The sequence below is a fragment of the Stomoxys calcitrans genome, chromosome 1, assembly GCF_963082655.1.
Source record: "Stomoxys calcitrans chromosome 1, idStoCalc2.1, whole genome shotgun sequence".
Taxonomy (NCBI): domain Eukaryota; kingdom Metazoa; phylum Arthropoda; class Insecta; order Diptera; family Muscidae; genus Stomoxys; species Stomoxys calcitrans.
In genome coordinates this window covers 236146637-236217644 of record NC_081552.1, presented here as the reverse complement: position 1 = coordinate 236217644, position 71008 = coordinate 236146637, and the positions used below count along the sequence as shown (strand labels likewise).

The following is a 71008-nucleotide window of genomic DNA, read 5'->3' as shown; positions in this document are numbered from 1 at the left end:
CGGTCTATATGGCAGCTATATCCAAAACTGAAACGATCTGTGCCATATTGCAGAAGAATGTTAAAGGGCCCAACACAACACACTGTCCTAAATTTCGGTGACATCGGACAATAAATGCGCCTTTCATGTGTCCAAAACTTTACATCGGCGGAACGGTCTATATGGCAGCTATATCCAAATCTGAACCGATCTGAGCTAAATACAAGAAGGATGTCAAAGGACCTTACACAACTCACTGTCCCAAATTTCGGCAAAATCGGACAATAAATGCGCCTTTCATGTGTCCAAAACTTTACATCGGCGGATCGGTCTATATGGCAGCTATATCCAAATCTGGACCGATCTATGTTATATTGCAGAAAGATGTCGAGGGGCCTAACATAACTCACTGTCTCAAATTTCGGCCTAATCGGATAAGAAATGCGTCTTTTATGGACCCAAGACTTTAAATCGAGAGATCGGTCTATATGGCAGCTATATACAAATCTGGACCGATCGAGACCAAATTGAAGGAGAATGTCGATTAGCCTTATGCAATCCACTGTCTCAAAATTTCAGCAAAATCTGATAATATTTGCGCTTTTTATGGGCCCAAGCCCCTAAATCGGCTGATCGGTCTATATGGGGCCTATATCAAGATATAGTGCGATCTAGTCCATCTTCGAACTTAACCTGCTTATGGACAAAAAAAGAATCTGTGCAAGGTTTCAGCTCAATATCTTAATTTTTAAAGACTGTAGCATGAATTTAACAGACAGACGGACGGACATGGCTAAATCGTCTTAGATTTTAAGGCTTATCAGACAAAAAAATTACCCAAAATCTGACGAACGATTATATGGGAACTATATCTAATTCTGAATCGATTCCGAGCAAAGTTCTTAGATAATGTGGTAGTCGTCGAGGAAATCGCAAAATTGTGCAAAATTTTGGCAAGATTGTTCAAACAATGGGCTTGCAGTGGCTCTTGGTGTGAAAATCTGGAGATATACATTTATGACAGCTATATCTAAATCTGGGCCGATTTCTATGAAATTCACCAGTATTATTGAGAGTCAAAAGAAAATCCTTCCTGCAAAATTTCGACAGAATCGGATAACAAATGATCACTTTTTTTGCAATATTTCCCAAAATCTGAACCTATTTCGACCAAACTCCTCAGACACTGTGGCAGTCATCGAGGAAAGCGTTTTGCAAAATTTTGGCAAGATGGATCAACAAATGCGCTTGCTGTGACTCTAGAAGTTAAAATAGGGCGATATATATATATATATGAGAGCTATATCTATATCTGAACCGATTTCCATGAAATTCACCAGTAATATTGAGAGTCAAGAGAAAATCCCTCCTGCCGAATTTCGTAAAAATTGGTTAACAAAAGACCATTTTATTGCAATATTACTGCAAATCGGAAGAACATATATATGGGAGCTATATCTAAATCTGAACCGATTTTGAACAAACTCTATATAAATTATTCTTAATGAATGAATTAAACTTTATTCATTGAGTATGAGTTAAAAACTAAACTTACAATAATGCTGTTACTTAAAACTAAGCCACCACATTATGTTGCGCCGCTGTCGCTCTGCCAACGTTGCCATTGCATTTCTTGCTGACACAGTGGCCCGTGTAGAATATTGGGCTATTAACCTGTAGTGGGGTGTTGAATAGGCGGCTCGTGTTACTTGTGGGAATACGGGAGCATGAAGGTTTCCCATGAATGGTTGTAAGTAGTTGGTTTGGGTGCAATCAAATGAATAAGGTGTCTAGAATAAGGTGTCCAATGCGCTGACTTAGCAGCTCGTGTGGGGTTTTTGGTTGCCTTAGTGCAGCTAAACTGTGGGAATACGGGAACACGAGGGTTCCTCATGATAACTCCTCCCCTTCTAAGTGGGGGCCGTCCTCGGTCCTTGTAATAGCGTTTTTGATTGCATCTTCAACTGACCTGGTTATGATGATCTTCTTTTTTGTGATGGTTCTTCGTCGTAATAGGTAACCTGCCAGTCCCACAATCGCAAAACCACCAATGATTGATAAACCTGCGATTTGGCCCTGATCGACCACACGTTGTAAATGGCGGATGTGTTGGAGGTTCCGTTGGTTCACGTGATGCAGATAGGGGGCACTTAGTATCTCAGTGTGTTGTGTCAGGTTGATCTCAGAAGCCCATGGAGTTTCAGGTTGCAGAGGAGTCGTCGAATTCTCGTTGTAATATACCGAATCGTTGATTTTTACATGATCTTTGAAAATGACCAGGTAAGTGCCATTAATTGTAACGGGAGCTTCATTACTTTCTTCTACTATTGCCAGTTGGTCATTTATGACTACCAATCCATCGCCTATTGGTGTAATCGGCGTGAGATTGTTGAATGTGGTGCTGCAGCTTGCAGTGTTACTTGTCAGTAGTTGTAGAGCGCATGATGTGGCTGATGACGGTAGGCAAAAAGTTGGTATCGTGTCGCTGCAGTTCCTTACCGCTAAGGTACGATTATGGCATACCGCTAAGGTGGATTCTTGTAGGTGGAGCATTTGGTGGCCGTGAGCTACTGGTAAAATAGTAATTTTCTTACATCTAAGCTTAGGAATAGGATATCTTATTAGGAAGTAAATTACATTATCGTATTGCAAAATCTTAATATTAGCTACAGCCATAACATCGGCCACGGAGAGGTTCGTGAAGTGCTCATTTTTTATTATGAAGTTTATTTCGTTACTGTCTAAAAGGATGGGGTTCAAGACTCCAATTTTTGCGAATGTGATAGAAGTGATAAGATTGTCTAAGTCTGTTATTATTGCTCTGTTTCTAGCTAATAGAATATCGTAAAGGTGGCTAGTGTCTATTTCTCTGTGTTTTTCTGTCTTCAAGATTTTATTTACTGTAATGGTGAGACTATTAATTTCTTTTTGTACCTCCGTGTTGATAGTAAACTGTCTGTCCTGGGAGTCGATTAGTTGTTCTGCCTTGTTTGTTAGTCTGTCAAAGTCGTCATGGTCTGGGGTCCCTGCAATATATTTCAGTACCGTCCCTATAAAGTTCAAGCTTCTCGCTTGTCTGTGATGAGTATTTACTGTCTGTATTAGTCTACTTATCTGATTTATGTCTGCGTCTAGCAACTTCCTCATGTGTGTTTGAGGAAAATGGTCCGCAGCGTTAGCTGTCTCGTCCTTTAGTCGTTCGTACAGAGTCAGGTTCGTAACATGTTTGATGTGTCCATAACTTTCCCAGATAACAAGGTCACCACCGGTCACCGGAATGTATCCTGCATTTGAGTAGTCTATTAGTCGTCCAGATGTTGCTGATACCAATATGGCTATAACCAATTTTAAAGCGATTCTGAAAACGTAAGTTATAAAAAAATTTTTTTTTTTTTTTTTAATCGTCTCCCGCATATAACGTTGTGTTAATTCTAGAAAGGAAGAAAATTCAGCGGAGATTGTCCTTATGGACCCTCCTCCCCCTTATGAGAACGGTGGTACCCAGGTCTTTTTCAACTTCCTCTTCGGTGTAAAGAGGTGTAAGTTTATTACCTAGCCTTCTGTTATTTTTTACGAGCACCTTCTCCCCAACGGCAAAATCCCTATCTTGCCTATTCCTATTGTGCGCTTCTAAGTTTTTGATCTGAGTGTTTTTTATACGCGATACTATTTGTGCGTCGGCTTCCGAGGAATGAAAGGCTGTAATAGGTTTCGTCTCAGTTACCGAATGTATTGACCTGTTATATTCGATGGTAGCCAAAAGAACTATCTCTTCGATATCATCTAAATTTTTGTCAAGTTTAAGACATCTAGATATTTCCATCAGTGTGTTGTGAAATCGCTCTACCTGTCCATTTGAGGTACTGTGCAAGGGTGGAGCGTTCGCAATATCGATGTCGAAATGGTTCTTTAACGTGGCCTTGATGCTATGTGAATTGAGCGACTTCTCGTTGTCACAGTAAATAGTTTTCGTATTTGAAAACACATTGAGCAACTGCAGAAGCTGAGGCTTAACGTCTACTATCGTCCTAGACTTTAAAGACTGTACTATTGCAAATTTTGAAAATTTGTCAATGCAAGTCAAAAAATATTTCGACCCTGTTGAAAATATATCAATGTGGAGAATTTCTCCACAATATGTGGGTATGGGCGTTTGAGCAATGAGTTGCTTTCTTGGATGGCGGTCATACTTCGCTTGAGAGCATACGCGACAATTTGCTACAAATTGTTTAGTCTTCTTTTCCATTTTTGGAAAAAAATAGTCTTCAATTATTTGCTTCACGTTTTCCTGGGCTGCTCGGTGTGCTCGATTGTGTTCGGCTGCGATAATTTCCTGTTGTTCGTTAGGATCTGATATATCAATAACTAACTTTTCTGTGTGCCTGAATTTCACGGTTGGAAAGAGTTCGATCAATTTATGCTGGAATCGTGCCAATGTGTGTAGATCACACTGCAGAGCATTTACTACATCTACGTTCACGGCTTCCTGGAGATTTTTAATTAAATCGTCATCGGTTCGGAATGTAATCAAGTGTCTCGTCTTTTTCCCAAAAATAATGAAAGTTTTTTTCTGGGGTTCTGTGCCTTCCTCAACAAGTATCTGATTACGGAAGCAATTTACCGGCTTATCGGTTCTCTCAATCGTGTTGGTAGATGATTCTTCGCTGTGGATTGTTTCAACACTCGCATTGTCTAAAGCATTAATGTGCTGTCTGGACAGCGCATCTGCAACTACGTTTTCCTTGCCTGGTTTATAGATTAGCTTTGCGTTGCATTCATCAATGAAAGCTTTCCACCTTTTAATTTTAGAATTCGGATTTCTGTCCGAAACGGCAAAGGTTAATGGTTGGTGGTCCGTGAATACGTTTAATTTTGATACACCATAAAGGTAGTTTCTAAGCGTTTTAAGTGCCCAGACAATGGCTAATAATTCCCGTTCATTAGTAGCGTAATGTTCCTCGCTAATTGTCAAAGTGCGGGAAATCATGGTTATAGGTTTTCCCTCCTGTGAAAGGACAGCACCTATAGCATGGGAGGATGCGTCTGTGGTTAAATCGAACGCTTTTCGGAAATCTGGGTATGTTAAGGTTACGTCTTCGGAGGCAAGTATATCTTTTATTTTAATAAAGGCTTTTTTCTGCTCACTAGTCAAATCAATCTTGATTTTTTTCGACTGTGTTGCAGTAACTCGGCCGTACTCTCCTCTCAGTATGTTTGATAGTGGTTTCGCAATCTTGGCGAAGTCGCGTATGAAGCAGCGGTAGTATCCCGCTAAGCCTAAGAATGACCTTAGACCTCTTAACGTGCTGGGCTCAGGAAAATTCCGAATTGTTTCAATTTTTTCAGCACAAGTTTTAATTCCTCCTTGTGAAACTAAGAACCCTAAGTATTCGACCTCGGTTTGGAAAAATTTTGATTTTTCTGCCGATACCCTCATATTGGCTTCGAATAGACTTCGCATCACTACTTCCGTATCTGTTAAATGGTCTTGCTCGTTTTTCGAGAATATAATGACATCGTCGACGTAGACGAAACATCTCTTACCGATGTGTTCTCTTAACACATCGTCTATCGCCCTTTGGAAAATGCTGGGCGCGTTCTTCAGACCGAAGGCCAGTCTGCAGAATTCATATTTTCCGTTTTTTACAGAAAATGCGGTTTTTTCTCTATCGTGTTCAGACAACTGAATTTGGTGGAAACCTGATTTTAGGTCTAGTGTAGTGAAGAATTTACTCCCGCCAAGGTTGGATAGAGTTTCCGTTATTTCTGGAATCGGGTACCTATCACTGACAGTTTTATCATTAAGTTTTCGAAAATCTATAACTAATCGCTTTTTTTCCTGTCCATTTTCATCAAAGCCCTTTTTTTTAACGACCCATATTGGGTTGTTATAGGGGGACCTAGACTTTCGAATGATACCGTTTGCCAGTAAATCCTGAATTTCCTTATTAACAAAATCCGCAACGCCCAGTGGGTACGGGTACAGTCTTGAGTAAACTGGGTCTTCGTTCTCCGTGCGGATGGTCGCAACCACATTCGTATTGTATGGGAGTGCTTCATTGGGGTCTGCAAATACTCCGTTTACGTTGGCAATTACTCTAAAGAATGCGTCTTTGAACTCCCCTGGTACCGACTTAGCCTGAAGTTGTAAATGATTTATATCCTGGCTGGTAATAAATAAAATAACTTCTTTTCCATGGTCATGTGTAATTGTGTTAGTTTTTAAATCAATGGATGCGTGTACCTTATTCAATAAATCAAGGCCAATAACGCCATCAAATGATTTCAACTCGGGTAAAATAAAAAAATCTTCTGTAACGCCGAAAATTCTAATTTTGCATTTAAGTTTGATGGGAGTAACTCCATGAATTGATTTTACTGCAAATGAATTTTGGACCTCCTTTACTCCCTTTAGTTCCGGTAAGGGTTTGATGTAACTCCTTGAAGCCCCCGTGTCGACAAGGAGTTTGATTTCTTTCCCTCCTATTGACCTTGAAATCCAAGGCAGGAGGGACCTTCCCCTAAAAAATTAAGCTCGTCGCTCTCAATTTCGTCTACGGCCTGTTCCGCATCTTCATCATACGTTGGCTCGTCCATTGATTCGTGTTCTTCGCTAAGATGATTCACACGTTGTAGTTTTGGTCCTGTGTATCGCCCTGAATTTGACGCTCGTTTCTGTGTATTTCCCTGTGACCTGTCATTATAGTCATGACTTTGGTAGTTTGTTTTTTGTCTAAATTGGGATAGGGAAGGGTCTACTTCCATAGGTTCGACACGTCTATGATCGGCGAAGTTACCACTGGTGTGTGGCTTTTGGTTATTTAAGTTGTTCTGCGGTTGACCAGCCTGTTTCTGTTTGGTAACCGAATAATGTGGGTTCTTCTGTCCCACATTGTGATCCGTATTAGGGGAATTTTGGGCAGAACTTGCCTTTCTGTTGTAAGAACTATCAGATCTATTTGCGAAATTTTTCGCGAAAGCGTAGCGCTCGTTATTAGCGTCTACTTCTTGTGCTAAGGCCAATGCAGAAGGGAGGTCTGTTGGTCTTGAGGCAAACAGGATATCACAAAGGGGTTTCCTTAAACCTGATATGAAAACCCTAAGTGCATCGGCTCTGTATTTTTCGTTTATAGTGTCTGCTACACTATTTTCATATGACATGATTGTCTTATTGGCTAACAAGGTTAATTTCTTTTCTACCTCATCGTAGAAATCTAGTAACTGCATCGAACCCTGCCTCAGCGTGGACAGTTCTTGTTCGATCAGATATATCGGACGTTTGTCCGCGTAAGTAAAATCGAGACGGGCAATGATTGCTTTAAAACTTAATACCGTGCTAAAGGATGAAAGTACTGCATCGGCGGCACCTCGCACTTTATTTCTAAGAATAATCACCGCTTGATAGTGGCGTTCGCTGCCATCGTATTTCTCAAATAACTCGTATGCATTGTGCGCTGCCTCGCGCCATGACACATAGGTGCCTGGCTGTCCGGAAAATTCCGGAAGAGACTTTATGGCATCTAAGGTGATATCACAAGGTACCAGCGGATTTATCCGAACTTTCGTAAACTTTTCAATTTTAGGTTTGTCAGTAGCAAGTCTACTGTTAATCGCAGTTATTTTCCTGTCGAATTCTAATTTTTGAGCGGCCAATGCTCTGCTCACTTCTGCTCTAACTAGCTCACTTACTTGTTCGGCGTTCATGGTTTCTTTTGTTTCTAAACTTAACTTGCCTAATAAGTCTTCTAATTCCTGACTCATAAATTATTCGCAAAAAATGGAGTATTCCCAAAAAAAAATATATTTGAATGAATTTGGTTAAATTTTCTCCTTTTTTATTTCAATTTTCGCTTGGCACTTCACTTACCTTATCATCCTTAAATGTTAGGTAAATTAATTAAAATTAATTTCTGTTGTTGATTTTCGGTAGCTTCTTCCACTTCTTGGCTCGGGATGTGTGTTTCTTGATGAGCCCTCTGATTGTTTTTCACTTTCTTTCGCCGCCCAAGGATATTCGTTCCTTGGTGATTCTGTAGATCGTCTTCGATGTTGCCTTTCGCTGCCCAAGGATATTCGTTCCTTGGTGACTTAAGCTTATTTTCGAATTGAGTCCTTTCAATTGAGTCCTTTTTTCTTAAGGGTATTTTGGTACAGTTTTGACTGAGCTTTCTTTCCTATTTATATTTTTTTTCTCACAGGATTTTTATTTTATGTTTTGTAGTTTCACTTTTCACAGTTCTAACTTTTTTTAGAGTTCTTTTCGCGAAGTGAACCACGTACGTTTTTACTTTTCCTTTTTTAGGATTTGTATTTTTATTTTATATTTTGTAGTTTCACTTTTCGCAGTCAGTTCTAACTTTTTTTAGAGTTCTTTTCGCGAAGTGAACCACGATGGGCGCCAATTATTCTTAATGAATGTATTAAACTTTATTCATTGAGTATGAGTTAAAAACTAAACTTACAATAATGCTGTTACTTAAAACTAAGCCACCACATTATGTTGCGCCGCTGTCGCTCTGCCAACGTTGCCATTGCATTTCTTGCTGACACAGTGGCCCGTGTAGAATATTGGGCTATTAACCTGTAGTGGGGTGTTGAATAGGCGGCTCGTGTTACTTGTGGGAATACGGGAGCATGAAGGTTTCCCATGAATGGTTGTAAGTAGTTGGTTTGGGTGCAATCAAATGAATAAGGTGTCTAGAATAAGGTGTCCAATGCGCTGACTTAGCAGCTCGTGTGGGGTTTTTGGTTGCCTTAGTGCAGCTAAACTGTGGGAATACGGGAACACGAGGGTTCCTCATGATAACTTATATATTGAGGTGGTCGTAGAGAAAAGCGTTGTGCACTATTTTGGCTAGATTAGCCAATAAATGTGCTTGCAGTGGTTCTAGGAGTGAAAATCGGGCGACATATATATATATATATATGAGAGCTATATCTAAATCTGAATCGATTTCCATGAAATTCACCAGTGATGTCGAGAATGATAAGAAAATACTTTCTACCAAATTTCGAGAGAATCGGTCGACAAATGGCAATTTTCTTGCATTATTACTGAAAATCGGACGAGCATATATATGAGAGCTATATCCAGATCTGAGCCGATTTTTTCCAATTTCACTGGTCTTCGTCTCTAGGCCGAAAATGATGCCTGTACCGAAGTTGAAGACGATCGGATGAAAACTGCGACCTGTTCTTTGTACGCAAATTTACATGGACAGACGGAGAGACAGACAGACAGACGGACAGACAGATGGACAGACAGACGGACGGACAGGCAGACGAACAGACAGACAGACACACGGACAGACAGACACACGGACAGACAGACACACGGACAGACAGACACACGGACAGACAGACGGAAGACAGATGGACAGACAGACCGACAGACAGACCGACAGACAGACAGACCGACAGACAGACGAACAGACAGACGGAAAGACAGACGGGCAGACAGACGGACGGACATAGCTAAATCGAATGGGAAAGTGATTCTAAGACGATCAGTATGCTTATCAATGGGTCTATCTCTCTTCCTTTTGTGTGTTACAAACAAATTCACTATACCACATTAGTGGTGTATGGTATAATGAGTATACCCCCATACTTCGGTGGTCGGTATAAAAAGGATAATGGGAGGTCATAATAAGAAATCCCCACGATTTTATTATATTGAATCAGAATTTCGTCATCTAGAGGCTCAAGATGTATATTCGGGAGATCGGTTAATATGGGAGCTATATTAGGTTTTGGACCAATTGACACCATACATGGCATTTTTGTTTGAAGTCACATTTCTCTCATAAAACTTTTAATCAAAACAGATAATAATTGAGCTCCTTAGAGACTCAAGAGGTATATTCGGGAGATTGGTTTATATGGGAGATATATCATGTTTTGAATCGATTCGAACCATATTTGGTATATATGTTGGAATTTTCCACAAGGAAAATTTGTGGTGCATATTTTCAGCCAAATCTGATAAAAATTGCTGCAGAAATAAAGGGTGATTTTTTTGAGGTTAGGATTTTCATGCATTAGTATTTGACAGATCACGTGGGATTTCAGACATGGTGTCAAAGAGAAAGATGCTCAGTATGCTTTGACATTTCATCATGAATAGACTTACTAACGAGCAACGCTTGCAAATCATTGAATTTTATTACCAAAATCAGTGTTCGGTTCGAAATGTGTTCATTCACCGTAACATTGCGTCCAATAGCATCTTTGAAAAAATACGGTCCAATGATTCCACCAGCGTACAAACCACACCAAACAGTGCATTTTTCGGGATGCATGGGCAGTTCTTGAACGGCTTCTGGTTGCTCTTCACTCCAAATGCGGCAATTTTGCTTATTTACGTAGCCATTCAACCAGAAATGAGCCTCATCGCTGAACGGTGAATGAACACATTTCGAACCGAACACTGATTTTGGTAATAAAATTCAATGATTTGCAAGCGTTGCTCGTTAGTAAGTCTATTCATGATGAAATGTCAAAGCATACTGAGCATCTTTCTCTTTGACACCATGTCTGAAATCCCACGTGATCTGTCAAATACTAATGCATGAAAATCCTAACCTCAAAAAAATCACCCTTTATAATCTGAAGTTCGCTATACATGCCAGCTAAATCTAAATGTTGGACCGATTTGGTCCATTACAATCCTGATCTACATTGCAAATTTTGCCCATGAAGATACCACTTAGGAACAAGGGCTAACTTCTCACATATCAATGAGTGCAGTCCGATTCAAGTTTTAAGCTCAATGATAAGGGGTCTCCTTTTTATAGCCGGGTCCGAACGGCGTGCCGCAGTGCGACGCCTCTATGGAGAGAAGTTTTACATGGCATAGTACCTCACAAATGTTGCCAGCATAAGGAGGGAAAAACCACCGCTGAACATTTTTTCCGGTGGTTTCGCCAGGATTCGAACCTAGGTATTCAGCGTCATAGGCGGACATGCTAACCACTGCGCTAGGGTGTGACCTCCATCCCGATCTACATTAATAAGCAATAATAATGTGAAATTTCAGGCTCCTAGCGTTACTTTTTTTAAAGTTAGCTTGCTTTCGACAGACGGATGGACCGAAACCATCACCGCTATCGTGATTCTGTTAGACAGACAAACGGTCCCTCCGTTTGCCTATGGCTACTTCCACTTAGAACTTGAAGACCACCAAGAATATAAAAACTTTATGGGCTCGCAGATCAAAATTTCGAAATGTTACAATCAGGATGACTAAATTTTTGATATGGTGGTATGAAAATATTAAACAAGGAAAACTGTGTTAAGTTCGGTCTGGCCGGCTCATGGACCGCATTTGACACGTTTCTTGAAGGGTTTTTTTTCTTATACCCACTACCATAGGATAGGGGGTATATACATTTAGTCATGCCTTTTGCAACACATCGAAATATCCATATTTGACCCTACAAGGTATGTGTATTACAGATCGTAAAAATCTAAGACGATTTAGCGATGTCCTTGTGTCTGTCCGTCCGTGTGTCCGTCAGTTGTAATCACGCTGCAGTCTTTAAATATAGAGATATTGAGTTGAAACTTTGCACAGATTTTTTTTTTGTCCACAAGCAGGTAAGTTCGAAGATGAGCTATATCGGACTATATCTTGATATATCCCCCATATAGACCGATCTCTCGATATAGGGCTTTGGAAACATAAAAGGCGCATTTATTATCCGATTTTGCTTAAATTTGGGATAATGAGTTGTGTTAGGGCCTTCAACATACTTCTTCAATTTAGATCAGATCGGTACAGATTTGAATATAGATGCCATATAGACCGATCTCTTGATTTAAAGTTTTGGGCCAATAAAAGGCGCATTTATTGTCCGATGTCGCCAAAATTAAGGACAGTGAGATAAGTTAAGCACCTTGATATACTTCTCCAATATGGCACAGATCGGTCCAGATTTGGATATAGCTGCCATATAAACCGATATGGGATCTTGACTTCTTGAGCCACTAGAGGACGCATTTATTATCCGATTTGGCTAAAATTTTGCATGAGGTGTTTTATTATGACTTCCAACAACTGTACTGAATATGGTTGAAATCGGTGCATAACTTGATATAGCTGTTGTATAAACCTATCTGGGGTCTTGACTTCTTGGGCGTCTAGAGTACGCAATTCCTAACCGATTTGGTTAAAATTTTGCACGACGTGTTTCATTATGACTTTCAACAACTGTATCAAGTATGGTTGAAATCGGTTTATAACCTGATATAGCTGCCATATAAACCGATCTGGGGTCTTGACTTCTTGAGCCACTAGAGGGCGCAATTATCATCCGATTTGGCTGAAATTTAGCATGAGGTGTTTTATTAGGACTTCCAACAACTGTGTTAAAAAAAGTTCAAGTCGGTCTATAACCTGATATAGCTGCCATATAAACCGATCTGGGATCTTGACTTCTTGAGCCTCTAGAGGGCGCAATTCCTATCCGATTTGACCGAAATTGTGCACGACGTGTTTCGTTATGACTTTCAAGAACTGTGTTAAGAATGGTTCAAATAGGTCCACAACCTGATATAGCTGCCATATAAACCGATCTGGGGTCTTGACTTCTTGAGCCTCTAGAGGGCGCAATTCCTATCCGATTTGAGCGAAATTTCGCACGACGTGTTTTGTTATGACTTCAAATAACTGTGTTAAGAATGGTTGAAATCGGTTCATAATCTGGTATAGCTGTCATATAAACTGATCTGGGATCTTGACTTCTTGAGCCTCTAGAGGACGCAATTATTATCCGATTTGGTTGAAATTTTGCAAGAGGTGTTTTATTATGACTTTCAACAACTGTGTTAAGAATGGTTTAAATCGGTCCATAACCTGATATAGCTGCCATATAAACCGATCTGGGATCTTGACTTCTTGAGCCTCTAGAGGGCGCAATTCCTATCCGATTTGACCGAAATTTTGCACGACGTGTTTTGTTATGACTTTCAACAACTGTGTTAAGAATGGTTCAAATCGGTCCATAACCTGATATAGCTGCTATATAAACCGATCTAGGATCTTGACTTCTTGAGCCGCCAGAGGGCGCAATTCTTGTCCGATTTGGCTGAAATTTTGCATGAGGTGTTTTATTATGACTTCCAATAACTGTGCTGAGTATGGTTTAAAGCGGTCCATAACCTGATATAGCTGTCATATAAACCGATCTGGGATCTTGACTTCTTGAGCCTCTAGAGGGCGCAATTCCTATCCGATTTGACCGAAATTTTGCACGACGTGTTTTGTTATGACTTTCAACAACTGTGTTAAGAATGGTTCAAATCGGTCCATAACCTGATATAGCTGCCATATAAACCGATCTGGGGTCTTGACTTATTGTGCCGCCAGAGGGCACAATTCTTATCCGATTTGGCTGACATTTTGCATTAGGTGTTTTATTATGACTTCCAACAACTGTGCTGAATATGGTTGAAAGCGGTCCATAACCTGATATAGCTGTCATATAAACCTATTTGGGGTCTTGATTTCTTGAGCCTCTAGAGGGCGCAATTATTATCCGATTTAGATGAAATGTTGCATGAGGTGTTTTGTTATAACTTTCAACAACTATGAAGTTCAGCCCTTTTTGAGAAAAAAGAAACAAAATTTTTGTTTTCAAATTTAATTGTCTTTGGAATTTGTTTTTCTTTTGTTTACTAATACCTTAAGTATACATACAATAAAATAAAAATGTTAAATAAATTATAAATATATTCAAATTTTAGAAATTATTAACACCGATATGCTAAATAACATTTCAATATCTTTGGTATACATACTGCAGTGACTTGTTGTGCTTACTTAACTGCACTTGGCCAAAGGCCCCGGTTTAGAATCCAAGTGAGGCTCTTTTTGAGAAAAAGGTAACCCTTTAGAATAGACTATGATGATGGTGGTGAGGAGCTATGGCCAAGGGAGCCGAATGCAAATGTGCATGGGCATGATGAAGGTGGGGGGCTACAATGGCTTTGGCGAAATGGCTACGGATGTGGGCGTGAGGGAAGGCATAACCCACAGAAACATGGTGTGTAGTGGTTTTGGGGCCAGGAATGGCACGATAGGAGGGAATGGGTGCGGTAAAGGGAATGGCTTCGAGCACGGGAGGTAAAAATTTCGTAACATGCACTGGAGCTGGGGCGGGTAGAACATGAGTGTGGACCACAGGAGTGGGGGCGGGTACAAAGTGGGCAGCAGCAGGAAGGAGAGGAGCTGGGGCGGGCAGTAGAGGAGCTGGGGCGGGCAGCAGGGGAGCTGGGGCAGGCAGTAAAGGAGCTGGGGCAGGCAATAGAGGTGCTGGAGCTGGCAGCAGATGAGCATGCTGTTGGAATACAGGCGCTGGTGCAGCTACTTCATGGAAATGAGCTGCTGGTAATACTGGTGGCACTTGATGCACATGGGCATGGGCTGCCAAGATTTGAGGTACTTGATGATGGAAATGTGCAGGGGCTGCCAATACCTGAGGCACATGATGATGCTGCAGATGGGCAGGTGGTGCCAAATCTATATGATCGGGTATTCCATGAAATCCAGCAAAAGGTAGTGAAGGTTTGGCCTCTGCCATCAGCACAGCCAAAGCCAACACAGCAAAAGTCTGCAGGTGAAAGCAAAACGATAGTTTATTAAAAGTTAATTCAAACACAATTTTTCTTCTCATATTTTTCCTCTTACCATTTTGTAATGCATCATCCTGCTTGAGATGTGGTAAACTGTTAACCCCTTTAAATTAAATTTTCAAATCCCTAGACAACTGTTGGTCTATGCAAATGTTGTGGAACTAATGCCTAATTAATTTTATGTCAACAATTTATACGAAAACCGCCACTCAAGTAATTTGTCACATAATCAAACACCGCCTTCAACGGCTCAAAGGTGGCCAGGCTAAAACGCTTATCAATATTTTCAATTATTAATAATCGCTGGCTGCCTGCAACCCCTAACCAGTGGCCATGTTCCCTTTCGCTATATGGACAAATGGGTGAATTGTTGTCGGCCGACCATTTTCGGTTAGCCTTTTGTGGCCATAATTTTGGGTGTGGTGTAGATTGCAGCCGCAGTTGCAACTGGTGCTTCTTTGCACTTTGCAACTTATGCTTCTGCCTCCCCCTTTTCCCTTGCTTGGCCGCATTGGTCGGCAATTTGGTAGGTGTAGTGCGTGGCGATTATAATTTGCCTAAAATCGGCTGTGTAATAAGTCGTGACTAAGGCAGGCCACTGTTGTGGTGCCGCTCCATTGGCCCAAAGACCAACTCAGCTTAGCTTAGCCCAAAGTGTTGCGCTTAGTGTTTGGTTTACTTAGCTTACAGCCATTCGAACTAAATGTGGTCTCACTGTCTTTGATTTTTGATTTTAATATGTTTGGGCCCCACGGACTGACTGCCTGCTTGGGCTTACATTTATGGACTTTTAGGTTAATAACCCAATTAAATGGCAGACTTTTGATTTTTTTTTTGGTGTTTCTATAAAACGATTGCGGCTTGGTAATTGACCATTCCATTGAGGGTATAATAAAATGTTATGTAATTGTATTACTGTATAAGTAAATATTATATAATCTCCATAGGCAAGCAGGCGAACAAACGCAAACCAAAAAGAAAAACACACCCACATTTGGGTTTATGGATTCGCAATTGACTTACAATTGAAAATTAATATTTGCTCAGCGACCTTGAATTACTATCAAGAATATCATTAAGGCATCAAATGGTGGAAGAATCTGAGGAATATTTTCTTGGGGCAGCTGCATAGAATTCACATAATGAAGATGAACTGCGCCCATTGTTCCACATTGCCTGGCATGACTATAGATAAAGTTTCCTATCGTCGCCTCGTTTATACCGCGATGGTATGAGCTGCTGCCATCCTCAATCCATTCTCCCATCGCCTTAAGTCTCATAGCCGCAGTGGCTGCCTCACACTTAATCTGTATGTCAATGGGTCGGATATCTAGAACAGTCTCCAGTGCCCTAATGGGCATGCTCCTCATCGCTCCGCATATGCCAAGGCAACAAACTACTGAGGCGTAAGTAAGTATTGGTCTAATCACGCTACTGTAGAGCCAGTGGACTATCCTCGGATTCATGCCCCATTTCGAGCCTACAGCCCGTCTTCATAGTGCCCAACTTTTGTGAGCCTTCTCAGTACGCTCCAGAATGTGACACTTCCAATTCCAGTTTCCTGTCCAAGATCACACCTAAGTATTTGACCTTGTCAGATATCGAAATCGTCTTATTGAGGAAACAGGGTGCGTTAAATTGGCCCTCTTTCGTCTTCCTCGTGAATAGGCATATTTCAGTTTCTCTGGGTTGACATTGAGACCTCTGGGTCTAGCCCAGTCATGTGCCATATGCAAGACCCTTTCGGCTCTTCTGCATAGCTCGTTCGGATCCTTACGCCTAAGAAGTATTATAACATCGTCCGCGTAGCAGACGGGTTCAAATCCCTCCTCAGTCGGCATCCGTTGACATTGAGACCACTGGGTCTAGCCCAGTCATATGCAAGACGCTTTCGGCTTTTCTACATAGCTTGTTCGGATCCTTACGCCTTAGAAGTATTATAACATCGTCCGCGTAGCAGACGGGTTCAAATCCCTCCACAGTCAGCATCCGTAATAGGTCATTTATGATGGTCACCCATAGGAGTGGCTTTAAAATGCCCCCCTGTGGCATGCCCTGTGCCACTTTCTCCCTTATTATTTATGCCATGAGACATACAATTTATCCACCTGCACATCGTTTATCCAGTCTCTAAGGACCGGGTCCACCCGGTACTGGTCTAAGGATTGGTTGAGAGTGTCGGTCCGCACATTGTTAAAAGCCCCCTCGATGTCAATGCATACCGCCAGTGTGTACGATTTGGCATCGCAGGATTCTTCCCCAGAGTTGTCAACTTCGGATGCAACAGTGGTGAGAAAGGGAGACGGGGCCTTAACTTAACACACTATCCCAAATTTCGGCAACATCGGACAATAAATGCGCCTTTTATGGGCCCAAAACCTTAAATCGGAGGATCGGTCTATATGGCAGCTATATCCAAATCTGAACCGATCTGAACCATATTTAAGTCAGACGTCGGGAGGCTTAAAATAACCCACTGTTTTAAATTTCAGCGACATCGGACAATAAATGCGCCTTTTATGGGCCCAAGACCTTAAATCGGAGGATCGGTCTATATGGCAGCTATATCGAACTCTGGACCGATCTGTGCCATATTGCAGAAGTATGTCGAGGGGCATAACTTTACTCACTATCCCAAATTTCGGCGACATTGGACAATAAATGTGCCTTTTATGGGCCCAAAACCTTAAATCGAGAGATCGGTCTATATGGCAGCTATATCCAAATCTGGACCGATCTGTGCCATATTGCAGAAGCATGTCGAGGGGCATAACTTAACTCACTGTCCTAAATTTCGGCAACATCGGACAATAAATGTGCCTTTTATGGGCCCAAAACCTTAAATCCAGATATCGGTCTATATGGCAGCTATATCCAAATTTCATCCGATCTGAGCCAAATTGTAGAAGGATGTCGAAAGGCCTAACACAACTCACTGTCCTAAATTTCGTCGACATCGGGCATTAAATGCGCCCTTTATGGGCCCTAAACCTTAAATCGTGAGATCGGTGTATATGGCAGCTATATCCAAATTTGAACCGTTGTGAACAAAATTGTAGAAGGATGTCGAAAGGCCTTACACAACTCACTGTCCTAAATTTCGTCGACATCGGGCATTAAATGCGCCCTTTATGGGCCCTAAACCTTAAATCGTGAGACCGGTCTATATGGCAGCTATATCCAAATCTGGACCGATCTGTGCCATATTGAAGAAGTATGTCGAGGGGCATAACCTAACTCACTGTACCAAATTTCGGCCACATCGGACAATAAATGTGCCTTTTATGGGCCTGAGACCTTAATTCGGAGGATCGATCTATATGGCAGCTATATCCAAATCTGGACCGATCTGGGCCAAATTAACGATCGATATTGAAGGGCCTAAAACAACTCACTGTCCCAAATTTTGGCAAAATCAGACAATAAATGCGCCTTTTATGGGCGCAAGACCTTAAATCGGGAGATCGGTCTATATGGCAGCTATATCCAAATCTGGACCGATCTGAGCCAAACTTATCTAGGATGTCGACTGACCTAACCCAACTCACTGCCTCAAATTTCAGCAAAATCGGATAATAAATGTGGCTTTTATGGGCCTAAGACCCTAAATCAGCGGATCGGTCTATATGGGGGCTATATGAAGATATAGTCAGATATAGCCCATCTTTGAATTTAACCTGCTTATGGACGAAAAAAGAATCTGTGCAAAGGTTCAGCTCAATATCTTGATTTTTAAAGACTTTAGCGTGATTTGAACAGACAGACGGACGAACAGACGGAGGGACATGGCTAGATCGTCTTTGATTTTTACTCTAATCAAGAACTTATATACACTTCATTGGGTCGGAAATGGATATTTCGATGGGTTGCAAACGGAATGACAAAATGAATATACCCCCTATCCTACGGTGGTGGGTATAAAAAGACAGGAGGAGTGTAGAAACCCAAGCGGGAGTTGAACAACCACCCGTCCCTACTAAGCACGGATCTACCTACGCCGAAGCTTGTGGCACCCTCCCGTCGGAACCATGAACATTCCACTAAGGAACAGGGGCAAACTTCTCACATATGAATGAGTGCAGTCCGATTCAAGTTTTTAGCTCAATGGTAAGGGGCCGTGGCGCAGTGCGACACCTCTTTGGAGAGAAGTTTTACATGGCATGGTACCTCACAAATGTTGCCAGCATTAGGAGGGCAAAGCCACCGTTGAAAATTATTTCTGGTCTCGCCAGGATTTGAACCCAGGCGTTCAGTGTCATAGGCGGACATGCTAACCTCTGCGCTATGGTGGCCTCCGATGAACGTGGTGGATATAAAAAGACAGGAGGTGTGGAGAAACCCAAGCGGGGGTTGAAGAACCACCTGTCCGTACGCAAGCACGGATCTACCTACGCTGGATCCTGTGTCACTCCCCCCATCGGAACCATCCTGTTCCCTCAACAAACCTCAGGAGAAATACCAGAGTTCACAAGTTCACCCAGATCACAGGAGAAACGGCTCCCAAGAAAGGAGAGCCTTCGTCTCTGCAGACCCGAACACAGCAAGTGCTCTATAGTCTCCTTCTCACCTTAATCGAGGCAACTCCTACAGAAGTCATTGTGGGGTAACCGGGTTATGACCCCTGTAAAACGACCTGTTATCGAACGCCAGCAACTACCTCATCCTCCACCGGTCGATAATCGACCATAGAGCCTTCGCAGTTCGGGAAGCATCTACCGAGTACCACCTCGCCACCGACGCCGCCCTGGCCATCCCTCTACTGTGTAGCTCGACAATGGCAAGTAGGCAAGACCGATGACTGGTCGCAGACGAACCTCCCTGCTATGACCCCTGTCAAAGTACTCATCGACCTCTTATCGAACGCCAGCAACTCCCTCGTCCTCCTCCGTTCGATAATCGGCCATTGAGCCTTCGCTCAGACTGGTCCGCCCGGCACAGATGAACCCCTCTGTTATGACCCCTGTCAAAGTACTCATCGACCTCTTGCCGTTCGCCAGCAACTCTCTCGTCTTCCTCCGGTCGATGACCGGCCATAGAGCCTTCGCAGTTCGGGAACCATCTACCGAGTACCACCTCGCCACCGACGCCGCCCTGGCCATCCCTCTACTGTGTAGCTCGACAATGGCAAGTAGGCAAGACCGATGACTGGTCGCAGACGAACCCCCCTGCTATGACCCCTGTCAGAGTACTCATCGACCTATTATCGAACGCCAGCAACTCCCTCGTCCTCCTCCGGTCGATAATCGGCCATTGAGCCTTCGCAGTTCGGGAACCATCTACCGAGTCCCACCTCGCCACCTCGCCACCGACGCCGCCCTGCCCATCCCATCTATTATGTTCTGTAGCTCGACAAATGACACGTAGGCAAAACAGAAGACTGGTCCGCCCGGCGCAGACGAACCCCTCTGTTATGACCCCTGTCAAAGTACTCATCGACCTCTTATCGAACGCCAGCAACTCTCTCGTCCTCCTCCGGTCGATGACCGGCCATAGACTCTTTGCAGTCCAGCAACCATCTACCGAGTCCCACCTATCCACCGACGACGCCCTGGCCATCGCACCTACTGTGTTTAGTAGCTCGACAAATGGCACGTAGGCCAAACCGATGACTGGTACGCCCGGCGCAGACGAACCCCTCTGTTATGACCCCTGTCAAAGTACTCATCGACCTCTTATCGAACGCCAGCAACTCCCTCGTCCTCCTCCTGTCAATAATCGGCCATAGCGCCTTCGCAGTCCGGCAACCATCTACCGAGTCCTATTTCGCCACCGACGCCGCCTTGGCCATCCCATCTATTGTGTTCTGTAGCTCGACAAATGGCACGTAGGCAAGACCGAAGACTGGTCCGCCCGGCGCAGACGAACCCCTCCTGGCGCACTCTTCTGCCCTCTTATTCCCTGAAATCCCCTCATGCCCGGGAACCCATGTCAGCATCACATCGTGGGTTCGGAGCCTATCCAGGGACTCCAAACAGTCCGTCACGCAACTCGACGCCACCATCCTCGACCCCAAGGCCTTCAGTGCCACCATACTACCCACATAAGTTCTGAGTTTCGAGGGCGGTAAGCCCCTTGCCAGAATATCTCTTGGGGCCACTGCAATGGCGTAGACCTCTGCCTGAAAGACCATTCACTCTTCCGGCAGTCTCAGAGACATATTGATATTGAGTGCCTCAGAGTAGACCCCCAATCCAGTCCCTGATTCCATCTTGAAGCCATCGGTGTAGATCGATCATTTTAAGTGTTAATTGGACGATATATTAAAATCTAAACCTCTTTTTGGGTGGACTTCTGCAGAGGTCTTCAGATGCGTAATAAAAGAATTTTTACAAAATTGTGAGATAAGTCGTTTACAATTTTAGTTACCACGGCTTTATAAGCCTAAAGGGGGCAATAACCTCTGACCAATATATTTAACATAAATTTTCCCCATTGGGAAAATCACAACTGTGAATCTTAACAAATTTTTACACTTTTAGTTTAAAATAACAAAATGAGGGATAATTTATTAACAACAAAAAAAAAAACAGAAAAGTTAGTTAATTTTCTGTTTAAGGTTAAGTTTAAACAAGGACGGGGGCAGGAGCTGCAACACTAGCACCATAAGTGGCATAAGGAGCAGCGTAAGGGGCAGCATAAGGAGCAGCATAATGGGCAGCATAAGGAGCAGCATAAGGAGCAGCGAAGGGAGCGGCATAGGGAGCTGCATAGGGTGCAACAACCTTAGCGGGAGCAGCAAAGGCAGTTGGGGCAGCAAAGGCAGCTGGGGCAGCAAAGCCAGCTGGGGCAGCGAAGGGTGCTGGAGCAACCACCTTAGCAGGAGCAGCAAAAGCATTGGGAGCAGCAATGGCAGCTGGAGCTGCTACATAACGGCTAGAGTAGGGAGCAGTATAGGCGAAGGGTGCAGTGGTGTACGATGACAAAGTACCATCAAAGTTGTGACGAACATCGATTTGGCTGCTACCGCCAGCGGCATACAGAGGGGCATTGGCATAAGCCACTGCTGCTGGGGCAGCGGCAAAAGCAGTGGGAGCCAAAACACCAGGTTTGGCTACGGCACAGGCCAAGCAAGCGGCAAAGACAATGACCTTGAAAAAAATTTTAAGTTTTTTTTTTTTAATTACTGCAATGCTACACTTGTCTCCAGTTTCTTTCAAGTTTAACTTACGAATTTGAACATTTTTCTTTTTTTTTTGTTTTGAAGTGGATTGTTGTCAGTCGAAGGTGTAACTGTTTTATGCCTAATTTAGCCAAAGATCGAAGCTTTTATACTAAAAACACTTGAATATTGATTTGCAATTACCATGAAGCTAATCAATGGTAATTGTACGCATTTTTGGAAACTAAAACTTGCCCTCAGAAAGACGTGATTAGAAATTTAAGCCCTTGCTAAAATGGTTTGAGCTCTTATTTTAACAGCCTGCTTGAGAAGTGGGAGTATATTTTGTGACAAAAAAAAACATAACAAGTAAGAGCGTGCTAAGTTCGGCCGGGCCCAATATTATATACCCTCCACCATGGATCGCATCTGACGAATTCATTGCGCAGTATCTCTTCTTACAGGAGGACGAGAAGGAGGAGGAGCTATACCAACTTATAGTCCGATTCGTGGCTCAAGAACCAAAATCGGGAGATCGGTTTATATGGGAGCTTTGTGATCGATTCAGATCATATTGCACACGTATGTTGAAGACCATGGGAGAAGCCGTTGTACTATTGTATTTCAAGCAAATCGGATTAAAATTGCTCTCTCTAGAAGCTCAATAAGTCAAGATCCCAGATCGGTTTATATGGCGGCTATTGGGTTGCCCAAAAAGTAATTGCGGATTTTTTAAGAGAAAGTAAATGCATTTTTAATAAAACTTAGAATGAACTTTAATCAAATATACTTTTTGTACACTTTTTTTCTAAAGCAAGCTAAAAGTAACAGCTGATAACTGACAGAAGAGAGAATGCAATTACAGAGTCACAAGCTGTGAACAAATTTGTCAACGCCGACTATATGAAAAATCCGCAATTACTTTTTGGGCAACCCAAAACATCAGGTTATGTACCGATTTGCGCCATGCTCATCACAGTTTTTGGAAGTCATATCGAAACACCTCATTCAAAATTTCAGCCAAATTGGACGAGAATTGCGCCCTCCAGCGGCTCAAGAAGTCAAGATCCTAGATCGGTTTATATGGCACCTATACCAGGTTATAAACCGATTTGCGCCATACTTCGCAAAAATGTTGGAAGTCATAACAAAACTCTTAATACAAAATTTCAGTGAAATCGGACTAGAATTGCGCCTTCTAAAAGCTCAAGAAGTCAAGACCCAAGATCCGTTTATATGGCAAGTATATCAGGTTTTGAACCGATTTGAACCATACTTAGCACAGTGGTTGGAAGTGATACCGAAACACCACGTACAAAATTTCAGTCAAATCGGACAAGAATTGCGCCCTCTAGAGGCTCAAGAAGTCAAGACCCAAGATTGGTTTATATGGCAGCTATATCAAAACATGGACTGATTTGGCCCATTTACAATCCCAGCCGACCTACACTTATAAGAAGTATTTGTGCAAAATTTCAAGCGGATAGCTTTACTCTTTCAAAAGTTGGCGTTGAAAAATTTTTTCACAGACAAACGGACAGACGAACGGACAGACAGACGGACAGGCGGACGGACAGACGGACGGACATGGCTAGTTCGACTTAAGAATATATGTACTTTATGGGATGTTAGACGCATATTTCGAGGTGTTACAAACAGAATGACGAATTAAGTATACCCCCATCCTATGATGGAGCGTATAAAAATGTATCGCTCAAAAATATTAGTAGAGAGCGTTGCAAAGGCATCACAGTTTCATTCTGTATGATATAGAAGAGTAGGATAGATAGAGGAAGGTTTCCGACTAACTGACACCAAGACTGTTTAGAGATAAGATCTTCATTCACTCGGTGGAGGGAATTGCGGCACGAATGCTGGGTTTGAGTAAAATGGGACCTTGTCCTCTACTGATTGCATTCTTGATGGAGTCAGTGGGAGTCCACTCCGAGACACTCGATACCGGACAAATGTATAGAATTTTAGACAGAGATTACAGTACATATTCAATTAAAAAATGATTGAAATTATTATCCGATTTGTACGACGGATCCTCTCATGACCATCAACATACGTGTTTATTATGGTCTGAGCCGGTCCATAGCCTGATACAGCTCCCATATAAATCGATCTCTCTACTTTACTTCTTAAGCCCCCAAAGGGCGCAATTCTTTTTCGAATTGACTGACATTTTACACAGCTCTCCAGCATATAATTTAATTGTGGTCCAAACCGGACCATATCTTGAAATCGCTCTAATGGCAGAGCAAATCTTTTCTTTTATCCTTTTTTTTGCCTAAGTTGAGATGCCGGGAAAAAAAACTCGACAAATGCGATCCATGGTGGAGGGTATATAAGATTCGGCCCGGCCGAACTTAGCAGGCTTTTACTTGTTTTTTTGATATTCTCCCTCTGTGAGACATACGGTGGTGCAGGGTTTAAAAATTTGATTAGTATACCACCCATCATATGGTGGGTGTTATAGTATGAACTTGAATTCCATTTTAACTAGGCTTTCGAATATCGAGTCCATTTTCCATTTCATTTATCTTTGGTATGTGCACAAATGCAGTTTTCGAGGTTTGCGAGTGCTCGTTTACCCTTTTCTATCGCTCTCACATGCACATGCAAATGCCCTTTTAATAAACGCAACGGAACTAAACTTTTTACGGTTAGCAATTAAAATTTCCATCAGGTCTTGAATTTTTAGGTGGGTTTTATAGATTCCTGTGCCCATTGACTCGCAATGCATTTACTTCATTATAATAGCTGCTAAAATAGTCCAAAGGTGATATAAGGCGGATACCATAAGGCCGATCTGCAAACCATTGACTGGTAAAATGTTAAAATTGGTAAGTCAACGTGCAACTGCTGCGAATTGCGACAAAAATGTATGCGTTTTTTTTTACTTTTAAAAATCCCAAGGTCATTGTCTTTGTCATTTTTGTGTGCTACAATTTCGATGGGACATTGTTTTTGTAAGCTATGCCAGTGCAACACCAATACGGTGGCTGTTTGCAACGCTTAGAAGGAATCAATTGAGAGCAATTGTTTAGTATAGCTGTCGAATAAGGATAACTACCTGCTGAGAAAAAACCGAATGGCCGTCTGTCCATCTTTCTTGTAATCAAGGTCAAGGTGGCATTCATTGTCCGATTGTCTTCAAATAAAGCATAAGTCGCCTTTTTGACCATAGTAGAGGTTGCGTTCGTTGTCCTATAGTCTTAAAATTAAGCATAAGTCACCAATAACGAGCGATCATCCCACGTCTATCCGTCTGTCTGCTGTTATCACGCTGTAGTCTTTATACAACTAAAAACTTTGCATGCAGACTTTTAGGCAAATCGGGTGGTAAATGTGCCTTCTGGAGCCTTAAGAAGTCAAATTTGAAGATTGGTTATTATGGCAGCTATATATTGGAGGCCTGGCGCCGAGGTTAGCATGTCCGCCTATGACACTGAACGCCTGGGTTCAAATACTGCCGAGACCATCAGAAAAAATGTTCAGCTGTGGTTTTCCCCTCCTGATACTGGCAACGTTTGTGAAGTACTATGTCATGTATCGGTTGCCCAAAAAGTAATTGCGGATTTTTCATATAGTCGGCGTTGAAAAATTTTTTCACAGTTTGTGACTCTGTAATTGCATTCTTTCTTCTGTCAGTTATCAGCTGTTACTTTTAGCTTGCTTTAGAAAAAAAGTGTAAAAAAAGTATATTTGATTAAAGTTCATTCCAAGTTTTATTAAAATGCATTTACTTTCTTTTAAAAAATCCGCAATTACTTTTTGGGCAACCCAATAAAACATCTCTCCAAAGAGGTGTCACACTGCGGCACTCATCTTGAGTTCTTAAGCCTCAAGAGGACGGTCTTTCGTTTTGACTTTCAATAATCTAGCCAATAATGGTTGAAATCGGTACAATAACTTGTAAGCTGCCACATAAGCCGAGCTCGGTTTTTGATCTCTTGAACCTCTAAAGGACGCAATTCTTATCCGTTTTGACTGAAATTTTGCATTTGGCTAAAATTTTACGCGAAAAGTTTTGCTATAGTTTTCAAAAGCCGTGCTAGGTTATGTTGCCCACCATAGGTGAGTTCACTCGGAGGCCAATTTCACCCATTGCTATACCCTAGAAAGGAAGAGAAAAGAAAGATGAAGACCTTGGACCAACTTCAGAGTTTGCGAATGCAAATTTGTCCACGAACATTACATTAAGGAACAGGGACAAACTTCTCACATATCATTGAGTGCTGCGCGTTTCAAGATGTGCGTTTCAAGGTCCGAACGGCGTACCGCATTGCGACACCTCTATTGGTTTATATGGCAGCTATATCAGGTTACGGACCGATTTGAAAAATTCTTAAGATAGTTGTTGGAAGTCATAACACAACACGTCGTACAAAATTTCAGCCAAATCGGATATAAATTGTGCCCTCCAGCGGCTCAAGAAGTCAAGACCCCACATATATTTATATGACAGCTATGCCAGGTTATGGACCGATTTCAACCATACTCAACACAGTTGTTGGCAATCATAACAAAACACCTCATGCAAATATTCAGCCAAATCGGATAAGAATTGAGCCCTCTAGCGGGTCAAGAAGTCAAGATCCAAGATCGGTTTATAAGGCAGCTATATCAAAACGTGGACCGATATAGCCAATTTACAATCCCAATCGACCTACACTAATAAGAAGTATATGTGCAAAATTTCAAGCGGCTAGCTTTACTCCTTCGAAAGTTAGTGTGCTTTCGACAGCCAGACGGACGGGCGGACAGACGGAAGGACGGACACACATGGCTAGTTCGACTTAAAATGTCATGACAATCAAGAATATATATACTTTATGGGGTCTTAGACGAATATTTCGAAGAGTTACAAACAGAATGACGAAATTAGTATACCCCCATCCTATGGTGGAGGGTATAAAAAGGTATTAAGTTCGGCCGGGCCGAACTTTCGATACCCACCACCTCGAGTATATGTGTAAACCCCGAACACTTTATCCGGAGATCCGTCTATATGGCAGCTATATCTAAATGTAGTTCGATCCGTACCACATTTGTGTCAGATGTTCGGAGGCTTAAAAATGCGCACTATTCCAAATTTCAGCGAAATCTAATAAAAAAACAAAGCTTTTATGACCTTCAGACCCTTTATCCGGAGATCGGTCTATAGGGGAGCTATATCTGAATATAGTCTGATCTAAACCATAATTAGGTCAGACGTCGGAAGGCTTAAAATAACCCACCGTTTCAAATTTCAGCGAAATCGGTTGAAAAATAAAGCTTTAATGGGCTTCAGACCCTTTATCGGCAGATCGGTCTATATGGTAGCTATATCATAATATAGTTCGATCTGAACCATATTTGGGCCAGTTGTTGGGAAGCCTTATACTACTCACTGTTTCAAATTTCAGCGAAATCGGGTAATAACTAAAGCTTTTATGGGCTTCAGACCCTTTATCGTAAGATCGGTCTATAAGGTAGCTATGTCTAAATATAGTCTGATCTGAACCATATTTGGGTCAGTTGTCGGGAAGCCTTCAGCTACTCACTGTTTTAAATTTCAGCAAAATCGAATGAAAAATAAAGACTTAATGGGCATTAGATCCTTTATCGGTCTATATAACAGCTATATCCAAATATGGTCCGATTTGGCCCGTTCAAAAACTTAACCAGCGTTCATCAAAAAGACTTATCAACGACAAATTTCAGCTCAGTATCTCAACTTTCGAAGTCTGTAGAGCGATTACAACAGACGGGCGGACAGATGGACAAACAGACGAACAGACACACGGCCATCGTCAAATCGTCTTTGAATTTTACGACGATCCGTAATATATATACTTTGTAGGGTCGGAAATTGATATTTCGATGTGTTGCAAACGGAATGACTACATGAATATACCCCCGATCCAACGGTGGTGGGTATAAAAATCAATTTGTATTTGTTTGTTTGTCTGTTCCGTATAGACTCAAAAACGGCTGAACCGATTTTCTTGAATTTTTCACAGATGGTGCATAATGTCCAGTAGTGAAAAAAGGGTACTAAATTTTTTGATTTCTAAAGGGGGAGCGGACCCTCCCCCTTACCCTTATTCTCAGAAACGCCGGATCGGTGCAACTTAATCGAAATTTTGTGTGATCTCTTATAGTAAACTAAAAACAAAAATTTGGTATCCAAATACCGGGTAGGTTACCTAGGGGGGACGCCCCACCCCAAAAACCTACCAAATATATATGTAGACCAATCACAACAATATGGGGCTCAAATGAAAGATATTTAAGATTAGAAAATATATCCGATATCCAATTATCGGACCAAGTGTTTGGGAGACCACCCCAACCCCCAAAACACCCTTAAATCGGACATATTTACCGACCATGGCAATATGGGACTCATATAAAAGATATTTGCGAGTAGAATACAAATCTGCTATTCAAATGTACGACCAAGTTTCTGGGGGTCCACCCCTTCTACAAAACATCTCCCAAACAGGAATTATTTACTAACCATGGAACTATGGGGCTCAAATAAAAGGTGTTTGAATACGATTGCGATATCCAAATGTCTGGCCAAGTGTTTGGGAGGCCGCCCGTCTCCAAAAACACCCCCCACAGAGAAGTAATTTACGACCATTGTAATATGGGGCTCAAATGAAAGGTCTTTGGGAGTAAAGCACGAATCTGATATCAATATACGGGAAAAGTGTCTCTTGCGCCACCCCACCTCCATAGCACCACCCAAAAGGGGCGTAATGGCTGACCATTGCAATATGGGGAGGTGCAAGAGGTATTTCAGAGTGGAACACGAATCTGATATATATTATCAGGGCCAAGTCACTGAGTGGCCGCCCCATCCCCCATAACAACCCCCAAATAGGACGTATTTGCTCACCATGACAATTTGGGCCTTAAGAGAGTGGAGTCCGATGTTGATAGTTTTTAGGGCCCATACCCCTAACCGCACATATTTGCTGACTTTTGCAATAAGAAAACAAATTTGATAAATGGGACTGTGAGTTGTAGATAGGCCTTTCGACATCCTTATTCAATACGGCACAGGTCAGTCCAAATTTGGGTACAGCTGCCACGTAGTCCGATCTCTCGACTTAAGGTCTTAGGCCATAAAAGGCGCATATATTGTCCGATTTCGCTGAAATTTGGGACAGTGAGTTTTGTTAGGCCATTCTACATCTTTTTATTCCCACCACCATAGGTTGGGGGTCATGAACCTGATATTGCTGCCATATAAACTGATCTTCCGATTTGAATTCTTGGGCTCCTGGCAGCCTCAGTGTTCATACGATTGGGCTGAAATTTTGCACACGGTGTACGGTTATGATTCTCAACAATTGGGCCGATCATGACCGGTCCAAATCGGTCATGAACATGTTCTAGCTCCCATAGAAACCCTTCTCCCGATTTCTTTTCTTGTACCAAGTACGACCTAAATCGGTCAAGAACCTGATATAGATGCCATATAAACCTATCTCCCGATTTGACTTCCTGAGCCCCTGGTAACCTCAATTTTCATCCGATTTGACTGAAATGTTGCATATAGTGTTCTGTTTTCCACAATTGTGACAAGGACGGTATGACTCTCAACAACTGTGCCAAGTATGGTTCAAATCGGTTCATAACTTGATATAGCTACCACATGAACCGATATTGAATCTTGACTTCTTGAGCCGCTAGAGGGCGCAATTATCATCCGATTTAGCTGAAATTTTGTATGAGGTGTTTTGGTATGACTTCCAACAACTCTGCCAAGTATGGCATAACTCAGTTTATAACCTGATATGGCTGCCATATAAACCGATTTCGGATCCTGACATCTTGAGCCGCTAGAGGGCGCAATTATTATCCGATTTAGCTGAAATTTTGCATTAGGTGTTTTGGTATGACTTCCAACAACTCTGCCAAGTATGGCATAACTCAGTATATAACCTGGTATGGCTGCCATATAAACCGATTTCGGATCCTGACATCTTGAGCCGCTAGAGGGCGCAATTATTATCAGATTTAGCTGAAATTTTGTATGAGGTGTTTTTATACGACTTTCAACAACTCTGCCAAGTATGGCATAGATCTGTTTATAACCTGATATGGCTGCCGTATAAACCGATTTCGGATCCAGACTTTTTGAGCCGCTAGAGGGCGCAATTATTATCAGATTTAGCTGAAATTTTGTATGAGGTGTTTTGGTATGACTTCCAATAACTCTGCCAAGTATGGCATTAATCTGTTTATAACCTGATATGGCTGCCATATAAACCGATTTCGGATCAAGACTTTTTGAGCCGCTAGAGGGCGCAATTATTATCAGATTTAGCTGAAATTTTGTATGAGGTGTTTTGGTATGACTTCCAACAACTCTGCCAAGAATGGCATTAATCTGTTTATAACCTGATATGGCTTCCGTATAAACCGATTTTGGATCTAAACTTTTTGAGCAGCTAGAGGGCGCAATTACTATCAGATTTAGCTGAAATTTTATATGAGGTGTTTTGATATGACTTCCAACAACTTGCCAAGTATGGCATAATTCAGTTTATAACCTATTATGGCTGCCATATAAACCGATTTTGGATCTAGACTTTTTGAGCCGCTAGAGGGCGCAATTATTATCAGATTTAGCTGAAATTTTGCATGAGATGTTTTGGTATGCCTTCCAACAACTTTGCCAAGTATGGCATAAATCTGTTTATAACCTGATATACCTGCCATATAAACCGATTTCGGATCTAGACTTTTTGAGCAGCTAGAGGGCGCAATTATTATCAGATTTAGGTGAAATTTTGTATGAAGTGTTTTGGTATGACTTCCAACAACTCTGCCAAGTATGGCATAACTCAGTATATAACCTGATATGGCTGCCATATAAACCGATTTCGGATCCTGACATCTTGAGCCGCTAGAGGGCGCAATTATTATCAGATTTAGCTGAAATTTTGTATGAGTTGTTTTGATATGACTTCCAACAACTCTGCCAAGTATGGCATAAATCAGCTTATAACCTGATATGGCTGCCATATAAACCGATTTCGAATCTTGACTTTTTGAGCCGCTAGAGGGCGCAATTCTTTTCCGATATGGCTGAAATTTTGTATGAGGTGTTTTGGTATGACTTCCAACAACTCTGCCAAGTATGGCATAACGCAGTTCATTACCTGATATGGCTGCCATATAAACCGATTTCGGATCCTGACATCTTGAGCCGCTAGAGGGCGCAATTATTATCAGATTTAGCTGAAATTTTGTATGAGTTGTTTTGATATGACTTCCAACAACTCTGCCAAGTATGGCATAATTCAGTTTATAACCTGTTATGGCTGCCATATAAACCGATTTCGAATCTTGGCTTTTTGAGCCGCTAGAGGGCGCAATTACTATCAGATTTAGCTGAAATTTTGTATGAGGTGTTTTGATATGACTTCCAACAACTCTGCCAAGAATGGCATTAATCTGTTTATAAACTGATATGGCTGCCGTATAAACCGATTTCGGATCTAGACTTTTTGAGCCGCTAGAGGGCGCAATTGTTATCAGATTTGGCTGAAATTTTGTATGAGGTGTTTTGGTATGACTTCCAATAACTCTGCCAAGTATGGCATAACGCAGTTTATAACCTGATATGGCTGCCATATAAACCGATTTCGGATCTAGACTTTTTGAGCCGCTAGAGGGCGCAATTATTATCCGATTTGAAATTTTGTATGAAGTGTTTTGGTATGACTTCTATCAACTGAGTTGGTCTGAATCGGTGGATTACCTGATATAGCTCCCACATAAACAGATCTCGGATCTTGACTTTTTGAGCCGCTAGAGGGCGCAATTATTGTCCGATTTATCTGAAGTTTTATGTGAAGTGTTTTTTTTTTGTGACTTTAAACAAGTATGGTCTAAATCGGTTTATAACCTGATATAGCTCCCATATAAACCAATCTTCCGACGCCACTTCTTAGCCTATAGAGGGCGCATTTCATATTTCACATTTTTTGCACAGTGACTTCCACTTTGATCTCCAATAGTCAAACCAAGTTTGAGCTTTATCGATTTATAACTTGGTATAGCTCCAATATCATAGCAATTCTTATCCATTATTCTTTGTTTGTCCATAAAGAGATATCTGGCAAAGAACTTGACAAATTCGATCCATGGTGGAGGGTATATAAGTTTCGGCCCGTCCGAACTTAGCACGCCTTACTTCTTTTCTGTTGTTCTCGCCAAGATTCGAACCCAGGCGTTCAGCGTCATGGGCTAACCTCTACGCTACAGTGCCCTCCGAGAGCACCTACATAAAGCAGTTCATATTCATTGATTGCTTGACCTTCCATTGTCCCTTTTTTTAGTTTCTGCCTATAAAGGCAGAACTTGACATGTACAAACCATTTTGGAGGGTATATAAGACTCAGGCCGAATTTAATACGTTTTTAGTTGATCTTTATAAAAATTTATTGATTAACAAAAAAAAAATAACAATAAATAAAAAAGTTCTGCATGTAATGCATGCTCTAAGCTAGTATGTGGCCGTGCGCACCAAAAGCAGGATCAGCAAAACCAGTGCTGTAGGCGGCATAGGGCGCAGCATAAGGAGCTGCGTAAGCACTGGCGAAAGGACTGGCATACTGGCCAACCAGTTTAGGAGCTGCAGCAGCAAAAGCAGCTGGGGCAGCGAAAGCTGAGGGATGAGCAAAAGCAGCTGGGGATGAGAAAGCGGCTGGAGCACTAACTCTGGCGGGAGCAGCAAAAGCTGTTGAAGCAGCGTATGCAGCAGGGGCAGCGACATAGCGACTGGAATAGGGAGCTGTATAGGCAAAGGGAGCTGTGGTATATGAGGACAAGCTACCATCGAAATTATGGCGAACATCGATTTGGCTGCTGCCTGCAGCAGCATAAAGAGGAGCATTGGCATAGGCCACAGCAGCAGCAGCAGCAGGAGCAGCGGCAAATGTGGTGGGTGCTAGCACTCCAGGCTTGGCAGCGGCACAAGCCAAACAAGCAGCAAAGACAATGACCTTCAGAAAAGATGATAAACATAATTGAGAATTGCTCGAGGGCAAAAAAGTGCCAAACTTACGTATTTGAACATGGTGAAGTGTTTGTGTTTTTTTGCGATTTTTTTTCTTTGTCACTTTTCTATGAGGTGCCCAAATTAGTTTGGTGAATGCTAGCCGTTGAAGGTGTAAGTCTATTATGTCCATTTTAGGCTTTGTATGAAACTTTTATAGTCAAAGACTAATAAAAAAATTACTCTGAAGTCGTTAATCTAATAAAGACGTCACTGCTGTGTGCACTTAAAAACAATTGAAGACAAAAATCGCAGTTACCACACGTCAATACGTGAGCTGGAGATACAAATCGCAAAACACCCAAAATGTATAGTTGTGGGCAAACAAGCAAACTCTCATACAATAGATGGCTGTCCCATATGGGGACACACTCTCCATAGCAAATCCAGCCTATCCCCTATCTCCATGGTTTGATAGGGGGGGTCTTCCATTTCTGTTAGTTCAGCAGCGGCAGATGGCACAAGCCAAATGTCTAAAGCACTGGCACGCTTAGTGTTCACCTCATCGAAGCTCATGAAATGCATTTCGAATCTGTGATTAATTGAATTGCCATGATTTATGATTTTCATAAATCCAATTAAGTAGGAAAGTAGCATTTTTACCGAATTTATGTTAATGACCCTCAGTGATTTTGTTATTGTTTTGGTCTATGATTTTTGAAATTGTCCAAATTAAAACAAAGAGCTAACAATTCATCATTTCGTTCAAGCTTTTGTCAATAATTGACAAAATGCTTAAATTGAAATTGCAACGGTGACTTCTTCCTTAAGACAATGGCGTAAATCATGGCGCTAGTCGAGTGGTGGCCAAGTGAGTTGATTGCTCCCAAAGCCAGCTGAGTTCCGCAACAGCAGTCTTCCGCAATGAGTTATGAGAATTAAGCATTAAAAATAGAAACAAATATTAAAATAAAAAAAAAAGTTATAAATAAACGCCAGTGGAACTTTCCAATTTAAATATTAGTGTGATCTGTGTTATTGAGTCTATATTTCGACTCAAAGTTGTATAACAATTGGCGCTGAGAATTGTTAACCCTTTGGATACCATCATTCTAACATGGAATTTTCCTTCCCCCATACCTTGAGCCTGAAATTATTCCAAGTGTAATCAGAGCTCGCCACGGACTCGGTTATCGGGGACCACCATAGTGCGGACAGAAGCAATAAAAGAACGCACCATCTTGGGAGTAGGACCCGGGGCTTGCGGTCCCTGTTTATAACATGGTCCAGAGACTTTCATGAGACACGGCTAAAAAAGGCGCTGTAAAAGAATCGAAATGGAGAATAGGATGCAGAATAGTGGCTTCCTTGCCGCCTGCAAGGGCCTTTTTTTATAGTCGAGTGCAAACTGCGTGCTGCAGTGCGATACCCCTTTGGGGGGAAGTTTTTATACCCTACATCACTACTGTGGTACAAGGTATAATAACTTAGTGCACTCAAAAGGAAGAGAGATAGACCCATTGATAAGTATACCGATCGACTCAGAATCACTTTCTGATTGGATTTAGCTATGTCCATCTGTGTCTGTCTGTCTGTCCGTCCGTCTGTCTGTCCCTCTGTCCATGTTAATTTGTGTACAAACTACAGGTCACAATTTTCATCCGATCCTCTTCACATTTGGTATGGGCATGTTTTTCGGCCTAGAGATAAAGTCTATTGGAAATTGGAAAAAATCGGATCAGATTTGGATATAGCTTCCATATATATATTCGATCGATTCGAAGTAATAATGCAATAAAATGGTTATTTGTTAACCGATTCTCTCGAAATTTGGCAGGAAGGATTTTCTTATGACTCTTGATATTACTGGTAAATTTCATAGAAATCGACTCAGATTTGGATATAGCTTCCATATATATGTTCGTCCGATTTGCATTAATACAGCAATAAAATGGTCATTTGTTAACCGATTCTCTTGAAATTTGGTAGGAAGGATTTTATTATGACTCTCGATATAAAAAGTGAATATTATAGAAATCGGTTCAGATTTGGATATAGCTTCCATATATATGTTCGTTCGATTTGCACCATGTTTGTTCGTATGTCCATCCGTCCGTCTGTCTGTCCGTCTGTTTGTCTGTCTGTCCGTCCGTCTGTCCGTCCGTCTGTCCGTCCGTCCGTCCGTCTGTCCGTCCGTCTGTCCGTCCGTCTGTCCGACTGTCCGTCCGTCTGTCCGTCCGTCTGTCTGTCAGTCTGTCCGTCCGTCTGTCCGTCTGTGCGTCCATCTGTCTGTCCGTCCGTCTGTCCGTCTGTATGTCCGTCTGTCTCTCCGTCTGTCCGTCCGTCCGTCCGTCTGTCCGTCCGTCCGTCCGTCTGTCCGTCTGTCCGTCTGTCTTTTAAAGTCAAAAATCAGGTTAAGTTCGAAGATGGGCTATATCGGACAATATCTTGATATAGCCCCCATATTGACCGATCCGCCGATTTAGGGTTTTATGCCCATAAAAGACACATTTATTATCAGATTTTACTGAAATTTGGGATAGTGAGTTGTGTTAGGCCAGTCGACATCATTCCTTAATTTGGCCCAGATGGGTCCAGATTGCCTATCTCTCGAATTAAGGTTTTTTTTGGGACGGAGAGTTGTGCTAGCCAAGATCATTTCAGATTTGGATATAGCTGTCATATAAACCGTTCTCGCGATATAAGGCCTTGGGCCCATAAAAGGCGCATTTATTGTCCGATTTCGCCGAAATTTGGAACACTGAGTTGCGTTAGGTTCTTCGCCAACATTCTGCAATTTGACCCAGACCGGTCCAGATTTGGATATAGCTGTAATATATACCGATCTCTCGATTTAAGGTCTTGGGCCCATAAAAGGCTCACTTATCATCCGATTTCGCCAAAAATTTGGGACAGTGGGTTGTGTTAGGCCCTTCAACATTCTTCTTCAATTTGGCCCAGATCGGTCCATATTTGGATATAGCTGTCATATATACCGATCTCTTAATTTAAGGTTTTGGGCCCATAAAAGGCACATTTATAATTCGATTTCGCCGACATTTGGCACAGTGACTTATGTTAGGCTTTTCGACATCTGTGTCGTGTATGGTTCAGATCGGTCGTGGATATGGCTACCAAAAAGACTAACATTTGGTTCTACAAAATTGAACAATGACTTGTACTTAATATACCACTCAATATCCGTGTCGAATTTGGTCCAAATCTGGCCATATTTCGATAAAGCTGCTATTTATTTTATTTTACTATACACCTCATCATAGGATGGGGGTATACTAATTTCGTCATTCTGTTTGTAACTACTCGAAATATTTGTCTGAGACCCCATCAATCTAGACATGTCCGTCCGTCTGTATGTCAAAAGCACGCTAACTTTCGAAGGCGTAAAGCTAGCCGCTTGAAATTTTGCACAAATACTAGCGGAGATGTAGGTCGGTTGGGATTGTAAATTGGCCATATCGGTACATGTCTTGATATAGCTGCCATATAAACCAATCTTGGGTCTTGATTTCTTGAGCCTCTAGAGGGCGCAATTCTTATCCGATTTGAATTAAATTTTTCACGACGTGTTTTGTTGGATATCCAACAACTGTACCAAGTATGGTTCAAATCGGTGTATAACCTGATATGGCTGCCATATATACCTATCTGGGATCTTGACTTCTTGAGCCTATAGAGGGCGCAATTCTAATCCGCTTGGAATGAAATCTTGCACGACGTGTTTCGTTGTGATTTCCAACAACTATGCCGAGTATGGTTCAAATCGGTGTATAACCTGATATAGCTGCCATATAAACTGATCTTGAATCTTGACGGCTTGAGCCACTAGAGGGCGCAATTTTTATTCGATTTGAATGAATTTATTGAATGAATTAATTTTTTTTTATTTTATTTTATTTTATTTTATTTTATTTTTTTATTTTATTTTATTTGAAGTTTTTTATTTTATTTTATTTTTTTTTTGTTTTATTTTATTTTATTTTATTTTTTTTGTTTTATTTTATTTTATTTTATTTTATTTTATTTTATTTTATTTTATTTTATTTTATTTTATTTTATTTTATTTTATTTTATTTTATTTTATTTTATTTTATTTTATTTTATTTTATTTTATTTTATTTTATTTTATTTTATTTTTTTTTAAGGTTTTTTTTTTTTTTTTTAAGCATTTAAGTCAGTTTGACTGTCCTAATTATAACACCTTCAAAGACATTTAACAATTTGAAGAAGCCAAGACAAATTCATCATAGAGATACAAATCTACATTACTTTCATAAATAGCTTCGCATAAAATGTCTTAAAATGTGTAAAAATGTTCAAGAAATTACAAACAAGTGAACACAAATAAAGTAGCACGTCCAAAAACATGAATCAACTGCCTTATATGAGCGCATCGAGTGAACCTAATCGAGTGTTTGACCATTCGTATAACCAGACAGCATGGTATTCGTTCGCAATGAAAAGATATTGCTGAAATTGTGATTACTTAATTGCTGTTGTCATTTTATATAATAATTGATTGATAAATAAATGCTAAGGTAGATATGCATAACAGATAATTTTAGCTGTGGTTTAAGCTAAAAAAAAAAATTTAAATTGATACCCAAGTTCGTTCATTCATGAGGATTAACAAAAATTGATTTAAATTTTGTTTAGAAAAAAATTCATTAAAATTCAGCTTTAGAAATAATTTCACTGAACTTTTGTCTTTAAAGGCAATTTTATTAATATTTTACCTTTGGAGAAAATTTTGATGAAATTTTGTCTTTAGCGAAAATTTCATTGAAATTTTGTGTTTTGGGGAACAAATTTCAATGAAAATTTGTCTTTAGAGAAAATTTCACTGAAAGAATATTTCACTAAAATTTTGTCATGCCAAAAATATTTTGTCTTTAGAAAATATTTAACTGAAATATTTAAATTTAAGAAAAGGTTTGCTTCTCTTTCAAGGCCAGCTCAATGATCGGATATTTTCTTTGCAAGTGGAAAAGCCAAGCCAGAGGACGCGTATTTTGGTTACAATTACTCATCAGCCATATTAGGTGTGATGGCCTCAAGGGCCGTACATTGATATGTTGTACTTGTTCCAAATTTATTGCGAAAACGCCTCTATGATACAAATACCACATAAACCACTCTTGACAACCCTTTCTATTAGCTGTACCTTTCCCAATGCATGTGTTTTTGAATAATGCAAATTTTCTGTCTGCACAAATTACACTACTTCCATGGTACTCACAAGATTCTGTACTTCTGTTGGAATTGATGGCTTCGAATGATTGACGACGGCAAAGCCTCTTGTTGTTGCTCCATGTGCTCAGGTTCGTATACCGGCCGGGCTCTGCCGAATTTTTTAATTTTCAAGTTTTTTGCCTGTAAGGGCGAAGATCATTTAATTTTACTATTTTTGATTGTTTCTCTTTCGAGACGAGCTTGGAGCTAAAACTAATACTGAACCGATTTCCATGAAATTCACCAGTAATGTCGAGGAATTAGAAAATCACTCCTGCTAAGAGAATCGGGTAACAAATGACCATTTCATTGCATTATTACTGCAAATCGGACGAACATATATATATATATATATATATATATATATATATATATATATATATATATATATATATATATATATATATATATATATATAATATATATATATATATGGTGGCTATATCCAAATCTCAATCGATTTCTATAAAATTCACCTGTAATGTCGGGAGTCATAACAAAATTCTTCCTGCTAAATTTCGAGAAAATCGGTTAACAAATGACAATTTTATTGCAGTATTACTGCAAATCGGACGAATATATGGGAGCTATATCTAAATCTGAACCGATTTTTTCTAATTTCAATAGGCTTCGTCTCTAGGCCAAAAAACAAGCCCATACCAAATTTGAAGACGATCGGATGAAAATTGCGACCAGTAGCTTTTACACAAATTAACATGGACAGACGGACAGACAGACGGACATAGCTAAATCGAATCAGAAAGTGATTCTGAGTCGATAGGTATACATCTCTTCCTTTTGGGTGTTACAAACTAATTCACTAAGGTATAATACCCAGTACCACAGTAGTGGTGTAGGGTATAATAAACCGACCCGAAACATATACGACACGGATGTCGAAAAGCCTTACATAAGCCACTGTGTCAAATTTAAGTGCAATCGGATTATAAATGCGCCTTTTATGGGCCCAAATCCTTAAATCGAGAGATCGGTCTATATGGCAGCTATATCCAAATCTGGCCCAATGTGAGCCAAATTGAAGAAGGATGTCTAGGGGCTTTACTGTCCCAAATTTTGGTAACATCGGAAAATAAATGCGCCTTTTATGGACCGAAAACCTTAAATTGAGAGATCGGTCCATATAGTAACTATATCCAAATCTGGTCCGATCTGGGCCAAATCGAAGAAGGATGTTCAAGGGCCTAACACAACTCAGTGTCCCAAATTTTGGCAACATCGGACATTAAATGCGCCTTTTATGGGCCCAAAACCTTGCATCGAGAGATCGGTCTATATGGCAACTATATCCAAATCTGGACCGATCTGGGCCTAATTGAAGAATGATGTCGGAGGGCCTAACACAACTCAATTTTCCAAATTTCGGCGACATGAGGCAATAAATGCGCCTTTTATTGGCCTAAGACCCTTAATCAGCGGGTCGGTCTATATAGCAGCTATATCCAAATCTGGACCGATCTGAGCCAAATTGAAGAAGGATGTCGAAGGGCTTAAGACAACTCACTGTACCAAATTCCGGCGACATCGGACAATTAATGCACCTTTTATGGGCCCAAAAGCTTGCATCGGCGGAACGGTCTACATAGCAGCTATATCCGAATCTGGACCGATCTGAGCCAAATTGAAGAAGGATGTCGAAGGGCCTAGCGCAACTCACTATTCCAAATCTTGGCCCCAAATCGGCGGATTGGTCTATTTGTCAGCTATATCCAAAGCTGGAGCGATCTGGACCAAATTTGAAGAAGGATGTCGAAGGGCCTTAGATAATTCACTGTCCCAATTTTCAGCAGAATCGGGTAATAAATGTGGCTTTTATGGGCCCAAAACCCCAAATCGACAGATCGGTCTATATGGGGGCTATATCAAGATATAGTCCGATATAGCCCATATTCGAACTTATCCAGCTTATGGATAAACAAAGAATCTGTGCGAAGTTTCAGCTCAATTCCTCTATATTTAAAGACTGTAGCATGATTTCAACAGACAGATGGACGGACATGGCTAGATCGTCTTAGATTTTTACGCTGATCAAGAATATATATACTTTATAGGGTCGGAAATGGATATTTCGATGTGTTGCAAAGGCAATGAAAAAATGAATATACCCCCATCCTTCGATGGTGGGTCTAAGAAACTGCTTGCACTTATCATTGTTTCTACCCTCTACAGCAAATTTACTCTCTCTAAAACTCTCTTTGCCTGGCATTTGACAACAATACCAGTATTATTAGAAGGATTTATGAATCGATATACAAACATTTTGTTCACTTTGGGGTGTTTTACTTCGCCAGCAATAGCCGGTCATGATTTTCCAGCCAACTATAACGCAATCACACTATTGCGCTTGAACTCCATCATGAATATCCGTCTATTAGCTCATTTCACTCCCCCTAAACTGTCCAAGCTGCCTATACAAAAAGTTGTTCAAAGAGCTTGAGGAATGAGATCAATGGTGGAGCGTACATTACATTCGTTATGACTGAACTTAAAGCCCTCATATTTGTTTCTATTTTTTCCTATATGGGTTACTCCAAGTGTGGAGCATCAAAATATTTCACAATTTGGTGGTTTTTTTTTTCTTCTTTGTTCTACTTTTTAAAAACTAATCATCATCATTACACAAATCATCATCTGTTTAATTCATCCACCCCCCTTTTTTTTGAGTGCATAGATTGATTGTTTTTTAATTTTTCAGCAAATTGTTCTTCCCATTTTTCATAAATACTTACAATTATTTCACATATATGATTGATCATCAATGCTCATGGGAATGAATTCCATTGTCCATATCAAACATATGTGGTAACGGTTTAAAATAGCAAACCACACGGTTAGAGCTTCCTTGTCAGTTTCTATGCTCAGCTTCAATTTATTAATTATTGGATTAGGCTACCTAATAACTAAGCAGCCAGCCAGATAGCCAGCCAGACAGCCAGCCAACGAACCAGCAGATATTTTAATTATGATAGATAACTCATGGAATATAAAAAACAAAAAAAAAAAAGTTCATTATCCAATGGGTAGTACAATTAAACAAACAAAAATTGACAGTAAAAGGTGGCAAATTTGGCTAAGACGTATCTCAGATACTCTACATCATGAATTTTATTCGATAACTCCGATAAGCAGTTGGTAGAAAGAGAGCTTACCGATACAGATTGCTAGGCTGAATAAGGAAAATTTCATTTAGTGTTTTCACCTTAAGCTACAACCATCATGCTTCGGGAAGCCTTTTTTATACCCACCACCGAAGGATGGAGGTATATTCATTTTGTCATTCCGTTTGCAACACATCGAAATATCCATTTCCGACCCTATAAAGTATATAAATTCTGGATCAGCTTAAAAATCTAAGACGATCTAGCCATCACTGTTGAAATCACGCTACGTTCTTTAAACATAGAGATATTGAGCTGAAACTTTTCCCGGTTTTTTTTTGTGTCCATAAGCACGTTAAGTTCGAAGATGGGCTATATCGGACTATATCTTGATATAGCCCCCACATAGACCGATCCGCCGATTTAGGGTCTGATGTCCATAAAAGCTACATTTATTATCCGATTTTGCCGAAATTTGGGACAGTGGGTTGTGTTAGGCCCTTCCACATCCTTTGTCAATTTGGTGCAGATCGGTGCAGATTTGGATATAGCTGCCATATAGACCGATCCTCTGATTTAGGGTCTTAGGCCCATAAAAGCCACATTTATAATCCGATTTTGATGAAATTTGGGACAGTGGGTTGTGTTAGGCCCTTCCACATCCTTCGTCAATTTAGCTCAGCTCGGTTCAGATTTGGATATAGCTGCCATATAGACCGATCCTCCGATTTAGGGTCTTAGGCCCATAGAAGCCACATTTGTTATTCGATTTTGGTGAAATTTGAGACAGTGGGTTGCGTTAGACTCTTCGACATCCTCCGTCAATTTGGCCCAGATCGGTACAGATTTGGATATAGCTGCCATATAGACCGATCCTCCGATTTAGGGTCTTAGGCCCATAGAAGCCACATTTATTTTCCGATTTTGCTGAAATTTGGGATAGGGATCGATCGATCTACATTTGAATATAGCTGCCATATAGACCGATCTCTCGGTTTTAGGTTTTGCGGCCATAATAGGCGCATTTTTTGTCCAATTTTGCCGAAATTTGAGACAGTGAGTTGCGTTAGACTCTTCGACGTCTTTTGGCAATTTGGCCCAGATCGGTCCAGATTTGGATATAGCTGCCATATAGACCGATCTCTCGGTTTTAGGTTTTGCGGCCATAATAGGCGCATTTATTGTCCGAATTTTGCACAAATACTTTTTATTAGTGTAGGTCGGTAGGGATTGTAAATGCGGCAAATCGGTACATAATCTGATATAGCTGCCATATTAACCGATCTTGGGTCTTGGCTTCTTGAGCTAGAGGGCGCAATTCTCGTCCGTTTTGACTAAAATTTTGCATGTTGTGTTTAAGTATCACTTCCAATAATTGTGTTTAGTATGGCGCAAATCGGTTCATAATCTGGTATAGCTGTTATATAAACCGATCTGGGGTCTTGACTTCTTGAGCCAATAGAGCGCGCAATTCTCATCCGAATTGACTGAAATTTTGCACGAGTTGTATTGTTATGCAAATCGGTTCATAACCTGATATAGCTGTCATATAAACCGATCTTGGGTCTTGACGTCTTGAGCATCTAGAGGACGCAATTTTTATCCGATTGGGCAGAAATTTTTCATTCGATTTGACTGAATTCTCATACGATTTGCCTGAAATTTTGCACGTGGTGTTTTGGTATTACATTTTATGACTGCTCTAAGTATGGCGCAAATCGGTATATAACCTGATTTAGCTGCCATATGAACCGATCTTGGGTCCTGACTTCTTGGACCTATAGGGGGCACAATTCTCGTCCGATTGGACTGAACATTTGCACGAGGTGTTTCATTACAACTTCCAACTACTGTGATAAGTATGGTTCAAATCGGTTCATAATCTGTTATAGCTGCCATATAAACCGATCATGGGTCTTGACGTCTTGAGCCTCTAGAGGGCACAATTCTCGTCCGATTGGACTGAACATTCGCACGAGATGTTTTGTTACTACCTTTAACTACTGTGCTAAGTATGGTTCAAATCGGTTCATAATCTGGTATAGCTGACATATGAACCGATCTTGGTTGTTGACTTCTTGAACCTCTAGAGGGCGCAATTTTTTATCCGATTTGCCTGAAATTTGGCACATGGTGTTTTGGTATCACTATCAATAACTTCGCTATGTATGGTTCAAATCGGTCCATAACCTGATATAGCTGCCACATAAACCGATCTTTGGTCTTGACTTCTTGAGCCTCTAGAGGGCGCAATTTTTATCCGATTTGACTGAAATTTTGCATGAGGTGTTTTGTTATGACTTCCAATAATCGTGCTTAGTATGGCCAAAATCGGTACATAACCTGATATAGCTGCCATATAAACCGATCTGGGATCTTCACTTCTTGAGCCTCTAGAGGGCGCAATTCCCATCCGATTTGGCAGAAATTTTGTACAACAGCTTCTCGCATGACCTACAACATACGTGTCCAATATGATCTGAATCTATCAATAGCTTCATACATCTCCCATATAAACCAATCTCCCGATTTTGCTTCTTGAGCCCCTACAAGGCGCAATTCTTAGCCGAATAAACTGAAATATTACACAATGACTTCTACAATAATCAGCATTCATTTATAGTCCGAATTGGACTATAACATGATATAGCTCCAATAGCATAACAGTTCTTATCCAGTATTATATATTTGCCTAAAAAGAGATGCCGCACATAGAACTCGACAAATGCGAACCATGGCAGAGGGTATATAAGATTCGGCCCGGCCGAACTTAGCACCCTCTTACTTGTTGCCCTTAAGATACTTTCTTTGGGTTCAGGCTCGAGTTCGATGACTGAAATGCCTGCACAAAATTGGTATTGAAATGTTGCATTGAAATTGAAGAGGTCAAATTGCTTTGGTACTTCATTCTCTTGATGCACTGGATTCCAGTTTCAGAAGATCACGACTTATCCGTTCATTTATTAGAAAATTTTGATTTCAAAAGAATTAAATCCTTCAATGGAAGCTATTAATCCATAACCTATGTATATTCCAATAGCCGGAAGGACATGCTTTATGTAGCTCACTATGTTTCCACGACCATAAGAGAGGTGCCATCACTCGATGGTATCTAAAATCAAAATTTCCCGAAGAACCCAACAAAATGTCGTATTGAGTATACCCTCCTTTAATCATACAGAGCATATACAACTAAGCCACATACAACCATGTTTGATAGTTAAACTCTCATCCTCAGACTAATAGCAAACAATTTGTCATAGTCAAAGTCAGGAGGTCTGTTTTATGACAATCTTAATTACTGCGGGTATTGTTCTATCACTGGTTGGATTTCAATATATTTTGTCAGTTCTTTTTCAGGAACGTCTTAATTATAGCACAAAAGTCTAAGCGCACAGCTCAGCTTTTAGCCATTAGCCATCATTGTTCGAGACCATTGTCTAAGATCAACAAATTGGAATTTTCATAAGTCGTCTATACCAAAAAAAAAAAAAAAAAAAAAAAAAAAAAACACGATTAGTAACAATGAAATAGGCATTAATTCATTGTATTTATGTCACAACACATAGCCGCAACACCAGTTCCACCTTAAACAAGGGTCCTATCTCAAAACCTATGACAAAGAAGAGCTTTTGGACTTAGCATATGGCTAATTCTTGACACTAATGACTCTTAAGAAAAAAATATTGCACCTGTTTCTTAAAGCTAGTGTGTGTGTGTGTGTGTGTGTGTGCGTGTGTTTTATAAAGCCAATATTGACCTTTTGACAGATTATACAGAACTGAAAATTTAAATTGTTAATACCAATATTCGGTAAGGGGTATTAACTGGTAAGAAAAGCTATTATGTCATATTTCAAAATGTTTTTGCTGTTATCATTTGTCTATCGTTTCCTGATTAAAAATCAAAACAAGAGTTTAAATGACAAAGTGCGTCTTAAAGCCTCAAGTTTCATGGAAAATTAAAAAAAAAAATTCTATTAAAAGCAAACTTGTAAAAATTATCTTAAAAACAAGTTATAGCCCGATTCGGGGCTCAAGAAGCAAAATCGGGAGATGGGTTTATATGGGAGCTGTGTCAAGCTTTAGATCAATTCAGACCATATTATACACGGATGTTGAAGGCCATGGGAGAAGCCGTCGTACAAAATTTCAGGCCAATTGGATAAGAATTGCGCCCTCTAGAGGCTCAAGAGGTCAAGACCCAAGATCGGTTTATATGGCAGCTATAAGAGATTATGAACCGATTTGGACCATACTTCGCATAAATGTTGGAAGTGATACCAAAACACCAAGTGCACAATTAGAGCCAAATCGGATAGGAATTTCGCCTCCTAAAAGCTCAAGAAGTCAAGACCCAAGATCGGTTTATATGACAGCTATATCATGTTATGAACCGATTTGAACTATAATTGACACAGTTGTTGGATATCATAACAAAACACGTGGTGCAAAATTCCATTCTGATCGGATAAGAATTGCGCACGCTAGAGGCTCAAGAAGTCAAGACCCAAAATCGGTTTATATGGCAGCTATATCATGTTATGAACCGATTTGAACTATACTTGACACAGTTGTTGGACATGATAGCAAAACATATTGTGCAAAATTTCATTCCAATCGGATAAAAATTGCGCCCTCTAAAGGCTCAAGAAGTCAAGACCCAAGATCGGTTTATATGACAGCTATATCAAAAGATGGACCGATTTCAACCATACTTGGAACAGTTTGGATATCATAACAAAATACGTCGCGCAAAATTTCATTCCAATAGGATAAGAATTGCGCACTCTAGAGGCTCAAGAAGTCAAGACCCAAGATCGGTTTATATGGCAGCTATGTCAAAACATGGACCGATGTGGCCCATTTACAATACCAACCGACCTACACTAATAAGAAGTATTTGTGCAAAATTTCAAGCGGCTAGCTTTACTCCTTCGGAAGTTAGCGTGCTTTTGACAGACAGATGGACGGACGGACATGGCTAGATCGACATAAAATGTCACGACGATCAAGAATATATATACTTTATAGGATCTCAGACGGATATTTCGAGTAGTTATAAACAGAATGACGAAATCCTATGGTGGAGGGTATAAAAAATCAATTTGTGTTTGTTTGTGTGTTCCTTATAGACTCAGAAACATCTAAACCGATTTTCTTAAAATTTTCACAGATAGTGCATAATGACCCCGTGGTCAAAAAAGGGTACTAAATTTTTTGATATCTAAAGGGGGGTGGACCCTCCCCCTTACGCTAATTTTCAGAAATGCCACATCTCGGAGATGGGTGGTGCGATTTAAGTAAAATTTTGTGTGCTCTCATATAGTACCCTAAAAATAATAAGTTGGTATCCAATTTCGGATGGGGTACCTAGGGGGGCTGCCCCACCCGTAAACCTATCACACATATAATTATACCAATCATGACAATATGGGACTCAAATGAAAGGTATTTAGAATAAGAAATCGTATCTGATATCCGTTTGTCCAACCAAGTGCTAGGGGAACCAGCCCAACCCCCAAAACACCCCTAAATCGGACCTATTTACCGACCATGGCAATATGGGACTCAAATGAAAGGTATTTGCGAGTAGAATACGAATCTAATATCCAAATGTGGGACCACATTTCTGGGGGTCCACCCCTTCCCCAAAACACCCCCCAAACTGGACTTATTTACTGACCATGGGAATATGGCACTTAAATAAAAGGTATTTGAATGTAGAATATGGGACCCGCCTCTCACCAAAAACATCCCCAAAGGGGACAAATTTACGACCATAGCAATATGGGGCTCAAATGAAAGGTCTTCGGGAGTAAAGCACGAATTTGATATCAATATTTGGGAAAAGTGTCAATGGGGCCACCCCACCCCCACAACACCACCCAATTAGTTAATATTTTCTGACCATTGCAATATGAGGCTCAAATAAGAGGGTTTTTTTAAGTGGAACACGAATCCGAAATATTTTCAAGGCCAACTCACTGAGTGGCCGCCCATCCCCCAAAACACCCCCCAAGCCGGCCTTGGAAATATGGGGCTTAAATTAAAGGTATTTGGATGTAGACCATGTATCTGATATCAATTTTAGGGACCAAATGTCTAGGGGACGTCCCACCACCATAACAACCCCCAAATGGGACGTATTTACTTACCAAGACAATTTGGTTCTTAAACAGAGTGGAACTAAATATTCATAGTTTTTCGGGCCAATACCCTAAACCGGACATATTTGCTGACTTTTGCAATAAGGAGTTTAAATGAGATTAGGAAACAATTTTGATATCCAATTTTGAGGGCATTGGTAATATGGGGTTCAAAGAAATGATATATAAATAGATGAGAATAGAGCACGTTGCTGATATATTTTCCGGGCTTAGTGTTTGGAGGAGCACCCCATTCCCCAAAACACCCCCAAATCGGGCATATTAATCGACCATGTCAATGTGGAGCTTGAATGAAAGATATTGGGGGGTAGAGCAAGAATTGATTGCCACTTTCGGGACCAATTTTCTGGGGGTCTACCCCTTTCCCAAAATACCCCACCAACAGCAATTTTTTACTGACCATCGCAATATGGGACGCAAAGGTATTTGGGAGTAGAATACGAATTTGATATCCAAATGTAGGACCATATATTGAGGGCATCACCCCTTTCCCAAAACACTCCCCAATATGGCTCAAATGAAAGGTGTTTGAGATTAGAAAACGAATTTGATAACCTATTTTGGGGTCATGTGTTTGGGGGACGCCTCATCGTGTAAACTCCCCTCAAAACTAATGGCAGTAAATGGTTGTTGTTGTTGTTGTATCAGTTTATTGTGTACTATCTTTCGTCTGCTTGATTCTGTTGAGTGTCAAGGCTCAGGAACTCCGCGACTAAGATGGGGTGCGTCCACAGGGATCTGGGTCTGAGTCGAGTGGGTCTGGCCGGGCAGTTAAACAGGTGACGTGTATCGTGCGGTCCCTGGTTACAATCGGGACATACATCTTGCACGTCGGCATCAATCCTAGCTCTGTGGGAATTGAGGCGGCTGCATCTGCCGGAACGTAATTGAGCCAGAACCACTCTGGTTTGCCGGGGGAGGTCGATTTCTTCGGGTGCAATGGGTGGCGGTAGTTCTCCAAGGACTACATTCACCCGGTAGCCAATTAACGCGTCTGCTACCGTGTCTGCATGAATGTTGTTCAGACCCGCTTGATATGCCGCTTGATCTAGAGGTTCTCTCTTGTAGCGCTGGACCTCACGCTCTAGATCGTGTAGATCAACCTTAAGGCTTCTGGGCGGTGGGTATCTATCCACAAGATGATGATTTGGATGATTTCTGCGATAACAGCCCAAAAGGTATTGCTTAGACAGCTTGTAGTTATGTCTTCGCACTGGTAGGATCTTTGTCTCCTGATGGAGGTGGTCCACATGAGAACTAACGAGACAGCCCGTCGCAGTTCGGAGGGCGGCATTCTGACAGATCTGAATATTATTCCACTGCGTGTCACAAAGTTGACGAGACCACACTGGCGCTGCATAACTTACCACAGGCCGGCCAATTGCTTTGTACGTGGTCAACAAGGTTTCTTTGTCTGCGCCCCAAGTGCTGCCAGCAAGTGACTTGAGGACCTTGTTTCTACTTTTGACTTTATTGCAGATTGCTGTGACATGTGGGGAGAAAGTGTAGGAGCTGTCAAATGTGACGCCAAGTATTTTGGGACACTTGATGGTCGGAATCATTTCTCCATCGACCATCACAGTCAGCTCAGAATTCACCTCTCGCGTATTTGTAGTGAACAGTGTGGCTGAAGATTTGGTGGCAGATATCTTCAGATTTCTTGCAGCGAAATATGAGGCAAGCTCGTTGAGGTAGACGTTCAACCTATCGCAGATGTCATCAATGGGTGGGGGGTCTGATGCCATGATCGTACAGTCGTCCGCGTATGATACGATCTCTATGCCGTCTGGAGGAGGTGGGATGGAGGATAGGTAGAGGTTAAACAGAGCCGGAGATATCACCCCACCTTGGGGAACTCCCTGTTTCACTCTACGGTGTTTTGACTTCTTATCCCTAAATTCCACAAATGACTGGCGGCCACACAGATAATTTGCGACCCAACGTTTCAGGCCTGGCTGGAGGGACGTGTTGGCGATGTCCTCAAATAATTTGGCATGGCTGACCGTGTCGAATGCCTTCGATAGGTCCAGTGCCACGAGGACCGTCCTATCACATGGCCTAGGTTGATTGAAGCCACGGCAAATGTGTGTGGTGATGGCATGCAAAGCTGTTGTTGTGCTGTGCAGTCTCCGAAATCCGTGTTGATGCTCGGCGAATGGAAATTCTCCTACGAGGATCGGGAGGAGTAATGCCTCAAGCGTCTTAGCCACTGGTGAGAGAAGGGAGATCGGTCTGTACGACTCCCCCAAACTCGGGTCTTTACCAGGCTTCAGTAGCGGGATCACTCTGCCCATTTTCCAGACATCGGGAACTATAAGAGTGTTCAATGACAGGTTAAGGACAGTGGTAAGGTACTCAACTCCAGGTAAATCCAGATTCTTCAGCATCAATGTAGAGATTCCGTCGGGGCCCAACGCCTTGGGAGATTTGGCGCCACGGATGACATTCGTAACTTCGCCCACGGTAAATTGTGATGGCTGTTCATCGGCTCGGAGACCACGAATACGGCGAATGGCTCTCCTCCTTGCCCTGTCTCTCTCGGGATGCACAATAAATTGACGGTTGAACAACCTGGCGCATCTCTTCGGATCAGTCACGGTTAACTCGCCAAAAGTGACTGAGGTCCTGTCTTCCCGTCTACCGGGGTTCGAGAGAGACTTAACAGTGGCCCACAATTTGCCTGCTCCGGTACCTAAGTTACATTGCTCCAAGTGTTCCAGCCACAAATTCCGCTTATGTTCGTTGACTACCCTGTTTATTTCCAGATTCAGCTCGCTGATTCTGGGGTTAGCGGGGTCCATAGCACGAATCCCATCACGCTCGTCTGCGAGTACCACTGCTTGCGCCGGGAAATTGGGTCGCACTTGCGGTATTCGACCGGCTGGTATAAAGCGAGCGGCTGCTGCGTTGATGATGTCTCGGAATTTCCTCTCGGCCACAAGCACATCAGAGGGGGGTGGCAGTTCATTGAAGCGGCGATTGGTATACTCTCTGAAGCCAGTCCAATTGGCCTTCTTGTAATTGATGAACGTCCGGCGCTCAGAGGTTATGAAGTCGGGTGGTCGGTCGATGGTGAGGATTATGGGGAGGTGGTCTGACCCCAAAGAGATGACGGCTTGCCAGGATACATCACTCAGGAGATCAGGGGATGCGATTGAGATGTCTGACGAGCTGCTGCACCTCCTCGTAATCCTAGTGGGGGCATCCTCATTCACCGTGCAAAACGTGGAGCTATCTATCTGCTCTGCCAAAGCTATGCCACGCTGGTCGTTACCTAGGGGAGAATGCCATGACGAGTGATGTGCATTAAAATCCCCCAGAACCAGACGACTATGGCCAGATAGCAACCCACTTATGTCGGGGCTGTAGGCCTGGCCATTAATCGGGACACAGCTACCAACCGGCGGTATATACACGTTGTATATCTCTATCTCGGCAGTACCAGACCTGACTGTTACCCCCATACATTCCATGTATGGGTAACTAGCGTCAAGCGCAGGCGAGATAGGTCTATACTGCACGGAATGGTGTATAACGCAAGCCAATCCCCCACCTCCATTCCTTAAGCGATCCTTACGTAGCACATTGTAGCCGTGACAACTGTGCAAGCTGCAGGTGTTAGTCAGCTTTGTCTCCTGGATCGCTGCGACCGATATGCTCTTCCGACTCATAAAATCTACAATCTCATCAATCTTGCCTCGCAGTCCATTGCAGTTTAACTGCAAGAACGATACATTTCCCGACACTGGCCTGGCACTAGTAGGGCTAGGGTGCTGTCGTTGCATAAATTGCCGTACGGGAGAGGTCGGGGGGGTCACATAGTCCGACGAAGAGGACGCCGAAGGCGACGACGGCGACGCTTGTGACCCACTGCTGGCTATGTTCGCACAGCACCTAGCGACATAGCCAGTATGACTATACTCCCGTAGCGAAGTTAGGCCAGAGCAAGAACGGAAATGTACCCACTCCAAGCACCGGTTACACCTCACCGACACTGACCGATGATGAAGGCGGTTCTGGCAAACGGAACAGAACCAGGGTCCGGGGTTCTTTTCAATCCCGGCACGGACCAGAAGGATACGGAGAAGGCACTCCGGGATGTGCCTCCCCCATGACGAAAAAAGACGAACACGTACACTGAGGCGGCAGCCCTTGCCGATGAAGATTCCATCGGGTCAATCCGGTGCGTACAACCGGCTGCCATGGGATTGCATTGGCAGTAAATGGTATTTGAGAGAAGAGCACGATGCTGATATTTTTTCAGGGCTAAGTGTCTAGGGGACCACCTCTCCCCCGAAAACACCACTAAATCAAACATCGTGAGAATATCGGGCTGAAATGAAGTATTTTAAGAATGGAGTACACCTTACATCCAAACTTAAATTCGTAGACCAATAAAGATCATATGGGATTCAGATAAAGGCACTTACAATGTTAAACTGTTAGTCAAGCTAGCATGGTATTTCACTAAAAGCTCTTTAATTGTCGAAAATAAATAATCCAAGGAAAATTTTGTTCCATATAAAGTAAAAGAAGGCGCAGCGGAGCGGGCCGGGTCAGCTAGTTATATATAACACAAAAAGTTTTATTTCTTGTTACAGCCTCTTGATTTTTAATATTTCAAAATTTTTTCATCATTTAATTTTCGCATTCCGGTTTATATTGGGTTGCCCAAAAAGTAATTACGGATTTTTTAAAAGGAAGTAAATGCTGTTTTAATGAAACTTAGCATGAACTTTATTCAAATATACTTTTTTTACACTTTTTTCTAAAGCAAGCTAAAAGTAACAGCTGATAACTGACAGAAGAAAGAATGCAATTACAGAGTCACAAGCTGTGAAAAAATTTGTCAACGCTGACTATATGAAAAATCCGCAATTACTTTTTGGGCAACCCAATAATTTTTAACCATTAATTTTCCATATTTGTTTTAGTGAATTATTTCTTACTTATAATTATTCATTTATGATGTGTTTCATTTGTCTGCTGGCCTTTGGTTCAATTTGTTTACCTTTAAAATTATGGACTTCTAAGTCATACAAAACATTTCTACCTAGGGGCATAGCTGAAATCGTATCTTATCAACAATCTGATTTGTTATATTTGGTTTCTTTTCGTTTTGCAATCAATCAATTGTTGAAAAAAAAAAACTATAAATAAACATTAGTGACATTTTGTGCGAAAAACATGTGTTTAAGGTCTTATGTTTTTCACGTAATTTGAGAATCATCGACCCTGGCTGTGATAGCCAGAGCAAAACACTGGTCCACAACTTATCTCGTGTATCTCATATATCTTGTCTTAACCTTTTCGATACAAATTGGTGACCTATGTCACACAAAAGTAATGGATTTTTGTTAATTAAGTGGTTTCTACCACTAGACGAGTGAACGAGCCTCTAACAATTCCTAGTCTAAGCGAATACTAATTTTTCTTCTAATTTTCGATTAATCACTGATGTGACTTCATTAATCATTACTAGGCGCTGTAATGCGTATGACATGGAATTTAAATGTCTCAAAGGGACTAACATTCAACAATAGCTCATCATTAAAGTTATGGAAAAAAATTATTTTCAGTTTTGGGAGTCTTTAGAATTCTATCGAAAGCTAAAAATTACAAACCAGACAACATGGACTGAGTTGAAAAATGTCTTTATGAATGAATTTCTACAAGTTACGCAAGAAGACTTTAAAAGATTTTAGAGTTCTTATTGAAGGATTGATTTTAATGGGGGCTTATGAAGTTTATGAAAGGAAACAAGTAAAAAGGCGTTAAGTTCGGCCGTTGGCAAGGAAAGTACGATCTGAGACTACACGGAAGTTGGACATTGAAAAGCTGCAAACACAACAAATGGCAGCGGCATACTCCACTCAACTGACCCAACCAACTGCTTCATGAAAGCACTCCTTGTTCCGATGATATAATGGCGCAGTGGCAAACTATTACCCACTTCATGGAAAATGCCGGGAATTCCGAGCTTGGCTACCGGAAGCCTCCTCCAAGAAACCCATGGTACGATCAAGAGTGTCGAGATGCTATTGAAGCCAAAAATGCGGCATATAGAGCAACCCTGCAATCAGTAGCAACACGCCAGATGAAGGAGAGGTATCGGGAGAAAAGGAGAGAGGAGAAACGTCTATTCCGCAGAAAGAAAAAGCAAATGGAAAGACGTGAGTGTGATCGAATTGAGATGCACAGGAGTCGGAATTAAGTCCGGAAATTCTACTAAAGAATTAACTATCAAACCGATGGCTTTGGTGCAGGCACATCCTTCTGCAGAGACAAAGAAGCAAATCTGGGAAATCTAACACAGATAGCATGCTGAGGATATGGAAAGAACAACATTTTACCCAACTGCTAGTGTCCGACGTTGGCGGCGAAGAGGATACCGCAGAACCAATCCCTGATGATGGTATAGAATGTTTACCTCCTAGTCAGAACGAGGTCCAAGTAGCAGTGACCCGACTAAAGAACAACAAGGCAGCAGGAGCCGACGGTTACCCGCTGAACTATTTAAAACCAAAGGCGACACGCCTTTCAGCTTGTTTGAGCAATCTTATTAAAAACAATCAAAAGCGTACTAAGTTCGGCCGGGCCGAATCTTATATACCCTCCACCATGGAGCGCATTTGTCGAGTTCTTTCCCCAACATCTCTTCTTTGGCAAAAAATGATGTAAGAAAAGATTTGCTCTGCTATTAGAGCGATATTAAGATATGATCCGGTTTAGACTATATGTTGGAGACCTGTGTAAAATGTCAGCCAATTCGAATAAGAATTGCGCCCTTTGGAGGCTCAAGAAGTTAAATAGAGTGATCGATGTATATGGGAACTGTATCGGGCTATCGACCGATTCAGACCATAATAAACAAGTATGTTGATGGTTATGAGAGGATCCGTTGTACAAAATTTCAGGCAAATCGAATAATAATTGCGATCTCTAGAGGCTCAAGAAGTCAAGATCCCAGATCGGTTTATATGGCAGCTATATCAGGTTATGAACCGAATTGAATCATACTTAGCACAGTTGTTGGATATCACAACAAAACATGTCGTGCAAAATTTCATTCCAATCGGGTAAGAATTGCGCTCTCTACAGGCTCAAGAAGTCAAGACCCAAGATCGGTTTATATGACAGGTATACCAGGTTATGGACCGATTTGAACCATGCTTAGCACAGTTGTTAGAAGTGATACTAAAACACTATGTGCAAAATTTCAGTCAAATTGGATGAGAATTGCGCCCTCTAGAGGCTCAAGAAGTCAAGACCCAAGATCGGTTTATATGGCAGCTATACCAGGTTATGGACCGATTTGAATCATGCTTAGCACAGTTGTTAGAAGTGATACTAAAACACTATGTGCAAAATTTCAGTCAAACCGGATGAGAATTGCGCCCTCTAGAGGCTCAAGAAGTCAAGACCCAAGATCGGTTTATATGACAGGTATACCAGGTTATGGACCGATTTGAACCATGCTTAGCACAGTTGTTAGAAGTGATACTAAAACACTATGAGCAAAATTTCAGTCAAATCGGATAAGAATTGCTCCCTCTAGAAGCTCAAGAAGTCAAGACCCAAGATCGGTTTATATGACAGGTAAACCAGGTTATGGACCGATTTGAACCATGCTTAGCACAGTTGTTAGAAGTGATACTAAAACATTATGTGCAAAATTTCAGCCAAATCGGATGAGAATTGCGCCCTCTAGAGGCTCAAGAAGTCAAGACCCAAGATCGGTTTATATGGCAGCTATATCAAAACATGGACCTATATGGCCCATTTGCAATACCAACCGACCTACACTAATAAAAAGTATTTGTGAAAAATTTCAATTAGCTAGCTTTACTCCTTCGGAAGTTAGCGTGCTTTCGACAGACGGACGGACGGACGGACTGACTGACGGACGGACAGACGGACGGACATGGCTAGATCGACATAAAATGTCGCGACGATCAAGAATATATATACTTTTTGGGGTCTCAGACGAATATTTCGAGTAGTTACAAACAGAATGACGAAATTAGTATACCCCCATCCTATGGTGGAGGGTATAAAACACATACCCGATGGTTGGAACCTCAGCATACTATGTCCCGTACACAAGAAAGGAGACAAGACGGAATGTGCCAACTACAGTGGAATAAGTCTCCTCTCCATCGCATACAAGATACTCTCGAGTGTACTGTGTGAAAGATTAAAACCTAAAGTCAATGAGATAATTGGGCCCTATTAATGCGGCTTTAGACCTGGTAAATCCACCCTAGACCAGATATTCACACTGCGCTAAATCCAGGAAAAGGCCCGAGAAGGGACCTACATCAACAGTAAATTTCCAAGCGTCAAGCTTTACGCGTTCGATCGCTATCAAACGAACGTACATGCCTAGATCGACTCAGAATGTTGAGACGATAAATCAGATGGTGTAGGTTGGTCTGGATAAAAACATAGGCTAAATAATTGTTTGATATCGGGAGGGGGCGGACCCTTCCCCTTACCTCAAAAGTACTACCCAAAAACAAAAGTGGGTCGATCGGGCCAATATGGGATTTAAACGAAAGGTATACAAGAGTAGAGTAAGAATTTAGTAATAAAAGTTGGGTCCAAGAAGCTGGGGGGGGCCCGCCCCAGTCCCAAGACTCCTTAAAATAGGTTTATTTGACAATCATGACAATATGGCACTCAAATGAAAGGTATTCGGGAGTAGATTACGAATATGGCCAGGAAGTAGGAATGGGTTTTATAATTTATAGATAACGGAAGGGGGCGGACCCTCCACCGTTACCACAAAAACACCACCCAAAATCAAAAGTGGTCCGTTAAGGACAATATGGGTATCAAATGAAAAGTATGCGGGAGTAGAGATAACGAATCTGGCATACAAATTCATGTCGAACTGTAGGGGGTCACCATCAGCATCCCCTCAAAAAAGCCCAAAATGGGAACTTTAGCCTATCACGGTGTGGACTGAAAAACGACAGTACCGATTTTCTCGAAATTTTCGCATATTGTGTAGATTGGTCTGGAAGGAAACATAGGCTATATAATTTTTCGATATTGGAAGGGGGACGGACCCTCCCCCTTATGCCAAAAACACAACCCAAAATCAAAAGTGGACCAATATCGGAAGGGGAACGCACCCTCCCCCTTAAGCCAAAAACACAACCTAAAATCAAAAGTGGACCGATCGCGACAATATAGTTATCAAATGAAAGGTATTGGAGAGTAGAATACAAATATGGTATTAAAATTTGAGTCTAAGTACCCATCGGGCCGCCCCAACCCCAAAATTCCCCCAAACAGATATATTGGACATTCATTTCAATATGGGGCTCAAATGAAAAGTATTCGGGAGTAGATTTCGACTATGCTATACAAAATCGGATCGAAGTATAGGGGGTCATGCCACCCCTCAAAAACGCCATTAAACCCATTATGACTATATGATACTTGGCTGAATAGATTTTCTTAAAATTTTCATAGATTGTGTACGTTTATCTGGAAGGAAACATAGGCTATATAATTTTTAGAAATCGGGTGAAGGCGGACCCTCCCCCCTTACCCCTAAAACGCCACCCATGTCCGAAGGTGGTCCGATGGCCACATTAAGGGTATCAAATGAAAGGTATTGGAGACCAGAAAACGAATATGGGTTTAAATTCTGGGTCCAAGTACCCAGTGGGCATCCTTCAACCCCAAAACTCCTCTAAAAAGATATATTCGGAGTTCATGTCAATATGGGACTCAAATGAAAAGTATTAGGCTGTAAATTACAAATATGGCATGGGACCAAGTAATGGGAGGTCGCCCACCCCCAAATATCCTCAAATGGACATATTAGCCGACCATGGCTATATGGGACTCAAATGAAAGGTATTTGGGAGTAGATTACGAATATGACATTAAAATTTGCGTTCAAGTCTAGGTGGCGCTTTTCTTTTTAATGATACGCCAAATGAAAGGTTTCTGAGAGTAGAAAACGAATTTGATATCCAATTTTGGAGCCAAGTGTTTTAGGGTACGCCCTAAAGCACCCCCTTAACTGAACTTCATTTCCGTTCATATCTATTTTCAATGCAAAGTGTCGGTGGCCCCACCAGCCCCAAACGGTTCATATTGGGTTGCCCAAAAATTAATTGCGGATTTTTCATATAGTCGGCGTTGACAAATTTTTTCACAGCTTGTGACTCTGTAATTGCATTCTTTCTTCTGTCAGTTATCAGCTGTTAAAAAATCCGCAATTATTTTTTGGGCAACCCAATATTTACCGGCCATGGCAATATGGAACTCAAATCAAAGGGATTTGGAAGTGAAGCACGAATTTGGTAGCCATATTTGAGTCGATATGTCTGAGGAGCCATCCCTCCCCCAAAAAGTACTTCTCATCACCCTGATTTTTAAAAACACCAGGAACCGAGCAGAGGCAAACTTCTTACACATCAATGAGTGCTCTCCGATTCAAGTTTAAACTCAATGATAAGGGACCTTTTCTTATAGCCGAGTTCGAACCGCGTCCTGCAGTGCGACACCTATTTGTGGAAAATTTTTTAAATGAAGATGCATGGCATTGTATCTCGCAAATTTCGCCAACATTAAGGGGGGATAACCACCTCTTTGTCCGATGTTCGTGCCAGGATTCGAACGCTTTCAGCGCCATGGGCTACAATGGCACAAATTTGCATTTGAAACCATGCCTGGGTTTGGTATCTCTGCAATTAGTCTTGGAATCGGTCGGGTCATGGACACAAATAAGACTTATATAGAAGTCAAATTGGAATATCGATCTACTTTAGTTTACTTTAATACAATCGACCTACATATATGAAACAGAGATAATTAGATTCGTGTGGCCAAACTTAATTTTACCATTTGAATCGTCAAATTAAAAATTTTTCAAATTAAAAATGAAAAATCTGCTAATATCCATAACCAATGGGAATTAAACTAAAATTGAGTTCATATTTTCAATTTGTTACTTCCTCAAGAAAACCTGCATGAAATCTAACAAAAACAAAAACAAAAATTTCTCAAGACTTAAGCCTATCTAACCTTAGAGCCCAGCAAAAAGCACATTCATATGCATATGTGGGCAAACAAAACATTTAACACATAATTAAAGCCAAGAATCGTTTATAACCTCAAGTTAATGCCATGTTAGTTTTGAAGTAATTACAGGCTGCTAAGGCAAACTCTGAAGATTATGGTTAATACCCATAACCGTTACAAACAAACCGGCCGTCCAACCACAGTCACATTTAGTCAGCCAGCATTAAAGCTCACAAACCGGTGGCAGAAGTGCCACCAGAAAACCAGCCTTCTTTTTATTTTTCACTCTCCCCATCATCGCAAGCATCGTCGTCATCTCAGCCATCGTTGGTATCGATACCAATATCATCAAAGCCATTCGACATCAAATGTGGATAGCCGCCGCCGCCGTTAAGCGTCTTAATTGACTCGTTTTACATAGCCATCAAACAAAGAGACTTTTCGTATTAAGAGCACTCACTCACTCACTCAGTCAGTCCAATCTCAAATCGAGTCAGAGTCTAGCCCAAAATCGACAGAATTAAAGATGATTAAACGCACATTTTAGCCGATTTTGCAAGGCATAGCCATCATCAAAGGCATCGCCATCGCCATCGCCATCATCTTCGTCAACGCCATCATCCGGCATTTTGACAGAAAATTCGAAAGGAAATTTAAAAATAAAAATCCATTAATGGCCCCAAAGAATTCCGTTTTGGGCCGACCGATTGTCTGTTACCGGTATTGCTGTTAAATTTTGAACAAAAAAAGATTAAGAATTTCGTCTTTTGTTTAATGATGATTTCAAAATGATCGTTACACAAAGTAATCGCTCACATTAAGAACACATGTGGTTAACTGACCATGAAATCCAAAGATGAGCCACACTATTAACACGTAGAATTTCTGAAGCCTTTTGCGATGAGGGAGGAGATGTAATAAATGGTTTTTGGACATGTATGTAATTTGGTTTTTCTTTTTTTTAATAAACAACAATGTAATAAACGACAAAAGATTTATAATATAATAAAACTTTTGAAAAGTCTCCACGGAATGGGGGTGCGTATACTTAATTTGGCATTGTTTTTATACCCTCCACCATAAGATGGAGGTATACTTATTTCTTCCGTTTCTAACACATCGAAATATGGATCTGAAATCCAAAACAAGCAAAAGCGTGCTAAGTTTGGCCAACCTTATGCAAAATTTCAACCAAATCGGATGAAAATTGCGCCCTCTAGAGGCTAAAAAAATTAAGATGCAAGATCGGTTTATATGGCAGCTATATCAAAATATTAACTGATTTAAATCATACTTAGCACAGTTGTTGAAGGTTATAACAAAACACCTCATGCAAAATTTCAGTCAAATCGGATGAGAATTGCGCCCTCTAGAGGCTCAAGAAGTCAAGATCTCAGATCGGTTTATATGACAGCTATATCAAAACATGGACCGATTTGATCTATACTTAGCACAGTTGTTGATTGTTATAACAAAACACCTCATGCAAAATTTCAGTCAAATCGGATGAGAATTGCGCCCTCTAGAGGCTCAAGAAGTCAAGATCCCAGATCGGTTTATATGGCAGCTATAACAAAGCATATACCGATTTGAACCATACTTAGCACAGTTGTTGGAAGTGATACCAAAACACTACGTGCAAAATTTCAAAGTCATATCGGATAGGAATTGCGCCCTCTAGAGGCTCAAGAAGTCAAGACCCATGATCGGTTTATATGGCAGCTATATCAGGTTATAGACCGATTTGAACCATACTTCGCACAGTTATTGGAAGTGATAGCAAAACACCACGTGTAAAATTTCAGTCAAATCGGATAGGAATTGCGCCCTCTAGAGGCTTAAGATGTCAAGATCCCAGATCGGTTTATATGGCAGCTATATCAAACCATGGACCGATTTGAACCGTACTAAGCACAGTTGTTGGAAGTGATACCAAAACACTACGTGCAAAATTTCAAAGTCATATCGGATAGGAATTGCGCCCTCTAGAGGCTTAAGATGTCAAGATCCCAGATCGGTTTATATGGCAGCAATAGCAGGTTATGTACCGATTTGAACCATACTAAGCCGAGTGTTTTCCTCTAAGGAGGAAAGTAGTGTTACAAGCCAGCACCATACAATATTAAGACCAAAAAGATAACTACTGCTTCTATTGGGTTGCCCAAAAAGTAATTGCGGATTTTTTAAAAGAAAGTAAATGCATTTTTAATAAAACTTAGAATGAACTTTAAGCAAATATACTTTTTTTACACTTTTTTTCTAAAGCAAGCTAAAAGTAACAGCTGATAACTGACAGAAGAAAGAATGCAATTACAGAGTCACAAGCTGTGAAAAAATTTGTCAACGCCGACTATATGAAAAATCCGCTATTACTTTTTGGGCAACCCAATATTTCGTTTTCATATGAGTAATTTGCCCTGGTTTAAGGGTATTGGCAAAACAAAAGACTTAAGACACAAGCGTTTTTTCAATACCCACAATTCCAACCGCGTGCAAAATTTCACTCCAAACGGATGAGAATTGCTCCCTCTAGAGGCTCAAGAAGTCAAGACCCAAGATCGGTTTATATGGCAGCTATATCAATACATGGACCGATTTGGCCCATTAACAATGACAACCGACCTACAGTATTTGTGCAAAATTTCAAGGGCCTAGCTTTACTCCTTCGAAAGTTAGCGTGCTTTCGAAAGACAGACGGAAGGACGGACTGACGGACATGGCTAGATCCACCTAAAATGTCATGACAATCAAGAATATGTATACTTTATGGGGTCTTAGATGCATATTGCAAGGTGTTACAAACAGAATGACGAAATTAGTATACCCCCATCCTATGGTGAAGGGTTTAAAACACCAGTCATAGAAAAACACCACCTCCAAAATTTCAAGCAAATCAAGTAATAATTGCGCCCTCCAGAGGCTCAACAAATCAAATTGGGAAATCGGTATATATGGCAGCTTTATCAGGTTATATACCGATTTGGAAAAATTGAGATATTGAGCTGAAATTTGGTACAGATACGTCTTCTTGAACCAGCCAAATCGGACCATATTTGGATACAGCAGCTATATCCAAATATGGTCCGAATCTGGCGGTAAAGGGTCTAATGCCCATAAATGCTTAATTTTTATCCGATTTCGCTGAAATTTCAAACAGTCAGTAGTCTTAGGCCTCCCGACAACTGACCCAAGTATGGTTTAGATCAGACTATATTTAGATATAGCTGGAACGGGCGATAAAGACCGATCTGCCGATAAAGGGCCTGAAGCCCATAAAAGCTCTATTTATTACCCGATTTTGCTTAAATTTTAAACAGTGGGTTATTTTAAGCCTCCCGAGATCTGACCGAAATATGAATCAAAATTGTACTATATTAACATATAGCTGCCATATAGACCGATCTGTCGTTTAAGGGTCTGGAACCCATAAAAGCTGAATTTATTACACAATTTCGCTGAAATATGAATCAGTGAGTTGTCTGACCTAAATATGGTAAGGATCGCAATGTGTTTAGATATAGATGTCATATAGACCGATGTGCCGACTAAAGGACTGAAATTTGAAATAGCGATTTGGTTTAAGCCTCCCGAAATCTAAGACGATCTAGAGATATCTGTCCGTCTGTCTGTTGAAATCACGCTACAGTCTTCAAAAAAAGAGATATTGAGCTGAAACTTTGCACAGATTCTTTTTTGGTCTATAACCCGGTTAAGTTCGAAGATGGGCTATATCGGACTATATCTTGATATAGCCCCCATTTAGACCGATCCGCCGATTTTGGGTCTAAGGCCCATAAAAACCACATATAATATCCGATTTAGCTGAAATTAAAGACAGTGAGTTGTGTTAGGCCCTTCGACATCCTACGCCAATTTGGCTCAGATCGGTTCAGATTCGGATATAGCTGCCATATAGACCGATCCTCCGATTTATGGTCTTAGGCCCATAAAAGCCACATTTACTATTCGATTTTGTTGAAATTTGAGACAGTGAGTTGCGTTAGGCCCTTCGACATCCTACGTCAATTTGGCTCAGATCGGTCCAGATTTGGATATAGCCCCCATATAGACCGATCCTCCCATTTAGGGTCTTAGGCCCATAAAAGCCACATTTATTACACGATTTTGCTGAAATTTGTGACAGTGAGTTGTGTTATGCCCTTCGACATCCTTCGTCAATTTGGCCCAGATCGGGTAAGATTTGGATATAGCTGCCATATAGACCGATCACTCAGATTTGGGTTTTGGAGCCATAAAAGGCGCGTTTATTGTCCGATTTTACTGAAATTTGGGGCAGTGAGTTGTGTTAGGCCCTTCAATATCCTTCGTCAATTTGGCCCAGATCGGTCGAGATTTGGATATAGCTGCCATATAGACCGATCCTCCCATTTAGGGTCTTAGGCCCATAAAAGCCACATTTATTACACGATTTTGCTGAAATTTGTGACAGTGAGTTGTGCTAGGCCCTTCGACATCCTTCGTCAATTTGGCCCTGATCGGATCAGATTTGGGTATAGCTGCCATATAGACCGATCCCTCGATTTAAGGTTTTTGGCCCATAAAAGGCACATTTATTTTCCGATGACGCCGAAATTTGGGACAGTGAGTTGTGTTAGGCCCTTCGACAGCCTTCTTCAAATTAGCCCTGATCGGATCAGATTTGGGTATAGCTGCCATATAGACCGATCCCTCGATATAAGGTTTTGGGCCCATAAAAGTCGCATTTATTTTCCGATGACGCCGAAATTTGGGACAGTGAGTTAAGTTAAATCCCTTGATATGCTTCTGCATTATGGCACAGATCGGTCCAAATTTGGATATAGCTGCCATATAGACCGATCTCTGTATTTAATGTTTTGGGGCCACATTTGTTGTCCGATTTCGCCGAGATTTGGGACAGTGCGTTGTGTAAGGCTCTTCGACATCCTTCGTCAATTTGACCCAAATGGGTCCAGATTTGGATGTAGCTGCCATGTAGACCGATATCTGGATTTAAAGTCTTGGCCCCATAAAAGGCGCATTTATAATCCGATTTCACTAAAATTTGTCACAGAGACTTATGTTAGGCTTTTCGACATCCGTGTCGTATATGGTTCAGATCGGTTTATTTTTACATATAGCTAGTAAAAGACCAATATTTTGTTATACACAATTGAACGATGACCTGTTCTTATTGGTATTTGGTCCAAATCGGAACATATTTCGATATAACTGCTATGTGGCATAAGGTATGCAATTTTCATCGTATTTTGATGAAAGGTGGTTTACATATATACCCGAGGTGGTGGGTATCCAAAGTTCGGCCCGGCCGAACTTAATGCCGTTTTACTTGTTTTTACACACAATGACATACTCAAATTCATTCCTATTGTTTGAAGAAACTTAATTGAATCTTGGCACATTCGATTACAAGTTTTTATGCTCTTATCGGTAGATTCAACAAAATGACTTCCTGAAATTAATGCCTAGTTTTAGGCATACATGCTGTTATGCACATCACCACAATGACGATCACCGTTTCATTCGATGTCTGTGACAAGAATGGAGTTCACATAAAAACAAATTTCATTTGCTGGCCATTTCTGAGTGGGGTCGAATGAATCGAGTGGATTTTAATGCACGGAAGACTCAGTGCTGCTTGTTGTCACACAAACGATTCATTGACCCATTACAATCATCTTTGTCTATCAACCGTGTAGATGTTGAGCAATCAGAAGCTCTTGATGTTCTGGGCATGAAAATACAAAGTGATGTCCGTTGGGTTTAACTTGTATTCGAAGTCTCGAAAGAAGCATTCAAGTGTTTAGGCTTCCTTAAACGGTATAAGAATTACATCACTCCGTCTGATCTTGTTAACATCTACACCACCTTTATAAGGCCAAAAATGGAGTACAACTCACATGTATGGGCTGGAGCTTCAAAATCATCCCTGGAGCTACTGGACAGTGTACAGAGGAGAGTGATGGCGTTTATTGGGGACAGTGGGGTATCCAACTCTATTGCCTCCCTTCATCATCGTCGCAATGTGGGTTGTTTGGCGCTGTTCTATCGGTACTTTCATGGTGTGTGTGTTCATCTGATATGCGTCTTCTTATTCCATATGTAAGGATGTATGTCAGGGATACTAGACATTCCAGGAACTCACACCCGTTTGTAATTGATTGGCCAGCGGACCGCACAATTCATTATAGAGACGAATTCTTATTTCGCCCGAACCGTTCGTATGTGGAATCGACTTCCGGCTAATGTTTTTCCCACCCACTTTGACATCCAAAGATCCAAATGTGAATAAGCACTGCATCCTTTCCCCCCCTTCCAATTCCTAATTTCCTCTCGCCAACGCAATGCACTGCATTCATAGGGGACATCCCCTGCGTGTTGGCTGACAGAAAAAAAAAAATTCTAAATGGAAACCTCGACCAAGTAAAAAATGCGTTAAGTTCGGCCGGGCAGAACTTAGGATACCCATCACCTCGGGTATATATGTAAACCACCTTTCGTCATTATCCGGTGATAAATACATAATTTATGCCACCATAGAGGCTATATCGAAATAAGGGCCGATCCAAAATTCGCCACGGACATTGAGTGGTCTAATAAGTACAAGTCATTGCTCAATTTTGTAGAGCAAAATATTGGTCGTCTTGGAAGCTATACCCAAATATAGAATGATCTGAACCACAAATGGCACGGATGTCGAAAAGCCTAATATAAGTCACTGTGTCAAGTTTCAGCAAAATCGAATTTTATGGGACCAAGAATTTAAATCGTGAGATCAGTCTATATGGCAACTATATCTAAATCTGGACCGATCTGGCCCAATTTGAAGAAGAATGTCGAAGGGCCTCACATAACTCACTGTCCCAAATTTCGGGGACATCGGACAATAAATGCAGCTTTTATGGGCTCAAGACCTTAAATCGAGAGATCGGTCTATATGGCAGCTATATCCATATCGGAACCGATCTAGTCCAAGGTGAAAAAAGATGTCAAGGGGCGTAAAACAATTCACTGTCCCAAATTTCAGCGACATCGGACAATAAAAGCGCCTTTTATAACCCCAGGACCTTAAATCGAGGGACTATATGGCCGTTATATCCAAATCTAGACCCATCTGAGCCAAATGGAAAAAATATTGAAGAGTCTAACACGACTCACTGTTCAATATTTCAGCGAAATGGGACAATAAATGCGCCATTTATGGGTACAAGACCTTAAATCGAGAGATCGGTCTATATACATCCAAATTTGGACCGATCTGTACCGTCTTCAAGAAGGATGTCGAAGGCCCTAACACAATGAACTGTCCCGATTTTCCGCAAAATCGGATATTAAATGCGCCTTTTTTAGGCCTAAGACCTTAATCCGGCGGATCGGTTTATATGGAGGCTATATCAAGACAAAGTCCGATGTAGCCCATCTTCAATCTCAACCTGCCTATAGACAAAAAAAGAGAATCTATGCAAAGTTTCAGCTCAATATCTCTTTTTATACCCTCCACCATAGGATGGGGGAGGGTATATAATAATTTCGAAATTCTGTTTGCAACACCTCGAAATATGCGTCTGAGACCCCATCAAAAATATATTCTTGATCGTCATGTCATTTTAAGTCGATCTAGCCATGTCCGTCCGTCTGTCCGTCCGTCCGTCTGTCCGTCCGTCCGTCTGTCCGTCCGTCCGTCTGTCCGTCCGTCTGTCTGTCAAAAGCACGCTAACTTTCGAAGGAGTAAAGCTAGCCGCTTGAAATTTTGCACAAATAATTTTCGTTAGTGTAGGTCAGTTGGGATTGTAAATGGGTCATATTGGTCCATGTTGTGATATAACTGCCATATAAACCGATCTTGGGCCTTGACTTCTTGAGCTTTTAGAGGCCGCAATTCTCATCCGATTTTGGTGAAATTTTGAATAACGTGGTTTGAAATGATTTACATCAACTGTGCCAGGTGTGAAAGAAAACGGTCTATAACCTAATATAGCTGTCATAAAATCCGAACTGGGGTCTTGACTCCTTGAGCCTCTAGAGGGCGCAATTCTTATCCGATTTGGCTGTCATTATACACGTGGTGTTATGGTATTACTTTCAACAATTGTGCTAAGTATGGTTGAAATCGCTTCATAACTTGGTATATCTGCCATATAAACCGATCTTGAATCTTGACTTCTTGAGCCGCTAGAGGGCGCAATTCTTACACCGAATGGAATGAAATTTTGCACGACGTGTTTCGCTATGACTTCCAACAACTGCGCCAAATAGGGTTCGAATCGGATGATAACCTGATATAGGTACCATATAAACCGATCTTGAATCTTGACTTGTTGAGCCGCTAGAGGGCGTAATTCTTATCCGATATGGCTTAATTTTGCACGATATCCAACAACTGTGCAAAGTATGGTTTGAATCGGTCCATAACCTGATATAGCTGCCATATATACCTATCTTGAATCTTGACTTCTTGAGCCTCTAGGGGGCGCAATTCTCATCCGATTTTTGCATGACGTGGTTTAATATGATTTACAATGACTGTGCTGAATAGGGTTCAAATCGGATGATAACCTGATATAGCTGCCATATAAACCGATGTTGGGTCTTGACTTCTTCAGCCTCTAGAGGGCGCAATTCTTATCCGATTGGAATGAAATTTTCCACGAAGTGTTTCGCTGACTTCCAACAACTGCGCCAAATATGGATCAAATCGGATGATAACCTGATATAGCTGTCATATAAACCGATCTAGGGTCTTGATTTCTTGAGCCTGTAGAGGGCGCAATTCTTATCCGATTGAAATGAAATTTTGCACGACGTCTTTCGCCATGACTTCCAACAACTGTGTCAAATAAGTCTCAAATCGGTTCATAACCTGATATAGCTACCATATAAACCGATCTGGAATCTTGACTTCTTGAGCCGCTAGAGGCCCAATAATTTCGGATTTGGCTGAAATTTTGCACAATGTATTTTGTTATGATATCCAACAACTGTGCAAAGTATGGTTCAAATCGGTCCATAACCAGATATAGCTTTCATATAAACCGATCAGAGGACTTGACTTCTTGAGCCGCTAGAGGGCGCAATTCTCATCCGATTTGGCTGAAATTTAGCATGACGTGGTTTGATATGATTTACAACGACTGTGCTAAGTATGGTTCAAAATGGTTCATAACCTGATATAGCTGTCATATAAACCGATCTGGGGTCTTGACTTCTTTAGCCTCTACAGGGCGCAATTCTTATCCCATTAGAATGAAATTTTGCACGACGTGTTTTGTTATGACTTCCAACTACTGTGCAAAGTATGGTTCAAATCGGTCCATAACCAGATATAGCTTTCATATAAACCGATCAGAGGACTTGACTTCTTGAGCCGCTAGAGGGCGCAATTCTCATCCGATTTGGCTGAAATTTAGCATGACGTGTTTCCCTATGACTTCCAACAACTCTGCCAAATAAAGTTCCCATCGGTTGATAACCTGATATAGCTACCATATAAACCGATATTGAATCTTGACTTCTTGAGCCGCTAGAGGGCGGAATTCCTATCCGATTTGTTTGAAATTTTGCCTGACGTATTTTTTTATGACTTCCAACAACTGTGCCAAATAGGGTTCAAATCGGTTCATAACCTGATATAGCTGCCATATAAACCGATCTTGGGTCTTGACTTATTCAGCCTCTAGAGGGCGCAATTCTTATCCGATTAGAATGAAATTTTGCACGACGTGTTTCGCTATGACTTTCAACAACTGTGCCAAATAAGGTTCAAATCGGTTCATAAACTGATATAGCTACCATATAAACCTATCTGGGATCTTGACTTCTTGAGCCCCTAGAGTTCGCAATTATTATCCGATTTGCCTGAAAGTTTGTACAACGGATTCTCTCATGACCATCAACATACGTGTTTATTATGGCCTAAATCGGTCTATCGGCTGATACAACTCCCATAAAAATCGATCTCTCTGTTTTACTTTTTGAGCCCCCCAAAGGGCGCAATTCTTATTCGAATTGGCAGACATTTTACACAGGTCTCCAACATATGATTTAATTGTGGTCCGATCTGGACTATATCTGGATATCGCTCTAATAGCGGAGCAAATCTTTTATTTTATCCTGTGTTTTGCCTAAGAAAAGATGCCGGGAAAAGAACTTGACAAATGCTATCCATGGTTCGGATGGGACGAACTTAGTTTTTACTTCTTTTTATATATGGGTTGCCCAAAAAGTAATTGCGGATTTTTTAAAAGAAAGTAAATCCATTTTTAATAAAACTTAGAATGAACTTTAATCAAATATACTTTTTTTACACTTTTTTTCTAAAGCAAGCTTAAAGTAACAGCTGATAACTTACAGAAGAAAGAATGCAATTACAAAGTCACAAGCTGTGAAAAAATTTGTCAACGCCGACTTTATGAAAAATCCGCAATTACTTTTTGGGCAACCCAATAATTTCTTTTATTTTATTTTAATTTGGTTTTAATGGTCACAAGTCACTTTAGTTTGACAATTTAATCATTAATATAACTCCAAGTCGTTATTCATAGGTCTAGCTATAAAACTCAGAGTGTCATTTGAGCTTTATTCTCCACATTACACACATTTTATGGCTATGCCAAGACTCATTAACTTACCTCGGACAAATTGTGGGGGGAAAATCCCATTTTGCGGGCTGAAGATGTGCCTCTCGTGCGAGGCAACAACTCAATCTCAATGATTATGATGATTAAAATTAAATTAATTTTCATATAATGCAAATATCTGACATACTTTGGATTTGGATCAGCAGCCGGAGGAAGAAGACAAGATATACAACCCACATTTGCAGAATCTCCCTGAGCCACCAGTCGAAAAAAAAATGAAAATAAAATAAAAACCGTATAAAAGACTATTATAGTCAATAGAAAAAAAAGGCCCAGACAAAAAGCACGTGAATGCCTTCCATAAATCGAAGACCATAGAAAACAAAACCCAAGCGAAGCATGCAAAGTTTCAAAGTCAAAGTTACCATGAGGCGTTTGAGTCAATACAAAAGTCAATTATGATCACAAAAAACAAGTCAAGAGTCAACATGTAAAACAAAAAACGAAGAGGCTAGACTTTAGTGTGGCATCTTTTTTTGTTTTGTTTTTTGGAGTGTCAGGTGGACAGACAGACAAAAATGACTATATTATCTAAAATCCCATCGCTTTTATTGCATAGGCTATCGATAATTGTATGCAAATTTTGCAGCTTCTTGGATCTCAACATCCATCACTTTAAGCAAAAAGTCATTGAACGGAACATTCGAGTATTTGGATTGAATTGAGTTTGAATGGTAAAAGCATGCATTTGCTGGGGAAGAAAAAAATGTGAACGGTTTTTACAGTAAGTACATCAAGACTTTATTGAACCCCCCCCCCCCCCCCCCCCCCCCCCCCGAAAAAGCATGATTCGATCTTTGAAGAAGACATCTTCAATGTTGGAAAACTTTTGAACTTACCATTACCATTTGAGAGGGGTATATAAATTTTGCCATTTCGTTTCGAAATACATCGAACAATACATTTCTGACTCTACCAAGTATATATTGGTTTGCCCAAAAAGTAATTGCAGATTTTTCATATAGTCGGCTTTGACAAATTTTTTCACAGCTTGTGACTCTGTAATTGCATTCTTTCTTCTGTCAGTTATCAGCTGTAACTTTTAGCTTGCTTTAGAAAAAAAAAGTGTAAAAAAAGTATATTTGACTAAAGTTCATGCTAAGTTTCATTAAAAATGCATTTACTTTCTTTTAAAAAATCCGCAATTACTTTTTGGGCAACCCAATACATTCTTGATTGTCATAAAAGTGTAAGGACATACTCCAAGCACGTAGTCCTATGTGTCCCGTTGTGGTGCCGAAAGTTTCACTGACCTCTTTGTTACATCCTTTCAATCGATCTTCATCCCATGATTTAGATCACCCCATAGGATTTTTGTCGTTCTAACATCCATTTCGCTGTACCACAGTGTTACATGCTAACTTGGCCTGCCCCGACTCGAAAGGCTTGGGGTTTACCAAATTTATGGAGGTCAGTTCTCTGGCCAAATCGTCTTTCCTTTCATTGCCCCTTACTCCACTATGGCCCGGCAACCAAACGATACGGATCATGCATTCCTCAGACAAGGCGTTAATTTCGACCTTACACTTAAAGACTGTTCGTGAACTTACCGTCCTGATTGTTATTACCCTAATGGCCAGTTTTCTGTTCGAAGTCCACTCGTTAACACCACGAAAACTCATGCATCCGTAATCGCCCAGATCTCCTTCTGCAGGACCGCATTATTGTCTGGCAGTCGGAAACACATCTCAGTTCCTTGGTTCCCAATGAAGACCCAACCTGTCCTCGAGCTTTGATCCATCTGTGTTGCATGAACTTCCTGATGGCAATACCAGAGTTCCGTTAATCCATGACTGTGGCGGTGGCAGCAGTGCCTTTTTATACCCACCACCGAAGGATGGGGGTATATTCATTTTGTCATTCCGTTTGCAACACATCGAAATATCCATTTACGACCCTATAAAGTATATATATTCTTGATCAGCGTAAAAATCTAAGACGATCTAGCCATGTCCGTCCGTCTGTCCGTCTGTCTGTTGAAATCACGCTACAGTCTTTAAAAATAGAGATATTGGGCTGAAATTTTGCACAGATTCTTTTTTTGTCCATAAGCAGGTTAAGTTCGAA

The 71008-nt window shown here is 41.1% G+C and overlaps 2 protein-coding genes across 2 annotated transcripts; both read right to left on the bottom strand.

Annotated features, from left to right (window-relative positions):
- Window positions 1-13871: 13871 nt before the first annotated feature.
- On the bottom strand, window positions 13872-32049 carry LOC106089069 (skin secretory protein xP2). The gene is made up of 3 exons (XM_059368964.1): window positions 32011-32049; window positions 21183-21776; window positions 13872-14591 (listed from the first exon to the last, which is right to left on the bottom strand). The coding sequence occupies exons 1-3, from the start codon at window positions 32047-32049 to the stop codon at window positions 13872-13874; spliced, it is 1353 nt and encodes a 450-aa protein (XP_059224947.1).
- Window positions 32050-32226: 177 nt separating this feature from the next.
- On the bottom strand, window positions 32227-33380 carry LOC106089048 (uncharacterized). The gene is made up of 2 exons (XM_059368962.1): window positions 33156-33380; window positions 32227-32730 (listed from the first exon to the last, which is right to left on the bottom strand). The coding sequence occupies exons 1-2, from the start codon at window positions 33378-33380 to the stop codon at window positions 32227-32229; spliced, it is 729 nt and encodes a 242-aa protein (XP_059224945.1).
- Between the last annotated feature and the right edge of the window lie 37628 nt (window positions 33381-71008).

What these genes read in the sequence shown, in the direction of transcription:
- LOC106089069 (XM_059368964.1), bottom strand. Translation starts at nt 32,049, where the DNA reads ATGGAAGGTCAAGCAATCAATGAATATGAACTGCTTTAT. An exon ending in ATGAATATGAACTGCTTTAT is followed by an intron (nt 21,777 to 32,010) that starts GTAGGTGCTCTC and finishes CAAATTCGTAAG; the next exon opens with TTAAACTTGAAAGAAACTGG. An exon ending in CAGCTCCTGCCCCCGTCCTT is followed by an intron (nt 14,592 to 21,182) that starts GTTTAAACTTAA and finishes TTTCACCTGCAG; the next exon opens with ACTTTTGCTGTGTTGGCTTT.
- LOC106089048 (XM_059368962.1), bottom strand. Translation starts at nt 33,380, where the DNA reads ATGCTACTTTCCTACTTAATTGGATTTATGAAAATCATAAATCATGGC. An exon ending in GGCTGGATTTGCTATGGAGA is followed by an intron (nt 32,731 to 33,155) that starts GTGTGTCCCCAT and finishes TCTTTTCTGAAG; the next exon opens with GTCATTGTCTTTGCTGCTTG.